The sequence below is a fragment of the Oncorhynchus nerka genome, linkage group LG5 (assembly GCF_034236695.1).
Source record: "Oncorhynchus nerka isolate Pitt River linkage group LG5, Oner_Uvic_2.0, whole genome shotgun sequence".
Classification (NCBI taxonomy): Eukaryota; Metazoa; Chordata; class Actinopteri; order Salmoniformes; family Salmonidae; genus Oncorhynchus; species Oncorhynchus nerka.
In genome coordinates this window covers 61,427,857-61,499,945 of record NC_088400.1, presented here as the reverse complement: position 1 = coordinate 61,499,945, position 72,089 = coordinate 61,427,857, and the positions used below count along the sequence as shown (strand labels likewise).

The 72,089-nt window shown below is 45.0% G+C and overlaps 2 protein-coding genes across 2 annotated transcripts; both read left to right on the top strand.

Annotated features, from left to right (window-relative positions):
- Positions 1 to 11,853: 11,853 nt before the first annotated feature.
- On the top strand, positions 11,854 to 14,812 carry LOC115129984 (helix-loop-helix protein 2-like). The gene is made up of 2 exons (XM_029660778.2): positions 11,854 to 12,439; positions 13,191 to 14,812. The coding sequence occupies exon 2, from the start codon at positions 13,219 to 13,221 to the stop codon at positions 13,600 to 13,602; it is 384 nt and encodes a 127-aa protein (XP_029516638.1). The 5' UTR covers positions 11,854 to 12,439; positions 13,191 to 13,218; the 3' UTR covers positions 13,603 to 14,812.
- Positions 14,813 to 28,533: 13,721 nt separating this feature from the next.
- Positions 28,534 to 71,550, top strand: LOC115129775 (vang-like protein 1). The gene is made up of 10 exons (XM_065018819.1): positions 28,534 to 32,777; positions 40,531 to 40,660; positions 49,994 to 50,425; positions 50,797 to 50,972; positions 62,975 to 63,108; positions 65,515 to 65,662; positions 66,893 to 66,904; positions 67,921 to 67,994; positions 68,090 to 68,229; positions 68,468 to 71,550. Exons 1-10 carry the CDS (start codon positions 32,707 to 32,709, stop codon positions 68,726 to 68,728), a joined length of 1,578 nt encoding a protein of 525 aa, XP_064874891.1. The 5' UTR covers positions 28,534 to 32,706; the 3' UTR covers positions 68,729 to 71,550.
- Positions 71,551 to 72,089: the final 539 nt, after the last annotated feature.

Below are 72,089 nucleotides of genomic sequence, written 5' to 3'. Positions count from 1 at the left end.
GAGAGAGAGAGAGAGAGAGGGGGGAGGGAGAGAGAGAGAGAGAGAGGGAGGGAGAGAGAGAGAGGAGGAGAGAGGGAGATGGAGAGAGCGAGAGAGAGAGGAGAGAGAGAGAGAGAGAGAGAGAGAGAGGGGGAGAGAGAGAGAGAGAGATGGAGGGAGAGGGAGAGAGAGAGAGAGAGAAGGAGGGAGAGAGAGAGAGAGGGAGAGGGAGGGAGAGAGAGAGAGGGAGATGGAGAGAGCGAGAGAGAGAGGGAGAAAGAGAGAGAGAGAGAGAGAGCGAGAGAGAGGGAGAGAGAGAGAGAGAGGGAGAGAGAGAGGGAAAGAGGGGTAGAGAGAGAGAGAGGGGGGGGGGGTAAAGAGAGAGGGGTAGAGAGAGAGAGAGAGAAAACAGAAATAGAGTGGTCACACCCACTGAATATGCCCTGGTTTAAAAAGACCCACACACTGCCATGCTCAATGCAAACTATGAAATGGAACAACTTACTCAATGGCATAAACCATATAATCTCTGTCTGGTTCGACTTGAACCTAGAGTCATTCAGCTACAGCACAGGCACAGCAACTTGGAGAATGTCAAGCATTAATCTTTCATGACAGCCATTCATTTCACCACTTTGATTAACTTATTATTAATTCATTCAGATTTACAATGTTGATTTACATGGCAGTGAAATTATATTTGCTCATAGATTACTGAGTTGGGGACTGGCACGTTTCTACAGTATGATCATTTACTGTTAACAGCAGTGTTTGACTTGGACAGGAGCTCACCGGAGATTAGCACAGGCACCTGCAACTTTCTACTGCTTGAGCTCCTGTTCCTCTTATAGAATATTAGCTCAAAAGTATTGTGGAGCTCCTGCACCTAAATATAAACAGTACCTTCACCCAAAATCAGCCAAGCACTGGTAAACAGTTCCCATCCATTCATCAAATGATCATTTCATGTGATTCTTATCCATCATAAACAATCACATCATACACATACTCATCAGTATAGATCAATTATATTCTAGATAAATCATATTCTAGATCAATCATGAACGTATCAAGATTCATTTGAGAAGGTCCCGAATGTCACCAGGAGCACATTGAATTGCCTCGTCTCAGCACAGATAACAGTGGATGTGACAAGTGGATCCAACAGAAACCACTGGCTCATGCCACACGTACGGGGCCCACCCTCGCCTTATTAGCCAGGTCAGACATAATCACTGATAGGCAAGGCAAGGCCAGTTAATTATGGGTGGCAGCTGGCAGTGAGGCCTTCCTTTAGGGGTAATGTCCATGTGTGAACCCCCAATGAAGAATAAACTGAACCCTTTTGTTTGGGGTGCAGCATGTGGCGGCCCCCTAATGTTAAAAGAGAGTGGAAATGTGGACAGAACTCAAGATTAATAAGGGGGAATGGGGCATTAAATTAGTGTAATGTAACTGTGTGCGCGTGTGTGTGTGTCTGTGTGTGCGTGTGTGTGTGTGCTCACTTGTGAATGAGTGTATGGGTCTCTCATCTAGAATCACCAGAATTATGATTTTTTTTTTTTTTTTTTAAATAAACACACAGTGCTCCATAGTTACCCCCTACATCATATAGTGGTTGCTGTTTCTGAACATCAACACACAGCAGCTACAACCCACCATTCACCAGCATGGCAATAGGATTAGATGTAATAGAAATTGGATCGCAGCGCAGGAACGTTTTTTTGGTGGCACAGTAGGATACAGTAGATTGCATCTTTCCTTTTGGGGCAAATGAAGAAAGCAGATCTGAACAAAGTGTGCTGATATTGTATCCTGAACAGCTTGTAAATCTCCTGTCCCAAATGAGTGCAATATAGTGGTGCCAACCTGGGACTGACGTGTCGCTGGAGAAGAGACAGGCTCGTGAAGTTAGTTGATGGAAGGGGGAGAGAGGCAGGAGGCGATGGGGACGGAACGAGATGTTTGTGATATACTACGTTATTATTTTGTCTGCACATCCAGATGGTGTGGAGTTATGAATAGGTGGGATGCACATTAGTTATATATTCGGCTTTGTGTGTGTGTGTGTGTGTGTGTGTGTGTGTGTGTGTGGTGTGTGTGTGTGTGTGTGTGTGTGTGTGTGTGTGTGTGTGTGTGTGTGTGTGTGTGTGTGTGTGTGTGTGTGTGTGTGTGTGTGTACACCCCCAATCAGTGGTGTACGCACACAAGTCTCCTACGGCCATCACCAGTATAGCCAGTGCCTGACATATGCACGGTCTTCCCAGCTCAGCACGGCCCATCTGATACACCCCTCTGGTTTATTGATCCTCTTCATTGCAGGAGAACGAGAGGCAGACAGCATCCTCCCGGCTGAGCCAGACCAGCCATAATCATGATCTAATGTCCTGCTTCTCTGCTCAATAGCTGATCTCTGTATGATGGTATAAATCTGATGCTAACCTCATGATTGTCTTTATTGTGTGACTGTTTTCATATCATGTTGTATTGACGCTGTCCACAGCCCGCGGATATTCAATACATAAAGGCTTTATGTCCCTTTTGGCACATTTACGCTGGGGATGTGGAATAGAAGGAATGGTCAGTAGCCATTGTTCTCAATATGTTATGTGTTACACTGACACACACACATTCTTATTACGTGATCGCTCATTCTGTTCTTTACCATACAGCAATGTTCCCTGTTCTTCAGAACCAGGACCTTGGACAGCACCCTGCCTGTTCTCATTCAACAGCCCCCTCAGTCAGCGTTGACTTCGACTGCCCACATTGTCCCTGCCTCAGTGTGTGTGTGTGTGTGTGTGTGTGTGTGTGTGTGTGTGTGTGTTTTGGAGTGTTTGTGTGGGCTCCTTGCACATTCCCTCTCTCTCCCCCCATAACCCTCGTAGCCATGGCAACTATAACGATCGATTCAACGCCATTTGATGCCAAACCTTTCAAATTTAAAAGATAAATAATTGTAGATGTTGATGGCTGATGTGCAATGTCTCCCTATAAATATAAATAGCAGATAAATAAGAGATAGTGGTAGCTGAAAGAAGTGCTGTTAGTTGAGTAGAATTTTGTTCATTTAGTCACTGGGAGTGACTTGATTTCCATTGTTGACAATGGAGAAAATAACCAGGAGACAAACATGGCATGGATAACATGAACTGGAGAAAATAACCAACAGCATGCCTGTGAAACATATTATTGGAGAGAGACACACTCTGGCTCCTTCAGACACACACACAAACACACACACACACACACACACACACACACACACACACACAGATTCTCAGTCACAGGGCCTGAGGGGATTGGGCCTGAGAGAGGGGATATGTCACTTCTACTTTAGTCAAGCAGACAAGAACTTGCATATCTCTTCCTAGTCTGTGTTCAAGATTCAGGCTGCGATATTTTACCATGTTTTTGTATTTCAACTAAAAATGTTTGGTTCTCTTGTTATTTGCAATGAGTTACAATAACACGGGACTTGACGACACACAAACACACAAACACACACCACAGAAGACGTAAAGTGGAAAAGAAGTGGACAGAAAGAGGAAGGAGAGAAAGAAAGGATGAATGGAGAGAAAGATTATTAGAGGAAAACAGATGGCTCCCAATCACAGTGGTCCTTAGGGACATAGAGGAACAACTCTCCACACCTCAGGCTTACGAGCTGGGTGGGGTACTTAAACATATGTGTGTGTGTGTGTGTATGTGTGTATGTGTATGTGTGTGTGTGTATGTGTATGTGTGTGTAACGGGATTGAACTCCAAATCCTTCATTTCCACTCGCTGCCTGTCATCTGTGTGTGTGTGTGTGTGTGTGTGTGTGTGTGTGTGTGTGTGTGTGTGTGTGTGTAAGACTACTGCTTCAAAGCAACACTGTAAGGGGTTTGTAAGATCTACTATGGTTGTCATATACTCACAGAGGTTTGTCATTTGACGTTATTCGACGTCAAATGACGTCAAATACTGTAGTTCAATGTCTCTTAACAAAAACTCACACATTTGTAAAAATGCTGCCTTTGACATCATGACATCATGGCTGGTTGTGCTAAGGGGGTAACAGCTATACAATTAGCTTTCAAGATACACTCAGACACATCACACTTTCACACACAGATAATGTGTGCATGTGCAGCCATATGAACACGTACACACACACAGGTCGCACACCCACACACACACACACACACACACACACACACAGAAACACACACACACACACACTTACACACAGATGACAGGCAGCGAGTGGAAATGAAGGATTTGGAGTTCAATCCCGTTACATTATGCAGCAGATGGCGTCCAGGCCGAGCCCGGCCAGGCCTCTCCCAGGGGTACACCCAGGAGAGAAGGGAGGATAGGGGGAGGAGAGGTGGGTGGGTGGGGGTTATGTGAAGAGGGGTGAGGGACAAAGCTGCTCTCTCTCTCTTTAATGCACACATCTATTTATTTTCCTCTCTCTGTGCTTCTCTCTGTTCTCTGGGTTAGTGTATGGGACAGTGCACCCAGGCATTTGTCCCTGGCTCCATGCTCAGGCATACACACCACTGCAACGACCACCACAGTCCTCTCCTCTGCTATGTTCTGTCCTCCACCTCGCTCTGCCTCTGCACTCCACCCCCCCCCCCCACTCCCCCATCTTCCAGCCCAGCTGGGTCTGCACCTGAGCTCAGCCACAAAGGGCTCCGACCCTGACTGACCTGGCTTTGAGAGGAGGAACGAAGAAAGGTGAGAACTGGAAAAGGAGAGAGAGGAGAGGGAAGGAGAGGCAGAGTGCAAGAGAAAGGAAGAGAGAAAGGAAAGAGAAAGAGGAGAGGGAGAGGGGGAAAGAGGGAAAGAGGGAGAGAGAGAGCAGGATAGAGGGAGTGAGGCCATTGTAATCATGACACTGTAATGGCTAATGGTTTTCACACTACGTTGTTATATTTATGGTCATTCCCGCTTGGCGGTTGATTAGCTCAGTGTCGCTTATTATTGGGCTCGCCATTCAACACACACACACACACACACACACAGTGGCCTGTATGCCTCCGGATTTTGCCCAAGGCACTTTTTGTTTTGTATTTTTGAATTAATTGAGCTGGCACTCAAGTGTTGGGCCAGATGTCACTGTGACCTGTGGGGATTATTAGAAATCTGTTTCCCAGATCATTTATGTGGACCAGTTCAAGGAACGCTCAGATCTGGACACATCTTTGACTGTGACACTCAAGAAGTTTCAGCAAAAACAGAGAAAACTGATTGCTAATGTAGAGAATCATGGTCTTCTTCCCAAAATGAACTTCATCTACACACCCCGAATATCACCATGTGGTACATTCTGTCTGGTCTCCAATGACCATCATGGATGCCCAGGGGTCACTTGGGGCCCTGCAATCTTCCTGGTTGTGCCAAAAGCACTGTGCACCTTGGCAGGACTCAGAGCCTAATGAACTCATCAGCCAGCTGGAGGGGCTTGGATGGGCTTGGAGGGGCTTGGATGGGGAAGGTTTAGAGAGGAGCAGAGGAGGGACTTGGAAGGGGACGGTTTAGAGAGTAGCACAGGAGGGACTTGGAAGGGGAAGGTTTAGAGAGGAGCACAAGAGGGACTTGGAGGGGAAGGTTTAGAGAGGAGCACAGGAGGGACTTGGAAGGGGAAGGTTTAGAGAGGAGCACAGGAGGGACTTAGAAGGGGAAGGTTTAGAGAGGAGCACAGGAGGGACTTGGAAGGGGAAGGTTTAGAGAGGAGCACATGGGAAGGCCTGGGTGCTGTGTGCCACAAACACAAGAGATGACAGGCCAAGAATGAGGGATGGAATGGAAAAGAAGAAGGCACATTGGAGAAGTGAAAGTTGGGAGGAAAGGATGGACGGAGATGGAGGGAGTACATATTGGTCTACTGCAGATGTAGAGGAGAGAGGTGGAAAAAGGAGAGAGGAATTATACAAAGAGAACCAGAGACAGAGTTAAAGAGCGAGCGAGAGAGAGAGAGAGAGAGAGAGAGAGAGAGAGAGAGAGAGAGAGAGAGAGGGGGCAAAATGGAGAATGAGGAGACTAGATAAGAGGAAGAGAGGAGAAGAAGATGTTAACATGGGCTACGGCTTTCTGAGAAATCTGACAAGAACTATTGAAAATTGTAAGTGGGGAACCATGCTGGGCCATTTGGTGACTAATGGGGCTTTTTCAAGTCTCTACTCTTATGTCACCCTGCCTAGTTACGAAAGCTGAAAATAACTAATCTCTTCTCTTTAGTTTATCCAACAGGTTATATACACATATTCAACATAAAAACACTCAGTCTTTTCCTTGTCGGTCTTTAATTCTCTAATAAAACTTCAATCTCCATATTTTCCCTGTGTACGTATCTGTGTATACATACCCCTTGAATTATTTTACATTTTGTTGCAGCCTGAATTAAAAATGGATTCAATCTATATTTTTCTCACCCATCTACACACAATACGCCACAATGACAAAGTGAAGAAATGTTTTAAGAAATCTTGTATAGATAATGAAATACAGAAATATCTCATTTACCAAAGTATCCACACCCCTGAGTCAACACCTTGTAGAAGCGCCTTTGGCGGCTATTACAGTTGGGTGTCTTTCTGGGTAAGTATCTAAGAGCTTTGTACACCTGGATGTACAGTATTAGCTCATGATAAAAAAGTCAAACTATGACAATTTGATTGTTGGTCATTGCTAGACAGCCATTTTTAGGTCTTGCCATAGATTTTCAAGACGATTTAAGTCTAAACTGTAACTTGGCCACTCAGGAGCATTCAATGTAATCCTGATAAGCAACTCCAGTGTATATTTGGCCTTGTGTTTTAGGTTATTGTCCTGCTGAAAGGTTAATTCGTCTCCCAGTGTCTGTTGGAAAGCAGACTGAAAAAGGTTTTCCTCTAGGATTTAGCCTGTGCTTACAGGTGTATTCCGTTTATTTCAAAATAATTAAACGACCTCGTCCCTGCCCATGACAAGCATACCCGTAACATGATGCAGCCACCACCATGCTTGAAAATATGAAGAGTTTTTGCAAAAAGTGAATTGCTTTGCCAATTATTTTTGCAGTATTACTTTGGTGCCTTGTTGTAAAGGATGCATGCCTTGGAATATTTTTTATTCTGTACAGGTTTCCTTCTTTTCACTCTGTCATATAGATTAGTATTGTGGAGTAACTACAATGTTGTTGATCCATCCTCAGTTTTCCCATATCACAACCATCTAACTCTGTAACTATTTTAAAATCCCCATTGGCCTGATGGTGAAATCCCTGAGCAGTTTCCTTCCTCTTCGGCAACTGAGTTAGTAAGGAGGCCTGTATCTTTGCAGTGACTGGGTGTATTGATACACCATCCATAGCCTAATTAATAACTTCACCATGCTCAAAGAGCTATTCAGTGTCTGCTTTTTTTATTTTACACATCTACCAATCAGTGCTCTTCTTTGCAAGGCATTGAAAAAACCTCCCTGGTCTTTAAGGTTGAATATGTGCTAGAAGTTCACTACTCGATTGAGGGACCTTACACTTTCTGAAGACACTGTATGTGTGTATATGTGTGTATATGTGTGTATATGTGTGTGTGTATCCATGAGAAGACCTTTGTGTCCATATGTGTCTCCATGCCTCTGTACGGCGCGCCGGCGTCCTGCTGGGAACACCAGATGGTGCAGAGGTCTGCCATGGCGATGGCCACATTCTCACATGGGAGCCCTGGCTCCGGCTCCCACACCTCCTGTTCAACACAGTTCGCCCCCCAACAGACTTCCCCACAGCCAGAGAGTCCACCCTGCCGACGCTACACAGCTACGCTACACAGCACCAAGAGCATGACACACAGCAACACAAGGACAGCTCCTTAATGGGCTCACTGTGCCAACGGTTTCCTCCGTTCCCATCTGACATGTGTGCTTTGGTGTTTGTGTGGGTAGACGCAAACATAGTGCCGTTGAGTTATTCCCCTGGAAATGATGGCGACTATACCTTTTCTTTTCAATCCACCTTGAAGGTCCTTGTTGGGAGCAACACAAATATTTTGTGATTAGAGGATAGTTTTGCCGACTTGCATTAAAGGGAAAATCCACTCAAAAATGATATTTTGGTATTGTTTTGCATTTTGCATCACCGTGGCAGTGTGGCCGGCGACGCTTTGATTCTTGAAAGTCCAATATCTTGATAACTTGACTCCTGACATGCAAAACATTTAGGGACTGTATCAACAGTGGACTACTGAAAAAACAAACATAAGATTTGACCTTTAACATGTGACAATCAACAAAATAACAGAAAGTTGACATCAATCTAAACACAAAACAGCTTCTGTCTAGACAGGTCTTGAAGTTGAGTGACACACTGACTGATGGCCAACTGGCCCAGACAGACTGGACTGAGCTGAGGGTTGGTCACAATGTCCTCTGTCTCTATCTGCAGAGAGTGTCCTCCCAAACAGCCCCCTGTAACACCACATCTCCTGAGACAACACAACCCCATAAACCTCCTGACAAAGTGACTAATCCCTCCCATTTCCCCGCTTGCTCCGTCTCACTGGGCCCAGGAACATCGCCGGGAAGGGTCTGTGCGTGTGTGTGTGTGTGTGTGTGTGTGTGTGTGTGTGTGTGTGTGTGTGTGTGTGTGTGTGTGTGTGTGTGTGTGTGTGTGTGTGTGTGTGTAAAACTACTGCTTCAAAGCAATACTGTAAGAGGTTTGTGTGTCTTCCGACAGGTTTGGACAGGAGAATGGGTGTCAGAAGAGATTGAGAGAGGGCTGAGAATGGGGCTTATTCAAGAGGGTAAATTTCTATCGTCACGGGACGTTCCGATGGTAATGTACAGTACTGTGTACAACAGACATCACCTTTCTACATTACAGTATATTACCTTTCTTTCTGTATTGTTCTAATAGATGAAGAATACATCACTGAAGATTATTTTGAGGGTAAACCAGTCATCTTCCCAAGTCAGTACATCATCTGTGCATTAATTGCCACATACTTGGGGCAGCCTGTATCTGTGGCTTGGACAGGGGCCTAGGGGGTCCAAGGGGTCCGGGGACCACAGACCGCCACACTGGTCGTTGGAGCAATTACAGCAGCTCACTGCACTGCCGCTGTCAGACTGCCTCTGTCCTCTACCCCCTGACATGTCTCCTATAGCCCCCCGACCCCTCGCCATACATACCCCCCGCTGCCACTCTCTCTGTGTCACATCTCCTGTCTATCATCCCCTCCACACACACACACACACACACACACAGTCACACACACACGTGTGCAGAAACACACTATACCGGCCCTGTTAACATAGATCTGTTCCTCCTGGCACTGTAGCCAATGCCTGTGTGTGTGTGTGTGTGTGTGTGTGTGTGTGTGTGTGTGTGTGTGTGTGTGCGTGCGTGCGTGTGTGTGCGTGCGTGCGTGCGTGCGTGCGTGCGTGTGTGGCTCCGGGCCACAGCGAGTCAGCCGTGGTCCCCTCATCCTTTTAATCACCTCGTTAGGCGCAGTCAGTCACAACACTCTCTGGTCACCGGCTCTCTTCAGGACCCCTGGCCTCCTGACCCAGTCCTGGTGGTACCACTGGAGGAGAGGAGGAGATGAGAGCAGCAGAGGAGAGGAGAGGAGGAGAGGAGAGGAGGAGAGTAGGAGAGGGGAGGAGGAGATGAGAGGAGCAGAGGAGAGGAGAGGAGGAGAGGGGAGGAGAGTAGGAGATGGGAGGAGGAGAAGAGAAGAAAAGAGAAGATGAGGAGGAGTGTGAGACAGGATCTATTATCTTCAACCAGCAACACAGAGAGAGTCTGGTCAGACTGGCACTGCCTGGTAATGCCCACAGGCCCCCTTAAACCAATAACTGGGACCCTGCCTGGCCCTGCAGCTCTAGGCATGGCTGTTCTGTACGATGTCCACTCACTGATAACTGTTATCTGTTGTATCAGCCCCTCCATCCTGTATGATGTCCACTCACTGATAACTGTTATCTGTTGTATCAGCCCCTCCATCCTGTATGATGTCCACTCACTGATAACTGTTATCTGTTGTATCAGCCCCTCCATCCTGTATGATGTCCACTCACTGATAACTGTTACTGTTGTATCAGCCCCAACATCCTGTATGATGTCCACTCACTGATAACTGTTATCTGTTGTATCAGCCCCAACATCCTGTATGATGTCCACTCACTGATAACTGTTACTGTTGTATCAGCCCCAACATCCTGTATGATGTCCACTCACTGATAACTGTTATCTGTTGTATCAGCCCCAACATCCTGTATGATGTCCACTCACTGATAACTGTTATCTGTTGTATCAGCCCCTCCATCCTGTATGATGTCCACTCACTGATAACTGTTATCTGTTGTATCAGCCCCTCCATCCTGTATGATGTCCACTCACTGATAACTGTTATCTGTTGTATCAGCCCCTCCATCCTGTATGATGTCCACTCACTGATAACTGTTATCTGTTGTATCAGCCCCAACATCCTGTATGATGTCCACTCACTGATAACTGTTATCTGTTGTATCAGCCCCTCCATCCTGTATGATGTCCACTCACTGATAACTGTTATCTGTTGTATCAGCCCCTCCATCCTGTATGATGTCCACTCACTGATAACTGTTATCTGTTGTATCAGCCCCTCCATCCTGTATGATGTCCACTCACTGATAACTGTTATCTGTTGTATCAGCCCCTTCATCCTGTATGATGTCCACTCACTGATAACTGTTATCTGTTGTATCAGCCCCTCCATCCTGTATGATGTCCACTCACTGATAACTGTTATCTGTTGTATCAGCCCCCATCCATCCTGTATGATGTCCACTCACTGATAACTGTTATCTGTTGTATCAGCCCCTCCATCCTGTATGATGTCCACTCACTGATAACTGTTATCTGTTGTATCAGCCCCTCCATCCTCTGATCCTATTGACACAAGAGATGATGTGAGGTCATCTTCACGGTGACAGTGTATTGATCCCTTCTATAGTGTGACTTCACTTGTGTTGATTTTGTAGGTGGTCATCAGTGGGTTTTATTCTGGCAGGCAGGCAGTCATCCTCTTATAATGTTGATTGTTTGACAACTGTGTTTGACTATTGATAGTTTTATTTTCTATAATAATCACGTCAAAATACATTTAACCAAAACCAAAAACGAAAAGAACAAGAACAGGATACGCTGTAGATCTAGTATGTCTATATGCCTCCGTCTGATGTTGAAGGGAAACTGTAGACCGTTCCATCTGCCGACACCAGGGGGGCGATGTTAGAATCTGGGTTCTATGTCTATGATTGGAATAGAGGTGGCCTTGTCTTTCATAGTAGAACAGTCTAATGGTCAGAAATCGGACTTGAGTTGTCGAAATAAAAACCGAGTTGGAAATATGGCCCAAATAGCAAAAATTTGATTTTATGAATTCATGTTAGACTTCTAATGAAGAATCTCTTGCTCTGAAGGTCACGTTTTCTTAGCATGTTTCAACCTCAATGTATTATAATTATTTAAGGCCTAATAGCCTAATAAGTAGTTTCAGTCTCGAAGTGAACTAACTGGCCTAATAAATCACATTTTATAATGTGAACCAACCTTACTGGTTGTTTCAATAAAATAGTTATTTTTTCGTTGATTTGCTTATATATTCATTTAATTAAAAATAGGCCGATTTTTCTTTTTTATTAATCTGGAGGGAAAAAAAATCTAAATGTTTAAAGTCTTTATTATCCATTATCGTACACATCTCTGGTTCCTCTTTGCCCACTATCCCCAGAGGGACTACTGGAGGGCTGAGGGGCGTGAGTAGAGAGAGGGAGGTGAGAGGGAGTGGGCGGTGTTAGACAATACCATTCCTCAAATATATTCCATCCCTCCGTTTCTCAAGTAAGCCTTTATTAGTTGGGATCGTTTGGATCTTATCTCTCACATAAGCCGCGTGCTGGACCCGAGAACGTTTGGAACACACAGAAGTGGAAAGGAAGGGATTATCTTTCGGCTTTTCAATGCACTGACTGTTGGCACACGGTGCACGAGGGCCTTTCTTATCACGGTCATCTCCATCAAGAAGAACGGACAAATATCTGCACTTTCAGCGAGATCTTATCGACACAACAATCTATTGTTTCCAGCTGGGTGTTCACAAGGCACAAGATTTTTATCTTCAGAAATATTTACCACATAATCGTTAACTATACTATCAACTATACTATCATCTTCCCAACGAAGTGATATACCACAACTTGAAATTAGATGGTTCTGAGATAAACAACATTTTATGTTTGATTCGACTGTTCAAAATCTCAAAAAGTAAAAAGCTATTAATTGCATAAGGCTGTCAACAGTAGGCTATAATTCCTGTAATGAATTGGACTAAATAAGATGGTTTGTGAAAAAACCCAAAGGGAAGCACAGAGTTAATTTGGAGTTGGAGTTTACTCCAACAGCTATCAAGAACCATCAGACAGTTGTGTCTCTCAACTGTTTGTCACGGTAAGTGTCCATTGAACGAGTAGGCCTAAGAAAAAAGAAAACATATATATGAGGTACTGACCGTTTCTTTATTAGGCCTGTATGACACATTTACAACAAAGCACACAGCTCGTATTTATCCGTTGCATTGTTGATACAACAACATTTTGTGTGGCCCAATTCAATGTCCAGCAGATGTCAACAATTGTATCCTTCTTTCAAATGTTGTTCCATCCTGTCAAGTCATACTGCTCGAAGCCAAGCAGATGTGTTCATCTCACTGTGACAGATGGACGACTTTGAATATGGAATATGTTCATTTGAATAGCATGGTTTCTCTCAATATTTATCCTAATTTGCTTTAATATTCTGAAAAATGCAATGTTTGCTGCAAAACAAATCATAAGAACTGACACATAAGTGAAAAGAAAATGGCCTATATTTAATATTTAATGCTCTATAACAAAAATCATTGTATAATAAATTATGCATTGGAAAAAATAGAAGTACAAAAACCTATTACAATTTACAGTGTTCCCATCACTGTCTGTTGCTTTTGCAATTTCCATTAAGACTATCACATTTCTAAGTCTTTGGCACTTGATCTCAAATTATCTATTTTATGATTATGGTCTGCCTATCATCTACCCCCTGTGACAGGTCATAACAAGACATCTATGCAAAAACTAATCCCAATCATAATATTGAACGAAAAATTATTATTGCGTTCACAACATTATACTAAATAAATCAATAATATCTCTCTCTCCAGCTCTTTTTGGATACGAACTGAAAAACATATGAAAAGACTGAAAATGATGCTGAGTCCAGACCAAGCTGATTCCGACCTCGGATGGGGACAATCCGACGCAGAGTCGGTGCTCAACGACCTCAAGGTCGGGTGCCTGTCCGACGAACCGATGGAGGGGGAGGGGAAGACGAGGTCGCTGGCCCAACCGACCCTCAGCAGGGAGGAGAAGAGACGGAGGAGACGTGCGACGGCCAAGTACCGCTCGGCCCACGCCACGCGCGAGAGGATCCGCGTGGAAGCGTTCAATGTGGCCTTCGCTGAACTGAGAAAGTTGCTGCCAACCCTTCCCCCTGACAAGAAACTCTCCAAGATCGAGATCCTCAGACTTGCAATATGCTATATCTCCTATCTCAATCACGTTCTGGATGTCTAGTTGAAATGAGTGTGTTACATTTTCAAATGGGAGAATTGGACAAGGAGAATGGAGGGACCAGAAAGAAATATGGGTGACATGTCACTTATGAAATCGGGGATACATGAAAGTTGCCAGAAAGTACAAAAAAAGAGAGGGGAGGAAGGGGGGGGGGGGAGAAGGAGTCTGCAGCCTACAGCCTACTTATCCATGATTTTGAAGAAAATGCCTGTTTGGTATTGCGTTTTGGTAAAGCTGGGTAACCCAGATGAACGAAAGAATGGATGTAAACGGAATGATATAGCTGCTTTATAGACATAGCATAGTTGATGTTTCCATAAAGGAGAACAAGTTCAAATGCATTAATGCATTAGTGCCACTTATGACGCGTACAATTGTGACCTTCATCATTGTTATTTAAGTTTATGGAATTATTTATTTAAATGTGTTAATATTGAAGGTTCTCTTATTTATTTATGTTTATAATAGACTAACGTATTTTATATAAATGTCCATTATTTGTATCATTGTATACATGTATATTTTAGGCTGTGATGATGAACTTCGAAAATGATGTTGTTGCTCTTCAAATGGCACTTTCTGTTTTTGTATTATACGTTTTTTATTTGTTATTGAATTAGTACGTTAAGTGTAATATACTTTTATTCATGTCATGTCTATTGTCTATCAGGCAACGATAAGCACTTAATCATGTTGGGTTAAGTAAACTCATAAAACGTCAAACTTCGTTTAGTTCCCTTAAGTGTAAAGGGGAAGGAAGTTAATCAAAACTGAACAATACACTGAAAACGAATTAGCCTACTAAAGAAAAACATCCACACAATTTGAATTCGACTAACCGGATATAAAAAGCAAAAATCTAATTGAATGACATCGTTTGTGTTGATATCACTTTACAATTCAGAGGCAAACCTCTTTTGCTGTGACCAAAAATCATTTCAAAATATTCTGATTTCTATTAAATGTTTTTATTTCCATAAAAGCTAGAGGTGTTTATTTATATATCTGTCTCTGCTTTGTATCTCAAAAAACATAATAAGTAATTTTATAGCGAAGAAAAACATATCTTCTATCCAAAGATTTTTTGTCTCTTCAGGGTTGTGTACTTGTTGCTTTATGCAGATATTTTGTAGTAGAGTTATTGTGACAGCTGATTTTAAGGAACGCATTTTTTATATTTTCCGGTGGTGTTTTTTGATTAAAAAAGGGAAAGAAATACATGGTATTGAGGCTTTTCTGTTTTAATTGACATTTTATTGAGACTAAAACTGAGAATAATTACTTGGGAGTCTCCTTTCCAAAAATAGTCACACAATGTTGAAATGAGTCGGCCAGTTGCTCAGGGGGGAAAATCCCTTGCATAATGATTGGAGTAATATGAATGAAATGGACAGTGCAGTGGCCTTGATAAAAACAATGATTTCAATATTTAAACAGCAGCTGTCATCCTGGAAGAAAAGCACGATGGTAGCCTAGCCTATTACACTTCCGAAATTATCTTGATTGACAGGCCTCTATATCTTTCACCCCCCCCCCAATGATAGGCATATACAGTATTATTAAATGACGTCGGCGTGAGCCTATATCCCGCTGCTTTGAAACTGTTTTCACACACACGATGTAGGTAGTGGTCAAGCAAGCAAAGAGAGCATATAGCCTATATGTGATTTTTCTCTCTCTCCTGTGCATGTATTCTGTGCTGCTCTGTGCTCCTCGCTAGCTCCTGGCTGAAAGGCGCTCTCCCCAGAGAGGGGGCAGGTGTTACTCCAGACGAGCCAAGACAACCAAATTACTGGCCGTCTGGCACCTCCCGTGGGAAAGAGAGAGGGAGAGGGGATGGAGGAGAGATGGAAATTTATGAGCGAGCAAGCACATTCATGTAATATTGCCAAATATGAGCAAAGATCCAAATCTTTGTATTTATTTCGGATGTATTGCCATCAATTCTGCTAAGGATTGTGGTCTAATAATGTAGGCCAATGCATTAGCTTAAGCTAGCGCAATTACAATATTTAGGTTAGGTCAGGCGCAACATTTGCACATGGTGTTTTTGCGCTTAAATCGGATAATATGCACTAAACAAACGAATAAAGGAATATACAAAAGTAAATAAATATCTGTGATATGAACATTAAATATGTATGTCGACAAACCCTAGGCGATTTGTACGAGAATAATTCGTTGAGGTGAGCGGGGGGATCTCTTTGGTCAATATTATTAACAGTGATGAGGTGAAAACGAATGGAGAATTGTGTGCAAGTCATTGGGCACCTTACATCATTTTGATGCTATATGGTTTACTTGCATTATGAAGACCTTTAAGATTAGAGATGTTTTCTGCCTTCAGAAGATTATTAATTCACAATAAACTAAAGCAGAGAAATTACATGTAGGCATAGCCCTTATTCATTACCCCAATTCTATTACATAACATTGAACCAACCACTGGACGAACGTAAGGAACATGTCCAGACACTCAAGCGCTTCCTAAATGCTCTGCCTAAACGCGAATACCACTGGCACGCTGTACAGTTTCGGAAACATTTTAAACAAAACTTTTATGTAAGCGAGAAATAATTTTCAATTACAAAATATACACTTCCTGTATGCAGTTTAGGAAAGTTGCACCCGACCGCACTTCCAGCCCTCCAATTTCTGCTTCAAATGTCTGCAATGGAGCATAAATGGGGAGGAAGTTTCCTACCTTGGCTGGGGGCTGTGCAACTTTCTAAACTGCGTATTTGAAATATTCTTTCTCCCTGATGTGAAAGTTATGTATTGCAAGCGAGAATTATTACTGTTTCTTAACGTTAAAACAGAGCGTTGGGATTGGAGTTCATTGATCCAGCTGTGGTCCATACATTCAATTGAGAACTCATAGGTATACCCCCTCTGATTGTGTCATGTTCTGATTTATTGTTCACATTTATTGCATATTTTACAGAGTTCCAATACATATGAAGTGTATTCCATAAGCATTTTCCTCTGATGGTAAGAACATTATCCTTTTTCCTCTCACTTGTGTTAACACTTCCTGGTTACCTTTGTGACCAGTGACCCCATAACCCCAATGTGAGAATGCCCCTAGTGTACAAAACAAGTTAAAAAACAACAACATCCCTGTACAGAAAACATTTACACATCACATGAAATGAGCACATAAAGAAGGACAAAATGGCTCCTACAACACCATGGCAGACTCATTAATAACCTGCATGGGCTCATTCATGAATGGTTGGAGGCATCTCCAAATTGGTTTAGAGCAGGTGTGTCACGTGTACTGATGACCCATAAACCCTATGATCTCTCTCTCAGGGCATCTATGGAACCAAGGGAAATGTCAAAGGGAAGATCTCAATTCCATACCTCTTAACGTCCTCTCTCATCTCCTTCTGGAAGACCTTCTCCTCCAATGGCTTTTGAGAAGGAGACGAGGAAAGAGGAGAAAGGATGCCAGGAGTATGCAATTGAAATCTTCCCAAAGGCCCTTTACATGGGCAACTTGACGTAAAGCACCACACTGTATACTGGGATCGTGGACCTTTGAGACAGAGAAATAAAACAGCTTGCTCCCTTCCCATCATGCCTCACTTCCTCCTCCAACATCTCCTCCTCTTCCTCCTCTTCTTCTTCTTCCTCCCCCTCATCCACGTCCTTGTCACTATCCTCAGGTGGCTGCTGTAATAAGGGGTGGTGGGGCCTTGCTTCGTATCTCTTTATCTGGGGAGAAGTGAGGGAAATGGGTTTTTGTCATGTCCAAGGTCTCTCCTAGTCTTGTAATCAGAAAGGCTCTATACTTGCAGAAAGATGTCCTTCGAATACAGTACGTCTGTCTGTCAGTCAGTCAAAGCTTCTTATACACTGGCCCTTTATCATTTCTCTAATTGCTTTCTCCTACATTTGACCTCATATAAACCAGCCTTCCTTGGATTACTAATTCAATTGCTGGTAGACTATTAAACAGTTACTTGAATGAATCCCTCTTGTTGTTTCTTTAGCAACATTAACATTCTCTAAATGGTATTTAATTCAACATACTGTGTTCAATTTGGATTGGCCCTTGTACAATGGAGAGTATTTCATACTATACATGCTTTAGATTGCCTGCCATAGTCTCCCAACAGAGATATTTTACATGGTGAATATATTCTCTTCAACCCCAGATAGTAAACCAACCAGCTTCATTCTGGCCAACCTTAGCCTCAGACTCCTGCTCAAGCTTATTAAGTAGACAGTCCATCTGTACTTGCCATAAACTGTAAGACCATTTGTGTTCCCTTCCCCATCCCAAAAGGTTCTGTTGCACCGCCATCGGTCCCCTTCAATTTATTCTTTACAAACTCATGAGAGGGGAGAACCCAATAGACAGCCACGGCCCAAACTGCTGTGGGCAGTGAACAGACTGCGAGTGTGACCGGTGCATATGTGTTTGTGTGTGAGAAAGAGCCCTATTGCTTCCCCCTTTTCACCGTGGATTATGTCATGGCGGAGGCCTACAAGTGACCATATGTCAGGAAGTGTGCAGACGGCCTGGGATGACTATGACCATTATCAACATTTGGCCGTCCTCTCCCGTTCATCATTCAGGTAGACTCCTTTAAAGCCTGGAGTAGGAGACACACACATTCTTTCATTCTAAGGGGCTTGATAGCTTTGTGTGAATTTGCTAGGGACAAAACAAACATGACAACAAACAGCCATATGTTCCCTGTGTGAGGAATAGAGGAACAGCATTTGAGGGTTTTGTACCTTTAAAAATGGAATCCTTTACCTTTTTTCTCTCCACTCTGGATATTGTAACAATTATCAATGTTCAAGGCACCCCCCCCATCCTCCACCTCCACTCCGGCTTCCTCCTCTCCTCTTCTCGACCATCCCCATCAGAGGTGTGTGTTGTGAAGTGTGTGTGGGTCCTTTTAAGCAGCGAGCAGCACACAGCAGGACAAAGGCAGGTCCATGTGTTGAAATGCGACCCACGGGATGGGACGCATTATCCCTGCACACTTCACCAGCAGGGTCCCAGGGCTCGAGCTGGCTCGTGGCCCTTTGTCTCCAAACAGATGGAAACGGGCAGAGAGGCGAAGAGGAGAGGAGGAGGAAAGACACGGGAAGAGATGAATGGAAACGGGGAGGGTGAAAAAAAAGCGAGTCAGTCTGTTCTCATTAACTCTGGCTATTGAAGGCGTCGCGGACCTCACAATGCGTCAGCAGCCCTGGATAGTCCCGCTGTCATTCAGACTCACGCTCCTACCATCTGTACAGTGGACATGTCATAAGGTGTGTGTGCAATGCATACATTATCCAATACTATACGTCCCAATCTGGCACGTTAATATGCCACATTCATGAGCTTTGAATTTGTTTACGATTTGTTTTCCAATTGTTGTGTATTTGATGTTTCCAGCTTTAAAAGGAGAAACAATACTTTGATTATTTCTGACCACGAATAAAGCTTTTTCAGTCCTGGTAGTGCATCTGAGGCCTTTGAAATAGAAATGTGAAATGTTCAATCTAAAATGACATGGAGGATCGAAAAACGAGAAAAAAAACGAGAAAAGCATAGATGTATCTCATTATAATTTTTCTTGCTCTTGCCCGCACACATGCCCAGACCAATAAAAAAGGAGCACAACCATTTTTCACCATTTGATGGTTCAGCAGGCAAACTAAATTCAAAATACGCAAATACAAATAATTTGTCACACACACTGAATGAAATTGCAGTGAGAATATCTCATTTAGGTAAAAGACGATTTGTAGAATCCAAGTCAGCCCAAATAACATCCTTGTTGATGTGTGTTCGTGTGTGTTCGTGTGTGTTTGTGTGTGTGTGGTCTCATAAGCTGCATCTCTTTTCACTTCGTCTTCATTTTACATGCTTTAATTTCTCTTTTTTCTTTTTACCAAAATCCCTAAACTCATAAACTGTGTGTCTTCGGGGAGGGATCCATCCATCTTCCGGACACTAAATTTAATGATCTCATGGGCCCACCTTGCATGCTCAATAGAGACCATCTGCACGCGACGCTTACCTTCATGAATAAAAGCAAAATCTGATAGTGGGTGCTGTGACTCACACCACACGCGTGCCTAGTTAAATGCGAGAGCTTGCCTCGCACACCCATAGAACTGTCTAATCAGATTCACTACTTTCACTCAAAATGATTGATTGGTGAGGGGACGGGTCTCTTTTGTCAACTTGTGCTGTCCTATTTAATGAAGTAATGCTTACTTGAGAACATCAAGAAAATGTTGTTTGCAAACTTGCAATGATAATAAATAGCCAATATAGCTTGGTTGTACTGTTAGCCAGTGTTTCGAATTAGCTGAAGATGGTCTGTAGGATTATTTTTTTTAAATTCAAAAACATTGCAAAATATGACACAAAAATATGTTGATTATCAGTGTAAAACTAAAGTAAAACAAACTATTCAATTGTAAAGGTCATGTTATTTATCCATCCTTGCCAGCATAAAACGAAAACATTATCTCAAACCCCAATATATTTGAAAAACAACAACATAACGTGGTCTCGGTATCCCAATGGCAATTCACAAAAGCACAACAGCTTGTGCAGTGCTGCACGTTATACTGTAATGAAACTGTACTACTCTGATATGGCCAGAGCGGGGCGCACTAACCGCACTAATCTGAGAAAACCCAATGCTCAATTTAATGTTCTGTTATAATGAGGTGTCCAGGCTATTGACCAAACATGTCATATAGTCTCAGGGATTGACCTTGACTTATATGCGGCAGGTAGCCTAATGGTTACGATCTTTGGTCCAATAACTGAAAGGTCGCTGGTTTAAATCCCAGAACCAACTAGGTGAAAAATCTGTCTGTACTCTTGAGTAGGGCACTTAACCATGATTTCTCCTGTAAATTGCTCTGGATAAGACTGTCTGCTAAATGATGTAACTGTGTGATGAGTGAGTTTTAGGAGCATACTGGTAGTCTTATGCCGCCTTGTTGTCACCTCATGTTTCTGTCAACATACAGGTAAATAACCCTGATGATCCACTTTTATCAACCTCACCATTCATTGAACCTTAGAATGAGATTATGTACTTGTTAGTTCAACCTCCTTTCCCCAGCCTGTGTGTTTGCATGGCCCTCAGTGGGGAGGGACAGAAATGAAGGGTCAGGGGGTCATGTCCTGGTCATGACCTTTATTCTCTGCTGAGGGGAGGAGGTATTTTTGGAGGTGGGGGGCTGAAGAGGCCAACATACACATGCTGTCATCACATGATGTCATCTCCCTGCTCAGCAGCTTGGTTGTGTTAGATTTAAAAAAATATTTGTATTATAAATGAATAATACACTAAACCCGTTTGGAACAGTTCCTAGTATTTCCTGTTCCACGCATCTGGGTGGGGGGAGAGGTGAAATATTTGAGAATCGATTGGTCTTCAGAGCAGACTCCTTGCCAATGAGGTGCTCTGAGGGTATTTTGCAGACTGACACATCATTGACATCATCTGACCTCGACTGGCATAGAGGCTCTGGAGGTCTGAGGGGGAAAAAAAACAACACATTATTTACATTCCACCTTTAAGAGCCAGCGCTAAGGCGTCACTGAGCTCGTTGTTGTCTTTGACTGACTGGAACCAAGCACACTGTGTCAAGGTTCTGTATTTATTTTCTTAGTCAACCTTGTGTTCTATTTTGTTGTGTTCTTGAACGTAGCTCTGTCTTTCATTTTTGTTCATTGATTTCACCTGTGGTAGTTACTCACCTGGTCTCATCAGCTCCTTATTTAGTTCAGTTCATTCTGTTTGTACCTTTGTGAGGTATTGTTCATTTTGACTCTTCTAAGCCTTTTCGTAGCTTGTTTGTGAGAACCAGTTATAGTCTTCAGTCCTAGTTCTGATTCACCTGCCTGTTTGCCTACCTGTGTATGACCATTGCCTGCCTGTGACCACGATTCCTGCCTTCTGCAAAGGCGAAATAAACACGTTGCGCACTGCTCGTGAATCTACAACTTGAGTATTCATTACACCCTACAATATCTCTCTAAGGTCCGATGGACTGCACTGATAAAACATGATGCTAATCACTCATCTGCTTTGTTCATGTTGCAATGAGATAAACCTTGATGGTACTCAAGCGAGAGGATGGCACTTTATATTACAGGATACATTTCATTATTCTAGAATGTATATACTGGGATAAGCCTGGTGAATGCACCGCCCACAACCACAGGGCTCCCCAGAGGGTGGCGCGGTCTGCACAACGCATCACCGGGGGCAAACTACCTGCCCTCCAGGACACCTACAGCATCCTATGTCCCAGGAAGGCCAAAAAGATAATTGAGGACAACATCCACCCGAGCCACTGCCTGTTCACCCCGCTACCATCCAGAAGGCGAGGTCAGTACAGGTGCATCAAAGCAGGGACTGAGAGACTGAAAAACAGCTTCTAATCTCAAGGCCATTAGACTGTGAAACAGCCATCACTAGCACAGAGAGGCTGCTGCCTACTTACAGACTTGAAATCATTGGCCACTTTAATAAATGGAACACTAGTCACTTTAATAATGCCACTTTAATGTTTACATATCTTGCATTACTCATCTCATATTTATATACTGTCTTCTATACTATCTACAAACTAAATTGCACAACTATGCCGCTCTGTCATTGCTCATCCATATATTTATATATTCTTATTCCATTCATTTACTTACATTTGTGAGTATTAGCTATCTGTTGTGGAATTGTTAGATGTTACTTTTTAGATATTGCTGCACTGTCGGAACTAGACGCACAAGCATTTCGCTAAACTGGCAATTAATATCTGCTAACCATGTGAATGTGACCAATAAAATTTGATTTGAATGTTCATATTCAGATGAATAAATTACAGTTAGGCTAAGTGCATATATGAGTTAAAAGCAGTGGCGGTTCTAGCTTGCATGACTCCCTGGGCCACCCCCCCCCCCCTTCAGCGCCCCCCATAAAAATAAGCACCATTCTGCACTAACTGTCATTTTTATTAAGACATCTGGAACAACACAAATAAATAATCAAAACATTTAAAACTATATAAATATATATACAAAAATAAGACTCATAAATATAAAAAAGTAACAAAGACAAATAGAAACATATTGCAGTATATAAATACAAGTAAAAAAGATAATTTAATTATTAAACTATTACCCATTTGCTAACAAAAAACACAAATAAAACTAAATTGCACAAATCATATATCGCACAAATAAAATAACACACTTATAAAGAAGAGAACCTGATTATTACACTATTGCACTTTAAACAAGAAACACACAAACTAAATTGCCCAACTAATTGCAGTACTGTACAAAGTTAGAGGTGGGCTATCTGATAGATCCCCCCGCTCCTCCTACCCCGGGCTTCCAGTGGGGAGACCTGAGGTCAACATACCACCGCCACCACACCATCTCATACTTCTGAGTGGGAGACCTTCCCATGCAGTAGCCTGCCTAGCTCACAAACTAGAATCAAGACGCCCACTCCGACAAGGTTAATTGACCCACAGTCCCAGGCCGTGACATGAAATCATTGACGGGACGTGCAAATGTGCAATAGAAAACCGATCGCGCAAATGTCACCATTCGGAATATTTATTTATTATTATTTTTGTGCGGGCGCCCCATGCCCGGAAAGATGCCGTCAATGCCTAAATCCGCTACTGTTTATAAGAATACATTGCATTTAATGTGCACCTCACTGAAAACATCCACCGGAGGCAGAATGTTGTTTTACTTTGCCTGGTTTCTATGGCACCAAACCCTAAGCTATTTGCACTCTCCTATCACTTTTCCCACTTCAGCCACTTGTGACAAATCCACCTAACAGAGCCGAGCTGCGGGTATCCTGACACTCACTGAAGGTTTGAAATGTGGATGTGAACTGGACTCTGACTCAGAAATGAATTTGCAAACACCTGTAGCCTACTTGTCAGACAAGTAAATAAGATTTTGCTAGGTCATTTGGTGCTGCGGTTTTATCCTATTTGACTATATTTGCATTGTACAGCCTACTGTAATCACTTGACAGTTCACAGCCATCACCATTCCCCCCTAGCGCACCATTGTCGCACTACACATTTCCCTTTCTCTCATCATGTAAGTGCTGCCCCCTTGTACAACGGCTTGAACCCGGGCTGGTTCCCGACTGTACCGTGTGCTTGAAGGGAGAAATATGCTATTTACATTTCTGGATGAAATCTCTTCTTGGAATGGTTTACCTCCAGTGAAGGTGAGTAAGCCCTGCGCGAAACAGTCAGAATTCCAACGTCTGCATCCCACGTTGAGGAGTTGTTCGTGTATTTTAGGAGTGCGATTGAGCCCGATGTAAATTGGGAGTTTGGTTGGCTTGTTCCTGCTTGATGTAAACTACACTACTAATTATTTTTCTTCGGTGGAAATGTGTTATTATTTGTTTTACAGGTAGGCAGGCCTACATTGTATTACAACAGTACAACCTACGAGTAACCGTTTGTCTTTTCTAATACGCGACATGAGCTGTAGGCTACATGTGGAGAGAATGTGATTTAGAATTCCCTCAATCTAAAGGACTGCAGTCAGCCAACGTAGGGTGTAAAGTTAACCCTTGAAAGTGATGTAAAGCAGGAGTTAATGCTTTCTAAAGCGTTACACCTAGAATGACAACAATCGCTTGTTTTTCAATTCAATTGATTCAATAATAACATAACTCAAAAGTCTCAAACACACTTTCAGACTTAACTTTGAACCACTTTCTGCACACGGTTGACCGAATTCGTTTGTAGTTCAGTCTGGCCACCTTGTTACCATCAGCGACAGCGTCGCGCCTCCAAAAACAATGTTGCACAATGGCTCATTGATATCATTCACGCTCGTGCAGACAGTTTCATATCATAGACAGTTCTCCGTAAACATTAGCTTGCTCCTTAGTGTTTGTGAATATGTTGGTTGTTGAACCAACTGTCTGGGCAGGGCTCGGGAGGCCTTGCAGAGACCAGGGAGTTTCCTACGGAAGTCTGCCATTTGGGTTTACAGGTAGGATCGGGCAGAGAAACAGCTGTATAGCTCTACTACCGTCTGAATATGCTGTTGTATGAAAATGACAGTCCAATCCGAAAACGAGCACTTTGCATTTGTTAAGAGTACGGAATAAATTGTTAGAATTCCCATGATTTGCCTTCACCACATGCTTGGTGTTAGCCAGGCTGTAGTGAAGGTGTAACAATGTAATGTAAAGTGCTACCTGAACCTTCTGGGCTGTCTGTGTTTTATATTCTGAATGTAGTCTGGCCATTTTAAGAACTTCTCGCCAATGAGGTAGGATTTTGTTGAAACATTGTTCAAGACAGTGTTGTATAAATGGATTCATAATAATCCAACATTTCATTTGGGCGTTCTAAACTATGCGGAACTTGGAATATGTTACATAGTAGTGCCATTGAGTGTCACCCAGACCTGAAAATCCCAAAACATACAATAGACCGGTATGGTAATTCAGCTGAACAGACCATGACAAACCACAGTAGATGGTATATCTGTGTTGAACAAACAAACCCAAACATTTTCTCAGTGTTTAATCATTTGTAGACTGTGCGAATAAGATGTAGCTAACCTACCTAAATTCTCTAGATGTTCAGATGGAGTTGACTCCAATATACAGCTCTATTGAAACTCCACGGCTATGAGCATTGTACAGACTAGCAGTCTCGACTCCCCCACCCCTAGTTGCAGTAAGAACCAGGATGGTTGGTTGGTGGTAGTGCTTAGGAAACGCTGAACAATGAAACTCCCTTTGTGTTGTGAAACATGACTGACTTGTCTCAGACAAGAGAACTAACTCACTTGTGAAGACTGATATCTTCCTGTCTGACCATGAATAATTCACAGATCCATTATCATATCTTTTATCTGTACACCGAGCCTAACATCAGAGAAGTGTGATTTATAGGTCGTTTCCTTGTGGGATTTGAACAAGTCATCCTCCTGCAGCGCTCTCCATTCTGGTAGGCTAAATGGTTTCTGTTTGTGCGTCTCTTCACGTCGGCAAAGAGAATATTCGAAAGCCAAAGACATGATAACTGTCATAAGCTCCTCGTGTGAGTGACAGCGTGTGAGTGATCGTCAACATGGATGGGGAGGGATGCTGCCCCTATGAGAGCTTTAGGTGTAGCATTGTGGTCTTTGTGTCGGCGATCAAGAGAGATGTGATGGCAAACCAGGTGGAAGGAGTAGTCACCAATCAAGTGCCTCAGCTCAGCTACAGAAGTACAGAGAGACAGAGCTGCATCCTGGAAAAAGTCCAAGAGGACATCTTTTGCCGTAATCTTAGATAATGTGCAACATTCAAAGTACATAGAACAGCAAGAAGGGGGTTCTTCATCTTATCTTATTTTAATCCATTAATCCAGTATGTTTGGAAGCCAAAGTGCTGCAACACGGACTGTAACACTGCTGCAACATTACAGTAACAGGCTACACCTTGGAAACTAGGTATTTATTACACAGTGCCTCCTCCTGTTTTTGAGTTTATCATTTTGAATAGAGAAATCACAGCTTAATTATTATGCTCCTCATGTACTATGAGAGCTGTCTCTCTTGGCTCTAAGGCTGTGTTTAGACAGGCAGCCCAATTAGGATATTTTTTTACCAGACTAATTGGTATTTTGACCAATCGCATCAGTTCGTTTCACATGAGATCTTTTTCAGAGCTGGTCTGAAAAAAAAAAGATCAGAATAGAGCAGCCTGTCTAAACTCCACCTTAATAACCTGTGGTGTCTGCCTCTCTTGTGGTGTCTGCCTCTCTTGTGGTGTCTGCCTCTCTTGTGAGTCCCAAATGGCACCCTCTTCCCTTTATAGTGCAATACTTTTGACCAGGGAACATAGGATGCTGTATTCCCTATATAGCCCACTACGTTTGACCAGAGCCGTATGTGTCCTGGTCAAAGGTAGTGCACTATAAAGGGAATAGGGTTTCATTTTTTGCAATTTGTTTCTCTGCATCTCTGACACTAATGAATGGCCGGGAGAGAGGGGGACATTCTGGAATGTTGATGCAATTAATGGGTTCATACGCTCCATGGACAGCATCTCGATGACCATGTGATTCCAAAGAACACACTTAGTCGCTGACTCGTGTTTCTTCCCTCGGTCGACTCCCCTCCTCCGGCGTCTCAGATGAATCACGTTGTTACCTTTTTAACTGAATAAGTCTCTCCCATGTTCAGCTTGTCTTTCGTTACGCTTGTGTTAGCTTGTAGTTAGTAGAGTCCAAGTAGATTTTTACAGTGAGAAGTATGAGGGGATGTGTGTGTACCCGGTATGCATATGTACATGCATACTCAATTAATATTGTTTCATGTGGGAAAAACAGGACAGGAAGGGCGTGCCTCGTTGGGAGCTGCTTGGACAAATGTCAGTGTTGTCCTTTTGTCCTCCAGTGATTTGAACGCTCCTCTCTGTGTCTCAGCTAAAAGGTCTTAGTTCCTCACATCCGCACCACCACAACACAGCTGTTTGCCTCTGATACGTATGGCCTAGCTGGAATACCAGGCCAGTGCAACGACTGTCCTATTCACTCTGTCAGAGGAGATGGGTTAGAGACTATCTTTGGCTAATGAAGGTCGGACATATCATTGGCTGGTAATGATGATGAGCTTTTAATAGGCCCTTTGCTTATGTTGTGGTGAGGTGTGGGAGGGGCTCTGTCAGGCACACCGCACAGCTGTACTTCCTGGTCACAGGCTAGCAGGAGACGGCTTCAGTCAGGGCTCCCCTTTGTTCCTGAATACCTTCCCCGGTTGGCAGAGCTTTGTGCTTAGACTCGGTCACTAGAGAGAATTAAGCTGTCTTTTTGGGAAAGTACAGTAGTCTAGTTTCTCTTCCCCAGTTTGGGAGAGAGTCCCATCTCCTATTACAGGCTGTGAGTAGTGAAGGATCTGTAAATTAGGCTGTCATATACAGTGGGATTAGATTACCGTCTTTGGAGCCGGAAGCTTGGTTGGAATTACAAGACCAATCTGTGGACTCACTGTCGCTGTGGAAACCATGAATGAACAAACTACCTTTTACCGTAAGGATGAAAAAGGCAATAAAAATGTTCGTTTTTTTTTCTCACAAAGAATGAGCTACAGGACGTCACCGTTCCTGCGTTGTTCTGTTGTCGTTTTGTTTGCTCTGTTATCACCAGACCGTTACGACAGCCTGCTCTGGAGGAGGAAGGATGTGTCGGGGGGGGGGGGGCCTTGAGGGTCTGTCTGGGTTTGGATTTGGTTAGCAGGCACTTGATGCGGCTTTGTTAGTGAGCTGACTGGTTAGATGGTTGTTTTCTTGTTTCTTTGCTCTGATGGTGTGCTGCCGCATGTTTGTCATCTTGTGCGTTTCACTCGAGGGTATTTACACTCCCGCAGTTCCTCAAGCATGAATCCCAGAGTCATACCTGTGTGTGTGTGTGTGTTTCTCTACCTTGCAGATCGGTCCTCATGCCTCTGTCTCCCGGCTCTCTGAGGGTGTGGTCCTTCATAGTGAGAGGATGTTTATCCAGTGTAAACAGGAAGAGAGCGGCTGAATGGAGGAAGATTAACAAGGAGGCTCTCATTGGCAGGCAAACGCCAGCTTGTCCCGCCGTAGACCAAATCAGAGGCAGGCAAACGCTGCTGGCTTCGGCTGCCACGGATAACCTGACTGCTTCCCTAAGTAGTGTGTGGGGGTGGGGCACAGCGTCTTCAGCTCTTCAGCTTTAGTGCTGCACGGCCACTGGCACCACTCTAAGTAAAGACCAGGGACCAGATGAGTGTTTCCCTTATAGATCTGTTGAAGACAGCCCTTAAAGCTGCCTTCAGTCACCAACATCTTCAATTGAAACCCAGTTTGGCCAAATTTGTTGACAAAGCAGCTTAGCTGGGCTGTTGAGCAGGTGGTGACTGGCAAGGTGATTGTGGTATTCTCTCTCTGACCCCCATCCTGGCAGGGACCTCAACCCCATCTTTTTCACCCTGTTAATCCCTTTCATCCCTCATTCTTAAAAGGATTAGCACAGGAGATGGAAATGCCTCTGTGATGCTCTCTGCAGAACCAGCCTTATTTGCTCAGTCTGGGCTCTGTCTGGGCTCTGTCTGGGCTCTGTCTGGGCTCCTGTAGCAGTACCTTTACCCTGGTTGGAGTGTCTATAGTCTGTCTGTAGTCCTCAACCCAGGCCCTCTGCCTTACTCTGGCCAGAGTGTCTGTAGCCCTGCCTCACTCTGGCCAGAGTGTCTGTAGCCCTGCCTCACTCTGGCCAGAGTGTCTGTAGCCCTGCCTCACTCTGGCCAGAGTGTCTGTAGCCCTGCCTCACTCTGGCCAGAGTGTCTGTAGCCCTGCCTCACTCTGGCCAGAGTGTCTGTAGCCCTGCCTCACTCTGGCCAGAGTGTCTGTAGCCCTGCCTCACTCTGGCCAGAGTGTCTGTAGCCCTGCCTCACTCTGGCCAGAGTGTCTGTAGCCCTGCCTCACTCTGGCCAGAGTGTCTGTAGCCCTGCCTCACTCTGGCCAGAGTGTCTGTAGCCCTGCCTCACTCTGGCCAGAGTGTCTGTAGCCCTGCCTCACTCTGGCCAGAGTCTGGATTTTTCTGGCTGGTCTTTTGACCAATCACATCAAATATTTCAGTGCTGATCTGATTGGTCAATTAGTGAAAAAAAGATCAGAATTGTGCTACCTGTCTAAAAGCAGCACCAGAACTATTTTGATTGCCGAACTGGCACATTGACTGAGCTGGCAGCTGGCTCTTCCGTAGAATAAAACAGCCTTAGAGAGGTTTGTCATCATGTTGTTCAGTATTCCCTCCGATGATTCAGACGTATAAAAGCGTGTCAACAAGAGTGCTGTCAAAATATCCAGACTTTGTTTGATAGAACTAGCTTTCTCAATCCCCATGTGCAAACGCGCACACACACACACACACACACACACACACACACACACACACACACACACACTATATGGGTCACTGTTTACATTCACCCCAAGTTTTCCTTTCTAAGTGGCAGATAAGATGGCACGGGGCAGTATCTTGGATGAGCAGTTCTTTTCAGTGAAACGACTGGAACAAATGTGGTTATGAAAACAGAGAGAGTGCCCCAAGGGAGAGTTCGAGCCCCGCTCTACTTCCCATGGCTTCAGTTGTGACTGCTGCGGTAGTTAATCAACATGTTTAATGTGTGCAGAAGTGCGCTTTGCTTGTGTAACCGGCTAGCTAGTTAGCGGGGTGCGTGCTAATAGCGTTTCAATCGGTGATGTCACTAGCTCTGAGACCTTGAAGTAGTTGTTTCCTTTGCTCTTCAAGGGCCGTGGCCATAGGTAACGGAGCCATAGGTAACGATGCTTTGTGGGAGGCAGTCGTCGGTATGTGCAGAGTGTCCCTGGTTCGAGCCCAGGTAGGGGAGAGGAACGGAAGCAAAACTGTTACACTTGTGATAGTCCAAAAGTGTTTGAATGAGCACGCATACTGCTAACTCCAAACACGTCAGGACAGCAGGATGTGACTGTGGAGGAGACGGAGAGTGGTGACTGTGGAGGAGACGGAGAGCGGTGACTGTGGAGGAGACGGAGAGTGGTGACTGTGGAGGAGACGGAGAGTGGTGACTGTGGAGGAGACGGAGAGTGGTGACTGTGGAGGAGACGGAGAGTGGTGACTGTGGAGGAGACGGAGAGTGGTGACTGTGGAGGAGACGGAGAGTGGTGACTGTGGAGGAGACGGAGAGTGGTGACTGTGGAGGAGACGGAGAGTGGTGACTGTGGAGGAGACGGAGAGTGGTGACTGTGGAGGAGACGGAGAGTGGTGACTGTAGCACTCTAGTTAATTTTCACAACAGATATGGGTCAGTTAGAGTGGATTTCCTCTGCTGCAAGGGGTCATGGGAGTTGGCATGCTTTAAGTGTACACTCCAGTGAGTGTGCTCGTTTCTGGGATACGTTTGTAAATTCAACAATGTTCACTTTAACCTCTCTCCTTCAGCTCCTTGTTTACTTTGAAGATTTCACTAGGGATTTTGGCCCAATACAAGCCAGCTCTATACAAGAGGAGGGCGGCTCATTATAATGTCCGGAATGGAGCAAATGGAATGGCATCAAACACCTGGAAACCATGTTTTTGATACGATTCCACTGATTCCGCTCCAATCGCTACCACCAGCCTGTCCGCCCCAATTAATGTGCCACCAGCCTCCTGTGCTGTATACATTATTTATCACCTGTGTTACAATACAACATATGTTAACGCTCCTTTCTGAAATGCTACATTTTCATTGAATTTGTCTTTAAATGTGATTGGATGGTTCTAGGTCAAAATGGAATCCTTAGTGTTGTACAATGAATGATGCTGGCGCTGTTGAGAAGTGTACGTTGCAAGCTTGGCTTATCAGCTCTTCTGCCATATTATTGCATTGATGCGTGTGACTTTATGTAGCGTGCTCCGTTCCCCTTCCTGTCCCGTTACCTCCAGCTGTTAGAGGCTCTCTGTCTACCTCCTTGATGGTTTACCTGTCGTGTGTGTGTGTGTGTGTGTGTGTGTGTGTGTGTGTGTGTGTGTGTGTGTGTGCGTACGCCTGTCCCCAGCTCTCCCTGCTCACATGGCTCTCTCTGTTTCCCCAGGCGTTGTTACTCAGCCATGTGCCTAATCGTAATCCCTGTTGTTTCACTACGTCTGTTTCTGCCCTTTTCACTTCTGTTCCCTCTTCCCTTCGGTCATTTAAGAACAACTGTTACATCATATCCTCCTGTACATGTAGTCAAATCAAGGGCACCCAATAAACGCTCTTATCAGACCTGCGTCTGCTAGTGGATGCTGTAAAGTCTTCAGCCGGGTCTAGGAGTAGAACTAATGGTATGGAATTAGTGGGGAGTTAAAAAAAAAAAAAAAAAAAAATTCTCCCTTTGATATTGAAATCCGCTTGATGTTTAAGTTACGGCTCTCCTCTGCATCCACACAGCCTTTAGCATTTTTCTGGGAGATTGATCCTCTTGGGAAAGAATGTTTCCAAGATTAGAGACTAAAACACAGAATATAGGCCTAAAGCTAAATTGGATATTTTACCGTATCTGTTTGTGTGTTGTTGGCTGGTTGTCTCAATTCCCCTCTGAAAGCTTCTTGGTTTAATAATGTGATAACCAAACACTGTTTTACCTGGAGCACTTTGTCTGTGTGATGATGTCACGCTAGTGGAATGCTGGGAGAGAGGGGCTGCTGGAGCTGGTCACTGCCAGATTTCCCTCTGGAGATGGCGGGGGGGGGACCGGGGTCGGCGAGGGAAATGGGTTTGTTGCTCTGCATCCGACCATTGTTTTGTTGAAGCTCCAGACGTAGACCTGCATGCTCTGCACAACATTCCAATTCAATCTCTCTTCTCATAGGCCAGTCTGTCTGTGGAAAGATTTTTTTCGTTGAGGGAGGGATTCATAGCTAGGTCTGCTGCTGTTCTGTTGTTTGTGGGTGTGCTTCGTGCTTAAACTCTCTGTGAACTACTGTAGGTTTGGGTTGTCAAGGAGGTTAGAAGTAAGAAGAGCCTTTCACAATTGACCTTTTATATTAGAATCAACAGAAACTAGTCCAATGGTTTCAAATCTCTCCTGTGTCAAGCTTCAATTGGTGTGTGTGTGTGTGCGATCCCTCCCACACAATCTTCATTAAAAATAATGATTTCCCCATCCTGCCTAATGGGAATGTCAAATGCTGCTTTAGTGAAGCGGTTGTGTTTTTCTCATATTTATCTCCTGGAATGTTAATTCCAGAGAAAAAGGTGAAGTGGAAGCTATGTCCAAAGATTCCAGCTGTCCAGATCCATCTGCAACACACATTCTTGTCTTTCAGTATCAACTGGGCTATAGCAGACCACCACTTCTGTCCTCTGACCAGACCTGGCTGTCTCTGTCTCCTCCCCAGGTTGATGTTTCCTAGTCGGGAATCCCCAGGGTTGCTTTCAAGATTGACACCCGACAGCTTGCGGCCTCTGCCAATCTCCTGAGCGAGCTCCGCCTGCCACCGGACAAGACTGCCCACAAGCTCCCGCTGCGTCTGCCTGCGGCAAAGCCCAGCAACCTCCGCGAGGCCCTTGGCCAGTCGCCCGGGAGGAAGGACCTCGTCGCCATGGACACGGAGTCCACCTACTCAGGGTACTCGTACTACTCTGGTCGCTCCCGGGGATCCCACAGACATGGGTAAGAGGAAGTTATTCACGTTCATACCCTCTCTAGTTTGAAGGATAGACGGTCACGAAACCTCTAATAAATTGCTCTCTCTTCCTCGCCTCCTTTTCTACCCTGTTCTCTCTGTTTCCTCTCTTTCTCTCCTTCATTCCACTCGGTCTCTATCCCCTCTTTCCCCTCCCTCCATCTGTCCACCACAGGGCAGTGTGGGGTTATTTGTCTGTCATTAGTGGAATAGCAGTGTCTGACGGGCTCAGGAAGGGAGAGGGGGACAGGTGCTGAAGAGGCCTGACTGATGGCTCAGCTGATACAGAGGGCCACAAGCAAGGGGCTCCTGTTCCACACAGCCCATCCTTTATGCAGCCAGCACATCCCTCTCTCTCTTTCTCTCTCTTCCTTCCCTCTCTCTCTCTGGGACCAGTTACCCAGGGTGAAAGGATCCCTCTACGACTGAATCTGGTGGGACCCCCCTGAAACCTCTGGTGTGTCCTCTCTCTCTCTCTCTCTCTTTTTTCTTTCTCTCTATGCTCTCGTCTCTCCCGCGTCAGACCCCACTCAGCTTCAGTCAGTCGCCGATCCCTCGCTCGCAAGCCCCAGACGTGTTGAAAAGCCAGCAGCTGCCCTCGTTAATCTCCACTTGACCTCCTCCCTCGCTCCCTCTCTCCAGTGATGTCACCACCACTCCCATGGGATAGATTTGGGCAGGCGTATCACTGGATGGAGAGGCCTCTCCGCTCCCCTGCCCCAGCTCTCCTCTCACGTTCTCCCGGGGGGAAGATTTGACCATGTAGTCTGAAGCTAGGCAATGAAAACTGGGGACACTTTTGTAAATTAAAGTGGGGTTGGAGGTGGGTGAGTGGAACTCACTTTCCCACCCAATCACCTCTCTTCCTGTATCTGTAACTCTGAAGAGAGTGACTGTGTCCTAAAGATCACCCTATTCCCTCTCTTCCTGTATCTGTAACTCTGAAGAGAGTGACTGTGTCCTAAAGATCACCCTATTCCCTCTCTTCCTGTATCTGTAACTCTGAAAAGAGTGACTGTGTCCTAAAGATCACCCAATCCCCTCTCTTCCTGTATCTGTAACTCTGGAGAGGGTGACTGTCCTAAAGATCACCCTATTCCCTCTCTTCCTGTATCTGTAACTCTGGAGAGAGTGACTGTGTCCTAAAGATCACCCTATTCCCTCTCTTCCTGTATCTGTAACTCTGGAGAGAGTGACTGTGTCCTAAAGATCACCCTATTCCCTCTCTTCCTGTATCTGTAACTCTGAAGAGAGTGACTGTGTCCTAAAGATCACCCTATTCCCTCTCTTCCTGTATCTGTAACTCTGAAGAGAGTGACTGTGTCCTAAAGATCACCCTATTCCCTCTTCCTGTATCTGTAACTCTGAAGAGAGTGACTGTGTCCTAAAGATCACCCTATTCCCTATATAGTGCACTGTTTCTGGCCAGGACCCCCAGGGCCCACAGGGCTTTGGTAAAAAGTAGAGCACTAGTTAAGGTTTAGTGTGCCGTTTGGGATGCAGGAAGTGAGTGATGGCAAATTGGAGAGGCGGTACAGGGCCTCCTTGCCAAACTCCTTTCCACTCGCTCCTCTCTCTCCTCTCCCACTATGCTAAGGCCTCTAATTCAATAGACAAAAGAGAAACGCTTGGCTTTGAAAACCCCGGTCTCATCTGAAGTATAATCCTTTTACTCTGACGGGTGCCATGCATGAAGAGGCTTTGGATTGCCATTGTCTAATTACATCTGTGCCAGACTTGGACACACACACACACACACACACACACACACACACACACACACACACACGTAAACAGCTGTGTGCCTCTCTGAGATCCCATGTCTGGCCTTGGTACACAACTAAAGCTAAAAAGATACCAGAGAATGAACTTCCAAGATATTACCATGGCTCAAGCTGCGTGATCCTGTACCGTGTCAAACGTCTCTCCCACTGACTCCGGATCGCTGCCTCGTGTTGCTGTTTTTGTGGTGTCGTCTCTATCGCGATTTATACACAGGGAACCCAGTCAGTCCCCATTGTAAGCCACTGTGCCTCTGTAGACAGTGGCGCTTGGTCTTTTTAAGGACACCAGAGTAGTTTGCTACCTACTGACGATTCTCCCAGACCAAGATCACCTGCCTTTCTGCATCCGCCGTAACGGTGGCGTTGAGTGACGTCAGTAACTTCTGAGGCTTCTTTCTCTTCTCCAGAGAGGGGCTCTTCTTCTGTGTCTGTGGAGCCAATGATCATTGACTAGTGAGTCTCACATTGGTAGGCAGTCATGTGGAAAATTGACTCTTTTTGATTGGTAGGACTCCAATTATATGGCGGCACACTCGATTAACACGTAATTTATTCAATTCACTATCTCATGCCAAACTTTTAATCCCTTTGCTGCTTGGGGTGTTATGGTTCCCCAAACTGTTCCCCTTTCTGAGGCAGGCCACATTTTAGGGAGACACCCTATTTCTGGAACTTTCTGATTAGAGTTGATGCTAATGGGAAAAGCCAAGTGGAGTGAAAATACCCCCTTACCCACATGCTGCTTTTGAACTTTCCAACTGAAACGTCTACAGAGCAGGTCAAGGAGAGGCACCCACCTTGCCTGATTAATGCTATAGTGGAGACACTGGTACATGTCATACATTGTGTACCCTGTCACCTGATAGTGGAGCTAATCCTAGCCAACAGTCTGGCCTCACCACGGCCCCTATCACACACTGCTCCCTGGGCCTCGCTCTCTCTCTGGCTCAACACTGTGTGGAGAAATGTCATTGAGCAATGCTGCCGCCATGGATTCTCCCCGTCACTATGAGGGATGGGCAAATGAATGTGCTATGTCCAGGCTTGAAGCTATAGAGACCTTGGCTGTGTTGATTTAGGGTTGAGTAAATGACCTTTGTTAGTTTAATGTTGTCTATCTGCCACAGCCACACCTCTTTGCCTGTTCACCCCCCCCCCCCTTCCTTGTTACAGTTACACAGAGTGAGCAGAGCTGCCAGTGTCATTGAGAACAGCCACTCTCTCAAGGTGAAGTGAAAACGGCCTCTCTCTCTCCCTGTAATATGATTATTCTGAGAGTGTGGTTATGTATTTGGCTCCTCGTCATCCTCCCGTTAGCTGACACTGGCAGTGAGTACCGAGCTTCTTGGGCTCTGAGCTCCGCCTTGACACGGTGCCTGTTTTACACAGGTGTGGGTGTGGTTTGACTGGCCAGCCATGCGGAAAGCGAGCAAATTCATCCACAGACAGACTCTTGGCGGAGGAGGTGCAAATCGGCTTTGTTTCCCACAGCCCTCTGTGTCAGTGAGAGGGGGTGCACAGACAGTGTCAGACTTAGCTGCGGGTGTTGCGGTGGAAATCGCTCCCAGGTTTGGCGCTGCCGTAGGTTGCCAGGCTTCCATCCTCCATCTAAAAGCCACATCTGCTTTAGGAAGCCACGCTGGAAGTCAAATTCCTTTTTAATCAAATGATACCAGAGGAGGGCTGTAGAATAGCAATGAGGCTGGCTGGCGTTGTGTGTTAATGATGCAGGAGGAGGAGGATGAGAGGAGGAAGAGTTGCACATTGATTTGCCCACAAGCTACTTTCTGCTTTCCTGAAGTCTGTTTCTGAAAGGCAGGCTGTGATATAAAAAGGGTGCTTGAGACTCTCTCCTTCATCATCCGTCCTCCATTGATTTTAAAGAATCACACCAGTCATAAGCAGCTGCCTCCAGACGTACCCGTGTATGAGTCATCCAATCTTTACATCGACTCCCGGATAAACGGCTTAACTGAGCCTACCCCGATGTGACTTTACAACCCCTATTGGCTGGAGGGGTACACCACAAATGAGTATCAATGAGTAAGCCAGCTAACTTTGATAAACAACCAGAAATAGCTAGTTATTTTCTTGTTCATGGAGCTAAACTTAGATATGAGTTTTTGGTTGTGGAGTTAAGTAGACCATGCCCATTTCAAGCGTATCTTTCCAAAAATGTATTTCCATCATATTTAAAGCAAGTTAGCAGGCTAACTCCTTGATCCTGCTTTGTAGTACAACCCTCTACCCAACCCTGGCCTGTGCAGCAGTACAGTACCATACCATATTAATGAGTACTGTAAGTATGAGTACTGTAACAAGTCCCCCACCCTCTCTCCTCACCAGCTATCTCCCAATAGGGCTCCAGCTATCTCCCAATAGGGCTCCAGCTATCTCCCAATAGGGGCTCCAGCTATCTCCCAATAGGGCTCCAGCTATCTCCCAATAGGGCTCCTCCAGTTACTAATCACCATCACTGTCAGTGTAAATGATGATCATGCTGCTCGCTGGACTAATTGTAGCACTAGTAATGATATCCATCATTTATTTAAGGATTACTTCGATCTCCTCTTCCTTCTAGATTCAATGTATTAGTTCTGAATGTCTCTTCGTGCCTCTCCTGTTATTTCTGGAGTACCATGCAGTGTTGAAGTAATGTCAATGGAGAATGCCATTCCACTATGACGGACTCTTCAGATTTCCCAGCCCCAGTGAAGAAATATGTTTATTAAGAATTCTAATCCTGTTCCAATTTATCTTTGCATGTTGCATTATTCTATTTTTATGATATTGTTCATCTGAGTTTGTGGAAGCTGGCTGCGGTCATTTTCAATAGGAAACCGTGTCCTGGTCAAAAGGGGAAAACCCCAGAATAGAGGCAGGAAACTGATGTGTTCACCTCGCTATCACAACACATTGGCTTCTATAGAGGTCCATTACTTCCATTAGCAGCCAATCACACCGATTCCCCCGATGAGCCTAACGTCAGGATATCCTGATGGGCCGTCCGATCAGCGTTGATCCTTCAACCACTTTTACCTATGCTGAATGCTTCAGCGGCTCTCTGAAGTGTGACTCATCTATTTAGTTGAACCTGATTGCTGTTTTGATTGCTTTAGGTCCATCAATAATGGATCTATGAGATCAATAGTGTCTATGTCATTGAATATCCACATTGCAAGCTTAAGAAAAGTGCATAGTGCTCTTTCATGTCCTGGCATCCAGCTCTCACAACCAAATCCATGCCTATGTTCCGTAACAGATGGGTAAAATGTGCCAGTAACACCAATTGAACCATCATACGTTGTTTGTGGCATTTATCCTAATGCATAAGGAATACATATCTACAGTGCTACGCACCAAAAAAGTGAATCTGATATGACCACGTGAGGTATTCTAAAGGATTTGAACATCCCTAAACAAGGCATACTGGGACACACCAGGGTCCTCTGCCAGCACTGAGACTGAGGTGGCCACGTTACTGCCTGCAGTGAAAGAGAGATACAGGAAAAGCCACCCCATTTAGAGGAAATGTCATTTGTTACACTCGATACATCAATTTTATGGTCTTCACAAAAGACTCCTTACACGGAGATACGCTCAGAGGACAAGAAATGAACATTTAGGGTCAAAAGAAAAATGGCAGCAATATCTTGAACTGTGCTTGGTCTTCATCATAGCTAGAGGTTTGCGCGTGTTTTAAATCGTGGTTTTCCCATAAGTTGTTTGTTGATGTCCCTGGATGACACTCCGGTTGTAATTCAGCCCATGTTGTCTAGCATTTGCAATTTCTGGAATTTTTAATAAAGACGTACAACACGTTTTCATTCTGCCACTTGTTTGTTTCCCCCATAATCCCTCTGCGATAAATTAGATCAGGCCGAGCCTGTCCTGTTATCTCCACACTAGCCTGTTTCTCTCTCTCGCTCCTCATCTCTCTTCTATTCTCACGCTGTCCCTCTGTAACAGACCGGAAAGTACTGTATCTAGCTACTGTACAGTACAGTACCATGGCTATCCCTCTAACAGACCAGACCATGAGTATCTAGCTACTATACAGTACAGTACCATGGCTATCCCTCTAACAGACCAGACCATGAGTATCTAGCTACTGTACAGTACCATGGCTATCCCTCTAACAGACCAGACCATGAGTATCTAGCTACTGTACAGTACAGTACCATGGCTATCCCTCTAACAGACCAGACCATGAGTATCTAGCTACAGTACAGTACCATGGCTGAGGGCAATTGGAAATAGAATGGGATTGACAAGAGATCAGATTAGTGGAGGCTGGGAGAGCGATGAGCCTCCGCAGTGTCCGGGGTAGTAGAGCCATGATGGAGCTGCATTGGGCACAGTGCCATGTGTTGTACTGTATATGGCTGGATGGAGAAACCCTGTCTGTCACTCACTCCCACACAGGATCTGGGGAGCGGGGAGGTGAAGAGGGTCAGTGCCGGGGTCGGATCCACTAATGGCCCTCGCGGGGCAGATTTAACGTGGGAGGAAGTGAGGTGAAGTAGAGGCGAGTTCACAGCGGTTTGGTTGGTAGTTGGGTCATGAGGGAGGCAAGGAATGGAATAAAGAATGCTTTGCTACCTTTAGACTCATCAGCAGGTAAAGGCCTGGTCCCCTAGTCCTCTACTTCCCTTGTCCTCTAGTCTCCCACTGCTGGCTGCCTCAGCAGGGTTGGTCCTGGTCGATCCCTGTCTGGGAGACCAGATGCTGCTGGAAGTGGTGTTGGAGGTCCAGTAGGAGGTACTCTTTTCTCTGGTCAAAAAATGTTTTATCCCAATAACACAGGGCAGTGATTGTGGACATTGCCCTGTGTAGGGTGCTGTCTTTCGGATGGGACGTTAAACGGGTGTCCTGACTCTGCGGTTACTTAAGATCCCATGGCTCTTATTGTAAGAGTAGGGGTGTTAACCCCAGTGTCCTGGCTAAATTCCCAATCTGGCTCTCATACCATCATGGCCACCTAATCATTGCCAGTTTCCTATTTGCTCCTTCATCACCCCGTCCTCTGTAACTATTCCCCAGGTCGTTGCTGTAAATGAGAATGTGTTCTCAGTCAATTTACCTGGTAAAATAAGGGTTAAATTAAAATTAATGGTCCTCCATTCCCCTGGTCCCCTAGTCCTCTATTCCCCTGGTCCCCTAGTCCTCTATTCCCCTGGTCCTCTATTCCCCTGGTCCCCTAGTCCTCCCCTGTCCCCAAGTCCTCTATTCCCCTGGTCCCCTAGTCCTCTATTCCCCTGTCGCCAAGTCCTCTATTCCCCTGGTCGCCAAGTCCTCTATTCCCCTGGCCGCCAAGTCCTCTATTCCCCTGGCCGCCAAGTCCTCTATTCCCCTGGTCGCCAAGTCCTCTATTCCCCTGGTCGCCAAGTCCTCTATTCCCCTGGTCGCCAAGTCCTCTATTCCCCTGGTCGCCAAGTCCTCTATTCCCCTGGTCCCCAAGTCCTCTATTCCCCTGGTCCCCAAGTCCTCTATTCCCCTGGTCCTCTATTCCCCTGGTCCCCTAGTCCTCTATTCCCCTGGTCCCCTAGTCCTCTATTCCCCTGGTCCCCTAGTCCTCTATTCCCCTGGTCCCCTAGTCCTCTATTCCCCTGGTCCCCTAGTCCTCTTTTCTGACTCAAACAGCGTCTGAGTTTTCAGCTAAGCCCCTGCATACGTTCACTGTGAGAGAATACTAATTAAAGAAATTCTAAGTAAAAGCCAGCAGGATTATGAAGACTCCTATAACCCTGTTGTTGCTGATGCTATGGAAGAAAGAGGGAGAGAATGAGAATCAAAGAGAGGGAAATAACATGAGGCTCGTACTGGAAATCCCGCCTGTGGCAGTCCGTTGCTATTCGCCACGCCGACATGCACTCTTCCTATCCTCTGGTCTGCTGGTTGTCATGGTAACCCCGTACCCGTCGACTCACCCGGTGTACCTGTCGTTGTTTCTCAGGGAGCGCAGCCGCGACCACCACAAGTCACGCAGCAAGGATGGCAGCCGCTCGGAGAAGTCTGTCACCATCAACGCACCGCCAGCAGAACCACTGCTGGGAGACTCGTCTGTACTGGGGGAGGAGGTCCAGGTAGGCCAATCCCTGCCCACACAGCCCACACATGACAACTCCTTAACTTTTACATTTCTATATTCCTGTTTTATTACCCTGATTTGTATTTATTGTGCAATGCCTCATTATGATGGTAATTTAATCAGAAAGGCACTGGCACATACAGTATGCGTCGGTGGACAGCCTAGCTCACGTGGCTGTTTGTCCGTGCTTGTAGTTGGATTTATGGTAAACAACTTATTTGTAATACAAATGATTGCATCAAATGCACATGTATAAATCCAATCATGGGAGCAAGTCAATCTATCCACCAGCCGGCCCGGACAAGCCCTGTGCCTTTCTGGTTGAACTGAGTACTTCACAGGCCTGTTTGAGGCTTTCAGATCACACACACACTGTGTTTATGTCCCTTTTGTTGTGTTGTACAGCTAGTGCACATAGTCTCTGGTGTTAAACACTAGGCATTCTGTCTTTACGGGTTTCAGGCTTTGGCTGATAAAGTACTGCTGGAAGTGGGCTTTGAGTGCTAGGTCTGCCTGGCCCTTGAAGAGAGGGAGGGATATAAAATTAGATGTTAACAGCAAGACAGACCGTTGGACAGATCCAGATGTATTGGCTTATACACAGATTTTGCCGTCCATGTACAAATTCTATGTTCACCACTGTAGAGTATAGCGCAGAGCAACACTACCACTACCAGCCCTTCTCTCACCATTACACTAACCCTTACTGACCCACTTGGCAAACTCCTTTGCGGTAAACTCCCTGCGGTAATGCTGATGGGTGTACATGCCCTGGGTGGGGGGGGGGGGGGCAGTAGCCAATGCAACTATGCTACAGCCAATACTAGCTAACCTGTAGCATCCAATTAGCTAAGATAATTGAGGCCACATGATGCACTTTCCCCCCCAACCCCATTGAGATAAAACAACAGGCTACCTGTTGGTAGTTCGTTGTAGCCGACTACTTCACATTTGGCCAGCTTTTACCTCTGTAATTTTATTCCATCTTGCATTGCATTAGTGAGAGGCATAAACGAGCTACATACGTGAAGGCTACCGGTCTTTTTATGGGTCGCACCATAAACTATATTGAAAAGATTGTTTTATGAAATAGTCTTTAGAAATGTCATGGTATATCCTTGTATGTAACAATGTCACATCACATGGATATTTTAATTTAATTTAGAAATATTTTTCAGTGTTAAAATAGGCCTATAATTTTTTGCCTGCTGAAATGAAATCCCATATTCAAGTGTTTGATTACTAACATCCGTTCGGGTATTTTCGTATATAGTAACCGTGCACATCCCAAGTACAGACATTCACATGTGGCCGGCTGCACAACGTCTTAACGATGCATTGGACCGTCATTTTGACTTTGGAGGCATATTTCCTGGAAATATCCAGACATACTCACATGCTTTTTCATCTTGTGGAATTGATTAGTGTGTGTTTCTGGGGTTTGGCTGTAGCGCTGTGTATGTGTGAGTATTTTCTGTGTTTTGACACTGTGTGTGTGTGTGTGTGTGTGTGTACTGTGTGGTGTCTTTGACACGGTGTGTGAGCCCAGATGCAGGGGCTTGTGTTTGTCAGGAGGGTGCCAGTCCTTAGCAAGCTGTGGCCCTCTCTTACTCTGCTATAACCAGCCCTCCAGAATGAATTGTTTTGTCAGGGTGCTTGTGTGTGTGTGTTTCGGGTTGTTTGCTGTTGAGCTTGTCAGGGACACTGAGTAAATACGTCATACTGTAAGCTATACTTTGTTTGTCATTGTGCGTTTGGGTACAGAATTTGATTTGGCAAATCAGGTCGTTGGTCTCAGTATGCTCAATTCTTTTCTCATAATTTTGTCTTGACAGTTTTATGATGGTGCAGTTCTTGGTGATTCTGCAGTGATGTTTGAACAGAGCTGTCTGCTACTACATTGAACGGCTGCCATTGAGGGAACCAGTCCAAAGCTCCAGCCTCCAGGCTATGCTAGTGCGCTAATGCTCAACACTCTCCAGTCAAGAGAATAGTAGCGGTCCCTATTCGTCTCGACTACTCGTGTATTTATGATACATTATATCAGTGTTGTAACGGTAGACCGTAGATGCGGAATGGGGACTTCTGAAGTACTCGTCTCTGGCATAACAGAGTTGTGCAGCTGTGAGTTGTGCAGCTGTGAGTTGTGCAGCTGAGGAATGCACTCTAGGTCCTCACTGCTCTACCATTATGTGGTAGATTAAGTGGCACCCAGGAGAAACATGAGATATATATTTATATATATATATTTTTATATGTAAATAAAAGCCAGGAAGCATTCTTTGAGAATGAACAGCCCTCCACCTCCCACCTCTCCTGCTGACACCGACAGCTGTTTGAAAAGAGAAAGTGGATCTAACTTTATTTATAGTTCACGGGATGTCAATGAAATCAGAAGCCTTATAGAACCCAACAGTTAGACATTGTGTTTGTGTGCGCCTCTGTGTGTGACTCATTCCAGGCCTCCAGCTCAAAGCTTGTTTGTGTCACGTAGGCTAATTCTGGTTTGTAAAGGCATATTACACAGGTTGCTGCACATGTTCACATCTGTGTGATGGTTGCGTACTACCTAACCTCGGCATTGAAGTGAATAAGAATCTGGCTTAAAGAAGTGGGACATTTCTTTTTCCCGGCTGCCAATTGGTCGTCGTGTCATTTACTGCAGGCGAAATCCAAAAGGGGGGCAGATGTAGTCCCTGCCAGTCCCTCAGAATGGAGGCAGTGCCAACGGGACATCAAACCAAACTCTGCCAGGCTCTGATCCCCCAGCCCCATAACAAGCACCTCACTACTGTACCTCCCCACCCCTGTCTTCCCCCCCTCCTCTCCCTCCAGCTTAATTCTGCCCAATTACAGCAGCGCCTGTCCTCTCAGATGGTTAGGTAAAGAGGTACCAACACGACTACACTGTATTAGGTAAAGAGGTACCAACACGACTACACTGTATTAGGTAAATGTAACGGCGTTCGTCTGTTGAATGAAGAGAGTCGGACCGAAATGCAGCGTGTAGGTTACTCATGTTACTTTAATGAAGAAAAACGTGATACATGAAATAACTATACAATACAAAACAACAAACGGAACGTGACACTAATTACAGCCTATCTGGTGACTACAACACAGAGACAGGACAAACACCCACAAAATACGACGCGAACTCAGGCTACCTAAATACGGTTCCCAATCAGAGACAACGATAAGCAGCTGACTCCAAATGAGAATCGCCTCAGGCAGCCAAGCCTAACTAGACACACCCCTAATCAACACAATCCCAATTACTACAAACCCCAATACGAAACACAACATATAAACCCATGTCACACCCTGGCTTACCCAAACATATACCAAAAACACAAAATATAATGACCAAGGCGTGACAGTAAAGAGGTACCAACACGACTACACTGTATTTCTAGGCGGAGTGCAGGTACTTCTGTGTTGGGGAAGTATGTGGTACAGTAGTAGTGATGTCGGGACCTTGGATGTGGCGCAGGGCTTGTTCTCATGTCTTCCCCCACCCCCATGTTGAGCCTCTGCTTCTCCACTAGTTGAGGTCTCTCTAACAAAATGAGTCCATGTTTCTGTGTTTTTGGGGTTGAGGCGAGTTCTAGGTCTATGCAGGAGACAAGTGGTCGAAGAAGGCGCTTCTTCACACAGGAAGTGAGTTACTGTGTCCACTCCAGTCCTTTTTCGAGATCTGCGTTTTACTTGAATCTGTAGAGTATCTATGAATCTTTAAAAAAATGTTTTATGACATCTCCATCTTTTAGTAACAAGGCATCTTCTAGCGGTGGTGTGACTGGTTGTTTTGTCATCCTCCATAGAGGCTGCTATAAGCCTGCAATCCAATGTCTATGAACAGTTAATCCGTACAAAGACTGTCGTCGTCACCGTGTGTTCATTGGCTGCACCCGGGCCGCCCAGGTCCCTCGTCAGGCCCTTCGCTATTGGCCGCAAGTCGTGACGCTGTCACCGTAATGCTCAGTGGCTCAGAAGGAATGGACGGAGAGTGGTTTTCACTGGAGCAGGCAAGGATGAGCGGAGAGAGACAGAGCGGGAGAGAATGAGAGAAGTTGCCCCAGGGAAGTGAAGGAATAGAAAAATAGCGTTTAAAGATGGGATGGGAGGGGATATGGGGGCGGCAGGCAGGAGCCCTCTGAGCCTAATTGGTTTGTTATTTTGTTTGCTATCTCTATGAGGGGCACAGCTGCTTGTTTAATTTACCCCCCCCCTTCATCCTCCACTGGCCCTTTCACCCCCCCCCATATCTTGCTGCTAGTAGGACATCCCATGTGATGTCTCTCTGTGTGTGTGTGTGTGTTGCCTTTCATAGCCTGTACATTAAACCCAGAGACACACAGCCCATACAGTAGAATCTCTCTCGGGGCGTGATGGGGTGATGGAGATCTAGTGGTGAGGCTGCAGCAGGGTAGCGGTGGAGGCAGAGAGGTTGTCTCAGCGTGGAGAGATGCACTAGCTGGATCTTCATGGCCAAGCTTCTCCCTGTCCTGGCGACGCTGTTACATGTAAAAGTTTGCTGTTTCGACATGAGCTCTCCGCTCTCTGCTTTGATGGAGACTATGGAGGTGATGATGGGGATGGAGGAGATGGTGGTGGAGACCTCCAAGGAAGAGGACGACTCCAGCGCTCCACCTGGGGACACTCCTACTCTCAGCCCAGGGCCATGCACAGAGTCAGGCCAGGTAAGACACAGTAACAACGGACTGTGTGTTGGATGGCCAAGGGCTGTAACATTTCCTTCGATCCAAGTGGATGTTAAAGGTCTGGATACAAGGAGTTGACATGAATGCAACTGGCAAGCCATTCGTGTTCAAGTAGCGTGCTTGCATTTGTTAAATACACTGAGAGACAGTGGTTTTGGTGTAGCTGTTGTGGTCTGTGAGACCACTGTTTTTAGAAGTGATTTCAAAATGGCCAGGGTTTTTTTTTTTTTTTTTTTTTGGAGGGAGAAATCTGCTCTGATGAACAACGCTGGAATCTTATGGTCCTTTTATATGACGTTCAAAATGAGCTGCATCTCACGATGTGATAGGAGGGTTAGAGGACAAGTGTTTAGTTTAAATAGAACTCCTATTTAACCCTACTGGACTCTCTTTCTGGCAGTCTGAACTCCAACGTTGTTCCTGGCTGTTCCACCTATTTCCTCCATGTTAGTGCTTCTGCCCACCTTCCCTGCCTCTCTGTCTTGACATGTAATCGGCAGCTTTGTTTGCTTTGCGTTGCTTGTCATGGCTGTGGTTGGAGCTGGATGTGAACGGCTTCTAGGAATGTCCCCTGTGCGTTGCTATATTTACACACAGAGACACCGCTCGTCTCCCAGGAGTCTGTGCTTATGCTCAGTCTCTGAGCAAAAGGTGTTGTATTTCACTTAATTTATACGTGGAGAAAGATTCTCACCGATGACATGTTAGACACACACACACACACACACACACACACACACACACACACACTGAATGGTTGGCGACATTAATATTTCTACACTTTGGTTTGACAATCGATCGCTTCCAGATTTGTCTCTATCCGTTCTTTGATAATAGAACGAACGGCGTCCTGAGTGGCAACGTTTGAAAGGGAAGTGGGGACACCTACTCAGTTGCACAACTGAATGCAATCAACCTGAAATGTCTTCCACATTTAACCCAACCCCTCTGAATCAGAGAGGCTTCCTTAATCGATGTCCATGTCATCGACGTCCATGTCATCGGCGCCCGGGGAGCAGGTGTTGTTAGGGGGGTTTAACTGCCTTGCTCAAGGTGAGAACGGCAGATTTATTTCACCTTGCCCGATCGGGGATTCGAACCAGCGACGTTTAGGTTATTGGCCTGTCGCTCTTAACTGCTAGGCTGCCTAGCGTGTGTTAGATTGTGTAGATGTCTTATTTCTGAATAGGTTTGGCCAGTTCTACCCAGTTTCTCAGCACTCAGAATATTAGTGTTTTTATGCACCTCTCTCTCTTTGTTTCTCTCTCTGTCTGTCTGTTTCCCTGTCGGTCCCTCCCTCCGAATCCCTCCCTCCGAATCCCTCGGTCTGTTCAGATTTCACAGGAGTTCTCGTTGCCATTGGCATGTCAGGTTTGCTCACGCCCCTCTATCCTGTGTCCTCTCCTTTCAATGGCTACCCTGTCCCCTCCCATCTCCTCTCCCCTCTCTTTCTGAATGTGTATCAGCGTGTGGGAGAGAACATGTCAAATTGGATGTTTCAATGGCTATTCAGCTGACTTTTCACTGTATAACCCCTCCCCCACCACCATATAGGTGTTGGTGAATCACCACAGGTTTCTGATTAGGGTGGATGTTGTAGATAGGCCTGACAGGTGTGTGTGTATAGGTGGGGGGGGGGGGGGCAGGCAGGCAGGCAGGCAGGCTAGGGCCCAAACTTCCCCATCCAAAATCTCCAAACTCTCTATATTAAACCAGCGCTGGTTGGTATGGGCCAACAAATGGAAAACCCTTAATGGAGTGTTTCTCTAGATCACTTCATCAAAATGAGATTGATTTAAAATGGGGTTTTCATTCTCTATTTGGAATCATTCCATTCATGGAAGTCCTTCTCTCTCTCTCACTCTCTATGTTTTGAGGAATCCATTGCCAGTCCATGGTGAGAGCATGAAACAAAGGCTTTCTTCAACATCCTTTAGTGTTAATGAGGGCTCTCTTACACACACACACACACACACTCTCTCCCCCCTCTTTCCTCTCCGCTCTCCCTTTCCCCTACTCTCACACACTCACACACACATAGTTGAGAGCTGCATCAATTCCCTTGCCTCTCCTCCTCCTCCACCCGCTTCCTCACTCATTACTGTGGCAGGTTTGGGTTTTGTAGGTCAGGTACTGAACCTGGTGTGTTCTCTGTGGACACACTGCTCTTCCTGGTTCAGTGGGCAGGTGGAGACTAGAGGATCTCAGTGCTCTGGCTATGGGCTGTGGTGGTAGAGTCAAGGTGCTGATGCTCAACACCACCTGGAAACTACACAATGGGGTCAGCTGACTCCTATAACAGAAGCACAGCATGGAACTGTTGAAATGGCACTGAAATATGTTCCAGTGTTGAATGGTGCAGTTCAAGCCAGCCATGTGACCTGAACATTCAAACAGATGTGGATGTTTGTTTTACACCGAAATGCAAATGTGCAGTTGCATAACAACCGCCAATGTCTTGACCCTGTGTCCTTTTCACCCCAAAGGTCATACAGCAGCGCCACACTGTGATTTACAGCCCTCCCATTGGTCCATTATAAGGATTATTCTCTGGAGGCCAGGCTGACTAGACTAATGGCTATTTACGACCGTTAGGTTGTGTTATCGGTCAGGATTGTATCAGGAATGTTATCCGTTAGGTGGGTCAGTTTTACTGTTTCAGATAAGAACCTGGACATTTTGACTGTGTGTCGTCAAACCCTCCCTTGGACTGCTTGAATTGGCAGAAAGTAATGATATGGGAGGATTCATTGCTAAAAAGATGGACGCACAGCTTGGAATTCAGCCTGTAGGAACGGAGGAGCGACAGAGGTGTAGTTTCTATTGTGTACACATCACCAACAAACTAACATGGTCCAAGCACACCAAGACAGTTGTGAGGAGGGCACGACAAAACCTTCTCCCCCTCAGGAGACAGAAAAGATTTGGCATGGGTCCTCAGATACTCAAAAGTTTCCACAGCTGCACCATCGAGAGCATCCTGACGGGTTGCATCACTGCCTGGTATGGCAACTGCACGGCCTCCGACCGCAAGGCACTACAGAGGGTAGTGCGTACGGCCCAGTACCATTACTGGGGCCAAGCTTCCTGACCTCTATACCAGGAAAGGCCAAAAAATTGTCAGACTCCAGCCGCCCCAGTCATAGACTGTTCTCTCTGCTACTGCACGGCAAGCAGTACAGGAGCACCAAGTCTAGATCCAAGAGGCTTCTACCCCCAAGCCATAAGACTCCTGAACATCTAATCAAATGGCTAACCAGACTATTTGCATTGTCCCCCCCTGTTACTCTCTGTTATTATCTATGCATAGTCACTTTAATAACTCTACCTACATGTACATATTACCTCGACTAACCGGTGCCCCGGGACTTTGATTCTGTACCGCTACCCCCTGTATATAGCCTCGTTATTGTTATTTTATTGCTGCTCTTTAATTAGTTGTTACTTTTTTTTAATATAATTTTTTTGTTGATATTTTTCTTAACTGCATTGTTGATTTAAGGGCTAATAAGTAAGCATTTCCACTGTAAGGTCTACACCTGTTGTATTCGGCGCATGTGACAAATACAAATTTTATAAAGATTTTATATGCCTCACTTGGTTCTCTCTGACTTCATTCAAATCTGAGCTCCTTTGAAGTTGAACACAGTGTGATAACCATGGTGGGTTGTCTGTAAGTGGCTTGGGATTGGGACATAAAATACAATTCTAATGTATTGAACCCACAACAGCAACATTTAACTAAATGTAGTTTGTCTCTGGACACTGCAGTAGAAGCTGGTCTGATTACAGTGGGATATTAACTGTGGATGCTGCATCTTTCTGACTGGGATAAAGCTTGGCCTTCTATTGTTCTGCCTCCTCCTGCCCGTCCTGTGCTGTTTTTAAATACTAGGACCATGTGACAGAGACCCCCCCACACACACACACTGTGCAGTCCCCTATCTCAGATGGATGGTAAATGCATCCTATATGAATTCCCTTTTTCTCCCTTCCGTGCTATTTTTAGCTGCCTGCTGATTTCAAATTGGAGTCCTCTGCTGAGGAAATCAAATTGGCCTCCATCTGTTGTCGTTGGGGAATGAGGGAAAGAGCATCTAGATAGTCTCTGGTCTGTCTGTCCAGTCTCCCTGTTGGTTTCTATTGGGCAGCCCTCCCTGGCAGCTCAGTTAGCAGTCTACACTGTGGGCCTGTGTTGGTACAGTGTTATAAAGGCTCTTATCTGTGTTGTTTTTAGTAGCTCTCGCCAGCCACAAATGACCTTTATTATCTGTTGTTGCCAGAGAACACAGACGTCAGCGCCTCGCCTCGCGTACCCCAGTTGGCAGTCACTCCATTCGCTGTTTTCTTTTTCCATTTCCTGTCTTTCTCTCTCTCGTTCTGTAACTCTTTGTTTGCTCTTCCTCCCCTCCCTGGTTGACTTTTGAACGGAAATGAGCACCGCTTTTAAGCTCTCTATAGAAATGAGCCTAGAGTAGAAAATTCCATCCTGACTTGCCAGATTCATAACTTTTCCTGACACTAATAAATTTGACTCTAGTAGCAACATGCTCATATGCTACAGTATTTAACACTGACTCCTCTCTCCCCCCTCCCCCTCCCAGGATGACAACTGGGGCGAGACCACCACGGCCGTCACGGGGACGTCGGAACACAGCCTGTCCCAAGAGGACATTGTCCGGATCACCAAGGACCTGGAGGATAGCGTGGGCCTGGACTGCCGGCGCTACTTTAGCCTGACCCTGGCTGTGGTTCTGGGCCTGCTGGTCTTCCTCACTCCCCTGGCCTTCCTGGCTCTCCCCCACCTCCTCTGGCCTGACAAGCTCCTGGTGTGCGGCACGGCCTGCGAGGGCCTCTTTATTTCCGTGGCGTTTAAGCTGTTGATACTGCTGTTGGCCGTTTGGGCGCTGTTCTTCCGGGCTCCGCGCGCCGACCTGCCCCGGGTGTTTGTGTTCAGAGCGCTGCTGGCCGTGCTGGTGCTGCTGTTCGTCGTGTCCTACTGGCTGTTCTACGGCGTGAGGATACTGGACTCACAGGTACAGCAGGCAGAGAGCGAGACTCACACTCACAATCAGTGTTTGTAACGCGTCTAATTACTGGTCACCACATCTGCCTCTTCAAGTGTTCCGTTTGTACGTCATTGCTTTCCTCTGTGTCAATCTCTTGTCATGACTGTGTGTGTGCCACAGGAGGTTGGTGGCACCTTAATTGGGGAGGACGGGCTCGTGGAAATGGCTGGAGCGGAATAAATGTATTGTTATATGACACGTGGTTTCGATGTGTTTGCCATTCCATTCGCTCCGTTCCAGCCATTATTATGAGCCGTCCTCCCTCAGCGGCCTCCACTGGTGTGTACCTATGTAGTGTGTTGACACTAGCACATGCTGGGTTGTCTTGTTGTTCCCAGGATGAGAACTACCAGGGCATCGTGCAGTACGCTGTGTCTCTAGTGGACGCTCTGCTCTTCATCCACTACCTGGCCATCGTCCTGCTGGAGCTCAGGCAGCTGCAGCCCGCCTTCTCTGTCTGCGTCACGCGCTCCACCGACGGAGAGACACGCCACTACAACCTGGGCCAGCTCAGGTGAGACGCGGCGGGAGATTGAGAGGGGAAGGGAGAACGGAAAGGGGGAGGATGCGAGAGGAGAAAAGGCCTTGAAAGTAAGACGGGACAATTCAGTGGGTAGAGCAGGCTGAGGAGAAAGAAAGAAAGAGAGAGGGAGCAGAGAAAAGCCAGCAAGTAAGAAGTGTGAGTAAGAATCTCGTGTGTGTGTGTGTGTGTGTGTGTGTGTGTGTGTGTGTGTGTGTGTGTGTGTGTGTGTAAAAAGTAATAAGCCAGAGAGAACAGTTCAGATTAGGAGAACCTGGTCTGTAATGACTTTGTCCTTTTGATGTGCCGTCTGACTCTACCAGGAAGACGTTTTATCTCATGACGAGTTGCTGAAAGATATAGTAAGACTGTCGAAAGGCATCATAATTGTATACATGGTCATTTCACAGTCCATGGCGTGCTCTCTCTCTCTCTCTCTCTTTCTCTCTCTCTCTCTCTCTGTCTCTCTCTCTCTGTCTCTCTCTCTCTCTCTCTCTCTCTGTCTCTCTGTCTCTCTGTCTCTCTCTCTCTCTCTGTCTCTCTGTCTCTCTGTCTCTCTGTCTCTCTGTCTCTCTGTCTCTCTCTGTCTCTCTCTCTCTGTCTCTCTCTCTCTGTCTCTCTGTCTCTCTGTCTCTGTCTCTGTCTCTCTGTCTCTGTCTCTCTGTCTCTGTCTCTCTCTCTCTCTCTCTCTCTGTCTCTGTCTCTGTCTCTCTCTCTGTCTCTCTCTCTCTGTCTCTGTCTCTCTCGCTCTCTCTCTCAATTCAATTCAATTCAATTCAAGGGCTTTATTGGCATGGGAAACATGTGTTAACATTGCCAAAGCAAGTGAGGTAGACAACATACAAAGTGAATATATAAAGTGAAAAACAACAAAAATTAACAGTAAACATTACACATACAGAAGTTTCAAAACAGTAAAGACATTACAAATGTCATATTATATATATATATATACAATGTACAAATAGTTAAAGGACACAAGATAAAATGAATAAGCATAAATATGGGTTGTATTTACAATGGTGTTTGTTCTTCACTGGTTGCCCTTTTCTCGTGGCAACAGGTCACAAATATTGCTGCTGTGATGGCACACTGTGGAATTTCACCCAAAAGATATGGGAGTTTTTCAAAATTGGATTTGTTTTCGAATTCTTTGTGGATCTGTGTAATCTGGGGAAATATGTCTCTCTAATATGGTCATACATTGGGCAGGAGGTTAGGAAGTGCAGCTCAGTTTCCACCTCATTTTGTGGGCAGTGAGCACATAGCCTGTCTTCTCTTGAGAGCCATGTCTGCCTACGGCGGCCTTTCTCAATAGCAAGGCTATGCTCACTGAGTCTGTACATAGTCAAAGCTTTCCTTAATTTTGGGTCAGTCACAGTGGTCAGGTATTCTGCCGCTGTGTACTCTCTGTGTAGGGCCAAATAGCATTCTAGTTTGCTCTGTTTTTTTGTTAATTCTTTCCAATGTGTTAAGTAATTATCTTTTTGTTTTCTCATGATTTGGTTGGGTCTAATTGTGCTGTTGTCCTGGGGCTCTGTAGGGTGTGTTTGTGTTTGTGAACAGAGCCCCAGGACCAGCTTGCTTAGGGACTCTTCTCCAGGTTCATCTCTCTGTAGGTGATGGCTTTGTTATGGAAGGTTTGTGAATCGCTTCCTTTTAGGTGGTTGTAGAATTTAACGGCTCTTTTCTGGATTTTGATAATCAGTGGGTATCGGCCTAATTCTGCTCTGCATGCATTATTTGGTGTTTTACGTTGTACACGGAGGATATTTTTGCAGAATTCTGCGTGCAGAGTCTCAATTTGGTGTTTGTCCCATTTTGTGAAGTCTTGGTTGGTGAGCGGACCCCAGACCTCACAAACATAAAGGGCAATGGGCTCTATGACTGATTCAAGTATTTTTAGCCAAATCCTAATTGGTATGTTGAAATGTATGTTTCTTTTGATGGCATAGAATGCCCTTCTTGCCTTGTCTCTCAGATCGTTCACAGCTTTGTGGAAGTTACCTGTGGCGCTGATGTTTAGGCCAAGGTATGTATAGTTTTTTGTGTGCTCTAGGGCAACAGTGTCTAGATGGAATTTGTATTTGTGGTCCTGGTGACTGGACCTTTTTGGAACACCATTATTTTGGTCTTACTGAGATTTACTGTCAGGGCCCAGGTCTGACAGAATCTGTGCATAAGATCTAGGTGCTGCTGTAGGCCCTCCTTGGTTGGTGACAGAAGCACCAGATCATCAGCAAACAGCAGACATTTGACTTCGGATTCTAGCAGGGGAGGCCGGGTGCTGCAGACTTTTCTAGTGCCCGCGCCAATTCGTTGATATATATGTTGAAGAGGGTGGGGCTTAAGCTGCATCCCTGTCTAACCCCACGACCCTGTGTGAAGAAATGTGTGTGTTTTTTGCCAATTTTAACCGCACACTTGTTGTTTGTGTACATGGATTTTATAATGTCGTATGTTTTACCCCCAACACCACTTTCCATCAGTTTGTATAGCAGACCCTCATGCCAGATTGAGTCGAAGGCTTTTTTGAAATCAACAAAGCATGAGAAGACTTTGCCTTTGTTTTGGTTTGTTTGGTTGTCAATTAGGGTGTGCAGGGTGAATACATGGTCTGTTGTACGGTAATTTGGTAAAAAGCCAATTTGACATTTGCTCAGTACATTGTTTTCATTGAGGAAATGTACGAGTCTGCTGTTAATAATAATGCAGAGGATTTTCCCAAGGTTACTGTTGACACATATTCCACGGTAGTTATTGGGGTCAAATTTGTCTCCACTTTTGTGGATTGGGGTGATCAGTCCTTGGTTCCAAATATTGGGGAAGATGCCAGAGCTAAGTATGATGTTAAAGAGTTTTAGTATAGCCAATTGGAATTTGTTGTCTGTATATTTGATCATTTCATTGATTCTCTCTCTGTCTCTGTCTCTCTCTCTCTCGCATATCCCCTTTTGTGAGGGCCTCAAACATATGCTGGTATTATGCTGGGGCCCTCTGGTTCACCTTTGTCTACCTCAGTACAGTGGCAGATGATGGACATGTAAAGTGCTTTAGCCTCTGCTTCACTAGTGTTGTTAGAGGCTGCCCTGGGGCTGTTGTCGCTCATAAAAGCGCCTTGCTATTTTCCTCAGCTGGCCAACGCAGCAGCACTCTCTCTGTCTGTATGCGCTTGTAAACAAGCAGCTAATTAGTGCTCCCTACAGGCCACACTGAGCATCTGGTCAGAGAAGATTCATACCATACACACTCATAATACACACACACACACATATTCTCAGGTTCAAGGGGAGACTGGGTGTGTTTCCAGACATTTTCCCAGGCCTGTCCTCCATTCCCAGGCAACCGGGGAGGACATTCCTCTGTGCAGGCAGGCTGTCTGTGTATGTGTCTGGCAGGCAGACTGTCTGGTCTGGAGGTCTGTTCTTCTGTCTGGCTCTGACCTGGCCATTCTTTGATGCCAATCTCAGGCCTGAGGAAGTGCTCAAGATCCTAACACCAACATTACCAGAGATTCACCTCGGCAAGAATCCTTCTATTCTCCTCATTCTGTCCCTTATCTCCAGTGTGGCCTAACATAACAAGTCACTACTTATGGTAGAGAAGAGCCACAGGCAACAGAGGCACAGTGAGGCTCATATCTAGGCCAGTGTTTGGGCTTTATTTGTTTGTCTCCTCTCTCTACTGTAGTTTAATAATTGATCAAAGTACTGAGCACCGGAGAGCCTGACTGCTCAAAGTGCTGCCTTCATCACAATGGGTGTATGTAGTTTTGTTAACTTTAGGAGGTTGGTTTAGTAGTTTGTACTTGTTTTGTGCTATTGCACAATTGTGTGTGTCTGACGAAACGTCTTCATACAGTATGTATAGATTAATGTGGCGTACAAAGTGGTTTGGGTTTTCCTGTGTGTCAACCCAGGAGTATTATAGCTTTAAGTGTATTTAAAACTTGACAAAATTGTTTTTCAGTGTGCCTTTGTTTTGGAGATGTCAGAATGTGTCTGTCTGTGTACCATACCAGCGGTGTGTCTGTGTACCATACCAGCGGTGTGTCTGTGTACCATACCAGCGGTGTGTCTGTGTACCATACCAGCGGTGTGTCTGTGTACCATACCAGCGGTGTGTCTGTGTACCATACCTGTGTACCATACCAGCGGTGTGTCTGTGTACCATACCAGCGGTGTGTCTGTGTCTGTGTACCATACCAGTGGTGTGTCTGTGTCCATACCAGTGGTGTGTCTGTGTACCATACCAGCGGTGTGTCTGTGTACCATACCAGCGGTGTGTCTGTGTACCATACCAGCGGTGTGTCTGTCTGTGTACCATACCAGCGGTCTGTCTGTGTACCATACCAGCGGTCTGTCTGTGTACCATACCAGCGGTCTGTCTGTGTACCATACCAGCGGTGTGTCTGTGTACCATACCAGCGGTGTGTCTGTGTACCATACCAGCGGTGTGTCTGTGTACCATACCAGCGGTGTGTCTGTGTACCATACCAGCGGTGTGTCTGTGTACCATACCAGTGGTGTGTCTCTGTCTGTCTGTGTACCATACCAGTGGTGTGTCTCTGTCTGTCTGTGTACCATACCAGTGGTGTGTCTGTGTACCATACCAGTGGTGTGTCTGTGTACCATACCAGCGGTGTGTCTGTGTACCATACCAGCGGTGTGTCTCTGTCTGTCTGTGTACCATACCAGTGGTGTGTCTCTGTCTGTCTGTGTACCATACCAGCGGTGTGTCTGTGTACCATACCAGCGGTGTGTCTGTGTACCATACCAGCGGTGTGTCTGTGTACCATACCAGCGGTCTGTCTGTGTACCATACCAGCGGTCTGTCTGTGTACCATACCAGCGGTCTGTCTGTGTACCATACCAGCGGTGTCTGTCTGTGTGCCATACCAGTGGTGTCTGTCTGTGTGCCATACCAGTGATGTCTGTCTGTCTGTCTGTGTGCCATACCAGTGGTGTCTGTCTGTCTGTCTGTGTACCATACCAGCGGTGTGTCTGTGTACCATACCAGTGGTGTGTCTGTCTGTCTGTCTGTGTACCATACCAGTGGTGTCTGTCTGTGTACCATACCAGCGGTGTGTCTGTGTACCATACCAGCGGTGTGTCTGTGTACCATACCAGTGGTGTCTGTCTGTCTGTGTGCCATACCAGCAATATGTTTTTACATCCAGGTATTTGACATCGTAGTTGTGGGTTTGTGAACCCACCTGCCTCCTCCATATGTTCACATTCACTAACACTCTTCATCCTGCTGTGGTTGTTTTCTCTGTATCAGTCTTATGGGATATCCAGCACCACTCTGAGATGAATCCCAGGCTGTAATCCCTCTATACGGGACACATAGCTGCTGCTAACCTCTACAATACACCCTGCAGTGGTAAAGCTGGTTTATAACATACAGTGGGGCAAAAAAGTATTTAGTCAGCCACCAATTGTGCAAGTTCTCCCACTTAAAAAGATGAGAGGCCTGTAATTTTCATCATAGGTACACTTCAACTATGACAGACAAAATGAGGGAAAAAAATCCAGAAAATCACATTGTAGGATTTTATATGAATGTATTTGCAAATAATGGTGGAAAATAAGTATTTGGTCAATAACAAAAGTTTTTTTCAATACTTTGTTATATACCCTTTTTTGGCAATGACAGAAGTCAAACGTTTTCTGTAAGTCTTCACAAGGTTTTCACACACTGTTGCTGGTATTTTGGCCCATTCCTCCATGCAGATCTCCTCTAGAGCTGTGATGTTTTGGGGCTGTTGCTGGGCAACACAGACTTTCAACTCCCTCCAAAGATTTTCTATGGGGTTGAGATCTGGAGACTGGCTAGGCCACTCCAGGACCTTGAAATGCTTCTTACGAAGCCACTCCTTCGTTGCCCGGTGTGTTTGGGATCATTGTCGTGCTGAAAGACCCAGCCACGTTTCATCTTCAATGCCCTTGCTGATAGGTTTTCACTCAAAATGTGTGACTGTTTGAGGTTGTGGACAGGTGTCTTTTATACTGATAACAACTTCAAACAGGTGCCATTAATACAGGTAACGAGTGGAGGACAGAGGAGCCTCTTAAAGAAGAAGTTACAGGTCTGTGAGAGCCAGAAATCTTTCTTGTTTGTAGGTGACCAAATACTTATTTTCCACCATAATTTGCAAATAAATTCATTAAAAATCCTACAATGTGATTTGCTGGATTTTTCCCCCTCATTTTGTCTGTCATAGTTGAGTGTACCTATGATGAAAATTACAGGCCTCATCTTTTTAAGTGGGAGAACTTGCACAATTGGTGGCTGACTAAATCCTTTTTTGCCCCACTGTACATACATACACACGCACATACATACATACATACATACATACATACATACATACATACATGTGTTCACATGCCTTGACATTTTCCACCTTTTTTTGTTACAATTGGGATTTGTCTTTTTTTTATCTATACAAAATACTCATGTCAAAGTGGAAGAAAAATCTACGCTTAAAAAAAAAAAAAAAAGATTAATGAAAAATAAAACATTAACTTGATTACGTAAGTATTCACCCCCTTGAGTCAATACCTTTGGCATCGATTACAGCTGTGAGTCTTTCTGGGTAAGTCTCTAAGAGCTTTCCACACCTGGATTGTACAATATTTGCACATGTTTATTATTTTTGAAACTCTTCAAGCTCTGTCAAGTTGGTTGATGTTCGATCATTGCTAGACAGCCATTTTCAAGTCTTGACATAGATTTTCAAGTAGATTTAAGTCAACTGTAACAAAGCCACTCAGGAACATTCAATGCAACTCCAGTGTATATTTGGCCTTGAGTTTTAGGTTTATTGTCCTGCTGAAAGGTGAATTTGTCTCAGTGTCTGTTGGGAATGCAGACTGAACCAGGTTTTCCACTAGGACTTTGTATGTGTTTAGCTCTATTATGTTTATTTTTATCCTGAAAAAGACCCCCTAGTCCTTGCTGATGACAAGCATATCCATAACATGATGCAGCCATCACCATGCTTGAAAATATGACGTGGTAATCAGTGAGTGATGTTTTCTGTTGGATTTGCCCCAAACATAACACTTTGTATTCATTTCTTTCATTTCTTTGCTACGTTTCTTGCAGTATTACTTTAGTGCCTTATTGGAAACCGGAAGCATGTTTTGGAATATTTTTTTATTCTGTACAGTCTTCCTCCTTTTCATTTGGGTTAGTATTGTGGAGTAACTACATTGTTGTTGGTCCATCCTCCGTTTTCTCGTCTCACAGCCATTAAACTCAGTAACTGTTTTAAAATCACCATTTGCCGCATGGTAAAATCCCTGAGCAGTTTCCTTCATCTACAGCAACTGATTTAGGAAGGACGCCTGTATCATTGTAGTGATAGGGTGTATTGATACACCATTCAAAGCATAATTAATAACTTCACCATGCTCAAAGGGATATTTTTGTTTTGTAGGGACCTTGTATGTGTGGTACAGATATGGGGTAATCGTAAAAAAAAATCTGTAATTTTGGAAACATTTATAAAAACAAAATTCCAATTTGACATTGTGGGGTGTTGTGTGTAGATCAGTGGCACACAATTTAAAATTGTATCCATTTTAAATTCAGTCTGTGACACAACAAAATGTGGAAAAAGGTTCTAAATACTTTCTGAGGTAACTGTGTGTGTGTGTGTGTGTGTGTGTGTGTGTGTGTGTGTGTACAGTTGAAGTTGGAAGTTTACATACACCTAGGTTGATAGGACATCTACTGTGTGCATGACACAAGTCATTTTTCCAACAATTGTTTACAGAGAGATTATTTCACTTATAATTCACTGTATCACAATTCCAGTGGGTCAGAAGTTTACATACACTAAGTTGACTGTGCCTTTAAACAGCTTGGAATATTCCCAAAAATTGTCATGTCTTTAGAAGCTTCTGATAAGATAATGGACATAATTTGAGTCAATTGGGAGTGTACCTGTGGATGTATTTCAAGGCCTACCTTCAAACTCTGTGCCTCTTTGCTTGACATCATGGGAAAATGAAAAGAAATCAGCCAAGACCTCAGAAAAAAAATTGTAGACCTCCACAAGTCTGGTTCATCCTTGGGAGCAATTTCCAAATGCCTGAAGGTACCACGTTCATCTGTACAAACAATAGTACGCAAGTATAAACACAATAGGACCACGCTGCTGTCATACCGCTCAGGAAGGAGAAGCATTCTGTCTCCTAGAGATGAACGTACTTTGGTGCAAAGAGTGCAAATCAATCCCAGAACAACAGCAAAGAATCTTGTGACGATGCTGGAGGAAAAGTATCTATATCCACAGTAAAATGAGTCCTATATCCTGAAAGGCCGCTCAGCAAGGAAGAAGCCACTGCTCCAAAACCGCCATAAAAAAGCGAGACTACGGTTTGCAACTGCACATGGAGACAAAGATTGTGCTTTTTGTAGAAATGTCCTCTGGTCTGATGAAACAAAAAATAGAACTGTTTGGCCATAATGACCATCGTTATGTTTGGAGGAAAAAGGGGGATGCTTTCAAGTCGAAGAACAGCATCCCAACTGTGAAGCACGGTGGTGGCAGCATCATGTTGTGGGGGTGCTTTGCTGCAGGATGGACTGGTGCACTTCACAAAATAGATGGCATCATGAGGGAGGGAAATTATGTGGATAAATTGAAGCAACATCTCAAGACATCAGTCAGGAAGTTAAAGCTTGGTCGCAAATTGGTCTTCCAAATGGACAATGACCCCAAGCATACTTCCAAAGTTGTGGCAAAATGGCTTAAGGACAACAAATTCAAGGTATTGGAGTGGCCATCCACAAAGCCCTGACCTTAATCTTATAGAAAATGTGTGGGCAGAACTGAAAAAGTGTGTGTGAGCACTGAGGCCTACAAACCTGACTCAGTTACACCAGCTCTGTCAGGAGGAATGGGCCAAAATTCACCCAACTTATTGTGGGAAGCTTGTGGAAGGCTACCCGAAACGTTTGACCCAAGTTAAACAATTGAAAGGCAATGCTACCAAATACCAATCGAGTGTATGTAAACTTCTGACCCAAATATAGCTATATATATATTACATACTCTCCCTCATCGCAGTGCAGTATGTGTGTATATATCCATAATGTCCTGTCACTTAGCCTGACATTTCCCCTGCGTCAGCACTAGGTGTGTAAAGTTGCATACCTCCCCCTCCATGTCACTGCTGTTAGGACGTCCCATGTGATGACTATTTCTTTCTCTGTCTCCTCACTCTCTCTCTCCTACTTACTCTTCCATGTGGAACAGTACACAGCAGTAGACCTTTCTCATGGTGTAGTATCAATAGGGGAATAAGGAGGAGGAGAGGTTAGTAGAGAGGACTGTGTCTGTCTACAGAGGGGGACAGTAGCCTCAGTGTGCTTCCTGGTTTCCCAGGGGGAAATAGGAAGCACGTGGTATTCCCTCCCTCCCTGACTCAGTCTGCAACAGTTAAGTTAGCACCCTGCTCTTCTTAACAAATGACACGAGACCCGGGGAGGAGGAGAGGAGAAGGGGTGGAGAGAAAGATGTAAAGGGAGAGAGAGCCCTTTGAATTGAATAGCTTTGAGACAGGATGCAGTGTTAAATAAGAGGAGGCGGGTGAGAGTGTTTCTAGAGCGAGGGAACTGTAGACTAGTCAGTTGAGCCGTGAGGAATGACCCTGTACTGCTGTAGGCCTGTGAAAAGCTGCTTGCATCTGCTGCTGCTCTCAGTAGGCCGAATGCAGTTCCAATGCAGAGGAACTGGGGTCTGACTGTGTCTCAGCAGCGTACTAACAGGGCTTGATTGGATCAGTAGGCTCCAATAAGCTACAGCAGAAAATGATCCCTGGCATTTCTAGATCAAAACCCTAACGGTCAACCTGGACCTGTGTAAAGGCACGTCAACAAAATGGATATTGTGTAGCTGGCGAATCAGCACTGGTACATTGATCACTTGACGACATGTCTGCATTGCCAATGGCTTAGAGATGGGTTCAGGCCATACTCAGTTGCTATGTAATGAATTGCTGAAGCACAAGAATAGAACGCATCTAAAAAGTCTCAACTGGTGAAATATTGCTGTCTTTGAGAGGTAAGACATGGCATGTTGTGCCGGGACATGACGTCCATGCTGCAGCAGCAATAGGAAGTAGTCTCTCTCTCTACCGCAGTGCCTCTCTCCCAGCAGCGCTGTGAGGTTCTGTTCTGTGTTTATTTGCAGAGCCTAGGCAGCAGGGATATGGCCCTGTGTTCAGGGGGGCGGGTAATGATAACATGATGGTTCAAAGTAACAGTCTCTCTCTCTCACACACACACACACATTTTTCAGGACCCTGTCTTTCAAAGATAATTTGTAAAAATCCAAGTAACTTCACAGATCTTCATTTGTAAAGGGTTTAAACACGGTTTTCCATGCTTGTTCAATGAACCATAAACAATTAATGAGCATGCACCTGTGGAATGGTCATTAAGACACTAACAGCTTACAGACAATTAAGTTATGAATCACAGTTGGGACACTAAAGAGGCTTTTCTACTGACTGAAAAACACCAAAATAAAGATGCCCAGGTTCCCTGTTCATCTGTGTGAACGTGCCTTAGGCATGCTGCAAGGAGGCATGAGGACTGCAGATGTGGCCAGGGCAATAAATTGCCATGTCCGTACTGTGAGACACCTAAGACGGCGCTACAGGGAGACAGGACGGACAGCTGATCGTCCTCACAGTGGCAGACCACGTGTAACAACACCTGCACAGGATCTGTACATCCGACTATCACACCTGCGGGACAGGTACAGGATGGCAACAACAACTGCCCGAGTTACACCAGGAACGCACAATCCCTCCATCAGTGTTCAAACTGTCCGCAATAGGCTGAGAGAGGCTTGACTGAGGGCTTGTAGGCCTGTTGTAAGGCAGGTCCTCACCAGACATCACCGGCAACAACGTCACCTTTGGGCACAAACCCACCGTCACTGGACCAGACAGGACTGGCAAAACGTGCTCTTCACTGACTAGGCACGGTTTTGTCTCACCAGGGGTGATGTTTGGATTTGCGTTTATCGTCGAAGGAATGAGCGTTACACCGAGACCTGTACTCTGGAGCGGGATCGATTTGGAGGTGGAGGGTCCGTCATGATCTGGGGCGTTGTGTCACAGCATCATCAGACTGAGCTTGTTGTCATTGCAGGCAATCTCAACGCTGTGCGTTAACAGGGAAGACATCCTCCTCCCTCATGTGGTACCCTTCCTGCAGGCTCATCCTGACATGACCCTCCAGCATGACAATGCCACCAGCCATACTGCTCGTTCTGTGTGTGATTTCCTGCAAGACAGGAATGTCCGTGTTCTGCCATGGCCAGCGAAGAGCCCTGATCTCAATCCCATTGAGCACGTCTGGGACCTGTTGGATCGGAGGGTGAGGGCTAGGGCCATTCCCCCAGAAATGTCCGGGAACTTGCAGGTGCCTTGGTGGAAGAGTGGGGTAACATCTAACAGCAAATCTGGCACAGTTCATTAGGAGGAGATGCACTGCAGTACTTAATGCAGCTGCTGGCAACACCAAATACTGACTGTTACCCTTTGTTCAGGGACACATTATTCCATTTCTGTTAGTCACATGTGTGTGGAACTTGTTCAGTTTGTTATATTTATACACATTTTTACACATGTTACGAAAATAAACGCAGTTGACAGTGAGAGGACGTTTCTTTTTTTGCTGAGTTTATATGTGTGTGTGTGTGTGTGTGTGTGTGTCACCCCCATCTTCTCCCCTCAGTGTCAGACCTTGCAGCGTCTGGTTTTCCTGTTTTTATCGATTGTGTATATTTTTTTCACGGTTTATTTAACTGAGATATGCGTTATTCATTTTATGTTATTGATATTTGTTTTTATAGTTGTGGAATTTATTAGCTGATTATTAGCTTAATTATTAAAAAAACAACTTCTATGTCCAGGTTTCAAGTAAATCTCAAATTCTCCTTATTCCTTGTCTGTGTGTGTGCGCAGTATTCAGCGGGCAGCATTGGCCATCATAGAGAACTACTACAGAGACTTCTCTGTCCACAACCCGGCCCTGCTCACCGCCTCGAAGTCCCGGGCTGCTAAGCACCTGGCCGGCCTCAAGGTCTATAATGTGGATGGTGAGTTCCCCACAACCCCCGCTACCGGTAAGTGCATGGAGACTCCTTGGGTTTATCTATACATGTTCTCTTATCTGTCCTTTGGGCTTGATGTTTGATTCTCTCCTCTCCTCGGTTGCTCTCTAACACCCAGAGGCCTTTAAAGCCAAACTGAAAGCTTACCTTTTGGACAGTAAGTTCAGTAGTTCTATAGAATAACTCTCTCACTAAAACCCTGCATCTCTGAGCACTGGCTGGACTCACTGACGAACCCGCCTCTCTCTCACTGGAGCTGCACACCAAACCAATCCCCTTGCACACCACTTTAATCGGCATGCCTCATTTGTTTAGAGACACCGCTGTGAAATGATTTAACTTTGGCCACACCCAAAGCATGTGATGTCACATTCGACGTTGACCTAGTGACTACTTATCGCTGCATCTATTTACTAATGTTATACATTTTCACTTTTAGCTGAACATCTGCTTTGACTGTTTCTGATATGGAATAATAATTTTTTGAATTTGTAAAGTCAGCTCTGGGCAAGAGTGAAATCTAATAGGATATCTGGAGAGAGGGAAACTAAATAAATGCGTTTGTTTGAACATGTTTAGTTTTGAAGTGAAGATGCATCATGACTACTTCATGAGTACTCACAAGAAATCTCCTGTGTTCCCCAAAAGTGTACCCCACCTCCACCCCCCCCACACCCCTTGTTCTCTCGCTAATTTTTTTTTCTCTGGTTCTTGCTCTCTTCCTCTCTCTGGTTCTTGCTCTCTTCCTCTCTCTGGCTCTTGCTCTCTTCCTCTCTCTGGCTCTTGCTCTCTTCCTCTCTCTGGCTCTTGCTCTCTTCCTCTCTCTGGCTCTTGTTCTCTTCCTCTCTCTGGCTCTTGCTCTCTTCCTCCCTCTGGCTCTTGCTCTCTTCCTCTCTCTGGCTCTTGCTCTCTTCCTCTCTCTGGCTCTTGCTCTCTTCCTCTCTCTGGCTCTTGCTCTCTTCCTCCCTCTGGCTCTTGCTCTCTTCCTCTCTCTGGCTCTTGCTCTCTAACTCCCTCTGGCTCTTGCTCTCTTCCTCTCTCTGGTTCTTGCTCTCTTCCTCTCTCTGGCTCTTGCTCTCTTCCTCCCTCTGGCTCTTGCTCTCTTCCTCTCTGGCTCTTGCCTCTCCCTCTGGTTCTTGCTCTCTTCCTCTCTCTGGTTCTTGCTCTCTTCCTCTCTCTGGCTCTTGCTCTCTTCCTCCCTCTGGCTCTTGCTCTCTTCCTCACTCTTGCTCTCTTCCTCCCTCTATTCTATCTCTGCCTTCCTCCTCTCCATATCCCCCCCTCTACCCTCCAGTAGCGCTCAGAGATGAGACAGCCAGCAGTGTTAAATCGATAGCTATACTGCCCACTCTGTCACTCTCCTCTCGTTCTCCTCATTGAGGAGCTGGTCTCTGGGGAGTGTCATCACAGTAACTGCAGCAGGGACAGTAACATGGGGAAGTCTGGGAGAGAGACTGTCCTCCCTCCATTATCCATGACCAAGGTCCATCACCTAACCACTAAGCAAGGTAGAGGCTGTTAGAACACACACTTCAGATGAGTTGGCAGGAGACATGGCTTTGCTGAAATGAGTCATGATACTCATAGACAGCCACCCTTAATTCCCAATGTTTAGCTTTTCAGTACTATATGTTATACTGAAATGCACATGTACAGACCCCCAGGGCTCTCTCCTTTATATCAAGCAAGCGGTGTTCTTTTGATCACCAGGTAATTCTTCTTCATGGTATTAACCCCCCAACAAAAACTCTCTCTTTCGGGTTGGTAAGTTGACAGGTTCATGACCTGACTGGCTGTGCAAACATGGCTGCCGTTTCTCAGACTGGAGAAATAGGGCATGGATATATAATGGAATTCTCCCGTCCCGAACCCCCAGCCTACCCTACATTAATACTGCAGCAGCTCCCTCTCTTAGCCCCTATTAACATGAGCCGTCGCTCTCTTGCATATTAACACTCTCATAATGACATGCGCCTGACATTCAACTTTTGAAGTTGGCCGGGGAAGTTTATTGAGACGGACACTCAGCACCGCCCAAAGACACAGAGAGGCAGAGTAGCAGAGAACCCGGAATAACTGAATGTTAAACAGTGGATGCGTGGGTGTGGTGGTTTGAACTTGGAACATGCTTTTTCAACTATACAGATTTTTGTTGATGACTACAGTGTTCCGTCCTTTATGATTTTAGGTTTTACTACTATTCAAAGATGCAAAGAAGTGTTTTTTAATAAACAAAATTAGAAGTGTCTATATGTCTGTCTTACGCTGAGTATAGGGCATGTTTGTTAGTGTGTGAGATATCTTGACACTCTGACTTTGCAAGATTCTGTATCAATGAAAATAATGAACACCTGTATTAAGTTAACATCCCTCTGTTGTCTGCCTCCCTAGGCCCTGGGAACAACGCAGCGACCGGATCGGCCCACTCCCAGTCTCGGGCTATGATTGCCGCTGCCGCCCGCCGCCGAGACACCAATCACAATGAGCTGTACTACGAGGAGGCGGAGCACGAGAGACGCGTCCGTAAACGCAAGGCCCGGTGAGAGACAGGTTTGGGGGGGTTTTTCGGCTGTTTGACAAATGAATGGAAGGACATATGGGGATTGTTTTTGTACTTATTGTGTAGTAAAGGAGCCGTTTGGATACGGATACTAAAGTACGTCTCCTCTCTTTGGTTTGATATTAGATTACATTTACATTTGAATCACTAAACAGACACTCTTTTCCAGAGCAACTTGTAATTTGTGCATTCATCTTAAGATAGCTGGTGGAGAGACAGTTGTAGTAAGAAGGTTTACCCTAAATAAAGTACCAGTAAAAAGGTTGGACACAAATTTTTTTCTTTATTTGTACTATTTTCTACATTGTATAATAGTAGTGAAGACATCTAAACTATGAAATAACACACATGGAATAATGTAGTAACCAAAGAAGTGTTAAACAAATAAACATTTATTCTAGATTCTTCAAAGTAGCAACCCTTTGCCTTGATGACAGCTTTGCACACTCTTAGCATTCTCTCAACCAGCTTCAGCTGGAATGCTTTTCGAACAGTCTTGAAGGAGTTCCCACATATGCTGAGCACTTGTTGGCCATCTCAATTAGGTTGAGGTCAGGTGATTGTGGAGTCCAGGTCATCTGATGCAGCACTCTATCACTCTCCTTCTTGATCAAATAGTTCTTACACAGCCTGGAGGTGTGTTGGGTCATTGTCCTGTTGAAAACAAATTATAGTCCCACTAAGCGCTAACCAGAATGGGATTGCATATCGCTGCAGAATGCTGTGGTAGCCATGCTGGTTAAGTGTGCCTTGAATTCTAAATAAATCACAGACAGTGTCACCAGCAAAGCACCATCACAACACCACCTCCATGCTTTACGGTCGGAACCACACATGCGGAGTTCACCTACACTGCGTTTCACAAAGACACAGCGGTTTGAACCAAAAATCTCAAATTTGGACTCATCAGACCAAAGGACAGATTTCCACCGGTCTAATATCTATTGCTCGTGTTTCTTGACCCAAGCAAGTCTCATCTTCTTATTGGTGTCCTTTAGTAGTGGTCTCTTTGCAGCAATTTGACCACGAAGGCCTGTTCACGCAGTCTCCTCTGAACAGTGGATGTTGAGAAGCATCTGTTACTTGAACTCTGTGAAGCATTTATTTGGGCTGCAATTTCTGAGGCTTGTAACTCTATAATGAACTTATCCTCTGCAGCAGAGGTAACTCTGGGTCTTCCTTTCCTGTGGCGGTCCTCATGAAAGCCAGTTTTATTGTAGCGCTTGATGGTTTTTGCGACTGCATGTGATGAAACTTTCAAAGTTCTTGACATTTTCCGGATTGACTGACCTTCATGTCTGAAAGTAATGATGGACTGTCGTTTCTCTTTGCTTATTGGAGTCGTTCTTGTCATAATATGGACTCGGTCTTTTACCAAATAGGGCTGTCTTCTATATACCACCCCTACCTTGTCACAACACAACTGATTGGATCAAACACATTAAGAAGGAAAGAAATTCCACAAATGAACGTCCAACAAGAAACACCTGTTAATTGAAATGCATTCCAGGTACCTCATGAAGCTGGTTGAGAGAATGCCAAGAGTGTGCAAAGCTGTCAATAAGGTGACAGGTTGCTACTTTGAAGAATCTAAAATATATTTTGATTTGTTTAACACTTTTTTGGTTACTACATGATTCCATGTGTTATTTCATAGTTTTGATGTCTTTACTATTATTCTACAATGTTGAAAATAGTCTAAATAAATAAAAACCCTTGAATGAGTAGGTGTGTCCAAACTTTAGACTGGTACACTGTAGTTATCAGCTAATTCGGTGCTGGTAGGAAAAGACATGTGCAGGTATTTTTTAAATTTCTATATTATTTTTGATTTGCCATGTAAACCTTTTTAGATGTTTCTAAAGCCACGGTAGTAGAAGTAAACACTCCATCATATGTGCTGAACAACCACATTGTGCTGAACAACCACATTGTGCTGAACAACCACATTGTGCTGAACAACCACATTGTGCTGAACAACCACATTGTGCTGAACAACCACATTGTGTTGAACAACCACATTGTGCTGAACAACCACATTGTGCTGAACAACCACATTGTGCTGAACAACCACATTGTGCTGAACAACCACATTGTGCTGAACAACCACATTGTGCTGAACAACCACATTGTGCTGAACAATCACATTGTGCTGAACAACCACATTGTGCTGAACAACCACATTGTGCTGTGCTCCACTGAGGAAGTATGTTCTAGACTGGTGGTGGCCAGGACAGCGGAGAGGAGGCCTTCACACACCCCATCTTTAAGCGTATGCAGGAGGAGGAGCAGAAGAATGCCCCCACTGGAGGTCATAAGGTGACGTGGATGGACTAAATGACTTAAATGTAAAATGTAAATGTGCTGAACAACCACATTGTGCTGAACAACCACATTGCCAACCAGGCCATCTTCCAACCACATTAACCATGGCCCCTCCTAGACTGCAGAAGTACCTCCGCACCACCAGGCAGCAGCACTGCCACAGCATGGAAAGCATCCAGCAGCACCTGGCCTTCTGCATCACCAATAACATGACGCCCAAGGTGACCAAGTGTTCCCATCAGTGGAGGCTGGTGGGAGGAGAAATCGGAGGACGAGCGGATTGTAGTGGCTGGAATGGAATAGTTTGGTATTCCATTCCAGCCATTACAATGAGCCCATCCACCAACTTAAGGTGACATCACCCACTGGTTTTGACCAACTCCTTTGAGTGGCACCTTAATTGTACAGTAGTAACAAATAATGATGTTATGAGGAAAGTGCTAACTCCTCTCCTCATAGGCCTTCCTGGAGAGTTACGTGAACCCCGGGCCCACCCTGCAGTACGGCCGCGAACGCTGGCTGGCCCGGCAGTGGACTCTGGTCAGCGAGGCGTCGGTCACCAGCGGCCTCAAGGAGGGCGCCATCTTCCTCCTCAAGTGCATAGACTTCAGCCTGGTGGTGACTACCAAAAGGATCCCCTACATCCAGCTTTCAGAGGAGTTCATCGACCCCAAGTCGCACAAGTTCGTCCTGCGGCTACAGTCAGAGACCTCTGTGTAGAACTGGATAACTGTTTTTACCACCACACACCTTTTTTTTTGTTTTCAAAATGGTTTTATTTTAGGTTTGCAGTTTTATTTGAGGATTTTTTTATATATTATATATGAATATATGTTACACACACGTTGGAAAATATTGTCCTTTTTATCTATGGTTTACCTGGTTTGAGTTAATATAAAAAAATATATATACACCGGTGATGAATTTGACTTGTCTTGCATGCACACACACACAGAAGATTGAACTGAACTCTGTGGAGATGGATCTATAGATGAACAATGTGTGCAGCACACAACTGCAGATGTGTCAATGTCTATGAACACCGTTGTTCCACCTCTGAAAGACTGATGCAGAGCTCAAGACGAGGAATTGTTTTAATTCCATGGCTCAAGACGGGGACATCTCACCGAGGAGTCAAATGACACTACTGTTGTAATGGACATTGCTTCATTCCCCCTCAGCTAAACCACTACAGATGGTGAACTGCCACTATTTAACTTCTGGACAAAATGTATATTTTAACACAAACCGTCTCAGGCCTGTCTGCTGTTCTAAAACTATAGCTACTTAATTTACTTTTTTTTTGCGTTACATGCACATGTTCTCTACATCTGTATATTGATTATGTATAAACACATTGTGATATAATGTTGTTTAAGTCTGTGTACTGGGTCAATCTCCATCCCATTTCCTCATATCCCGATCTGTGGATGTACAGAGTAAGACATGAATATCAGTAGCCTTCGTTGTTAAACAAAACCCTTGTTTTAGCTGTTATAGGTGATTGTTAAATAGATATTCAAATTCAATGCCAATTTATATGATTAACCCCCAAGGCTGAAAGCCTTAAATCTCCAAGGGATCTTGCTCAAATATTTTTAGCCCTCCAAGTGTGTACTGTAGTACGGCTTATGCGTACAGCAGCACGTTCCCAGGTGCAATGTCGCAATACAACAGCATGTTATACTGCAGTACATCTCGTCCACAAGCCAGCTCTCTCTCTCTCTGTAACGAAAGGTTATTCTGTACTATGTTATGTTATAAGTACTGCTGTCAACATGGGGGCTCAGAATGGTCCATCCATATCCCAAATGAACAGATACCAATATACAGTCATGGCTGGTTTGTAAAGCAGAGCTCTTCAAATGTTTAAAACCCATAGTCGCCCATATTAGGAATCCCCTAGGATCCTGATTGCTGATGTAACTCAATATTTCCAGCTTCTGTAATGGATTTTGGAGATGTGCTGCTGTCTCGTTCCACTTTTCAATTTTAAATGGGACGTTCACACCTCCCAGCTTAGTCATATTTTGATAATGAGTCCATTTAGGGCCTTTATATTTGCTGAAACTTGACAGCTACCTTTTTATAAAGCAACACATTCATGCCCCGCATATATCTCTTCTCAGGGTTCAGGCTTTCACATCTATCACACTTACTTTGCATGATAGAGCACTCCGGGACAGAAAATGCACAGATACAACTAATGTATGACACTGATTTGGACCACAGCCTCAATCTGCCTGTGTACCTTGTACACGGTACGCAGAACTCTATTGTGCAGCTATTACCATTTAAGGTCTAAGCGGTTAATTAAGCTAATCGCCTCTTGAGATGGTGAGTACGGTACTAGGGGGTGAAGAGGAGCCTCCCTTGTAACTCACCCGTCTGGTTAGTCTTCTATTACAATGTCATCAAGCGAGATATCATGTTGAGCCGTGAATCTGGGGACCTGATAGCTTTGAGGATGAACATAAAAATCCCTAATGACATCAGAATCCTATATTCTCCCCTAATGAATATGGGTAGCAGATTGAGATCCATCCAGGATGAGTTGTTTCAGAGGTGATCAGGATCCTCTCTACGTAAAACCTCATAAATCCCCATGTAGAATGGACTTCTGGCTTGTAGAGGTTCTCCACGGTGTTACAGCTCTGCGTGTCATTCTTTTAAAAAAAACTGCCCGTCAGCGCCACCTGGCAGACAAACCAGAAGATGTCAGACTTTGGTCTGGCAAGAGGTTACTGTTGATGGGTGCCGACACATTTTCACACATTCACAAACAAACGCATGATACCCGTGTCCAGTTATAGACAAACCATTTTTAACGATTAGCATGTGGCTCATAAAAGCCACTTGGAAATGCAACTCTCTTTGTTTTCTCGTCATGAAAACAAACATATTTTTATACTTATAGCACGGAGTCTTTTGTACCCATAATTGATGGACTTTGTATGAACCCCAACTCCTGTGACTGTGCCTCTTGTCTTTACACTGTATGTATTTATGTAGCTAAGCGTGTGCATATGCCATTCCCTTATCCCTGTATTGACTGCAGGTTGACGTTTATTGGGATTAGTCTTGCCTTGGAGGCAGAACTGAGCGATTTCCACTAGATGTGCCAGCGGAAAGTCCAAATTTGCTGTATGGCAAAAATTCATGAAAACAAACATTTGCTTTTTGTTTTTAATTAAAGGTTAGTGTTAGCGGTGTGGTTACAAGCAGGACTTTGTGGCTGTGCCAGGTTGTGACCACTCTGTAGAGCTGCCTCCAGTACACGAGTCTTCCCAATAAATGCTAACCTGCGTATTGACCTCTGTCATGTTTTGCTGGCCTGGTCACAGATCTGTTTGTGCTGTTACTGCCAGGTTCTGCTAACCTGGCAGTAACTGATCTGCGACCAGGCTAAAGGTTAGCCAGGTTGCACCCATACTGTAGAACTCTGCTTGTTACTGACCTGACATCGCATTGTAACCAATGTGTCAATTTCACTATACAACAGGCATTTGTGTAAAATAAACATTTGTATGAACATTTGTTAACTGGCTCTAAGAAAGACATCTTCAAGCATTCCATTGAAATTATATTTTTTGAGGACCATACAACTGTATCCTAAGCATGTCTGTGGTCCTGTGGTGGTTATAGGTAACACATTGAGTACCATTGGTACTAAGAAATCACTTGCATTGACTGTCACCCAGGCATAGAAAGTGAAATGACCATGACTTGTTGCCTCTTCTGTGAAGGCTCAATGAGGAGCTGTCAGTGTGTGTAATTGTCTAGACTCGAGTTCCACTACTTTATAAATGAATACAGTGCAGCCAGACTAACCACAAGTACCACAGTGTGTTGTTATGACCTATTAACATGTCAAAACCCAATTTTAAACATTCTGCTCTGTCATCGCCCATTAACAGTTTGATCCTGCTATATGAGCCAAATGTCAGCTTTTTGGCTTATTTTGGGGCTGGCTGGTTGTTGTCATGGTGCCCATAGTAATTGGCTTGCTGTCAGGCTCTCAGTGGGGTGCCACACAGCCTTGTGGGTAAATGAATGTGTGCAGCGGCGACGCACGCAACCT

Coding starts and splice junctions, on each gene's coding strand:
- LOC115129984 (XM_029660778.2), top strand. CDS start 13,219: ATGAAAAGACTGAAAATGATGCTGAGTCCAGACCAAGCTGATTCCGAC.
- LOC115129775 (XM_065018819.1), top strand. CDS start 32,707: ATGGACACGGAGTCCACCTACTCAGGGTACTCGTACTACTCTGGTCGC. Junction 50,426..50,796: donor TGAGGATACTGGACTCACAG/GTACAGCAGGCA, acceptor TGTTGTTCCCAG/GATGAGAACTACCAGGGCAT. Junction 68,230..68,467: donor CCAATAACATGACGCCCAAG/GTGACCAAGTGT, acceptor CTCTCCTCATAG/GCCTTCCTGGAGAGTTACGT.